The following is a 72089-nucleotide window of genomic DNA, read 5'->3' as shown; positions in this document are numbered from 1 at the left end:
TGCTTAAGTTCAAATTAAGGTCTATCAGAGGAATAAGACAAAGTGGTTTTTCTACTGTGTTTGGCTGCAAATGATGCAATTGGAGCATCAACGGTTATTGGCGATCTGGCTGTGTTCTAGTTGCAATCAGCTTGACTCCTGGCTATTGGTTCGAGCTCAGAGACACCAGTGAAGACCATAAATGGTATTGGTGTGAGTTCAGAGAACCAGATGAGGAGGAAAAGTGATTGGCGACGCCTGAGTTGGCAGCAGCGATTCGGTGCAGGTTACAGTGATTCGATACAGGCAAAAGCAATGGAAAAGGCAGAGGCATAAGAAGAAGGAGGATGAGATGTTCGAAAGAACAACAAAAAAAAAAGGAAAAAGGAAAACTCTCAGTCGATTAAGCAAGAGTGCTGTGTGTTTTTTGAGCTCTTGACTAAGGAACTTCTTCTGGTTTTGCGCTCTGCTTTCATCATGGCTGTAAGCTTATTTTTCATTCCCTTTAGCCACTAATCCCTGTGAGTCTTGTGCTTCATTTAAATATTTTTTGAGACTTTGTGGAGAGGTTACTCCACCGAGAAGGAGAAATTCTTAGTCGGAATCTATCCGGGGTGTGATCTACCGAAAGATCAAGGGATCGTCTACCTTACGGACACGCCGAGGAGTAGGGGAAAGTTATCCCCGAACCTCGTACATACTTGTGTTAGTTGTGGGTTGTTTCTTTTCCTTGTATTAGTTTTTCTTTTGCATATTTTCTCTGTGCTAACAAACTTTTATGAGAAGATTGTTTAAGTTTTAGAGGAGGCTATTCACACCCCCCCCCCCTCTCTAGCCATCCGAAGGTCCTAACAAGTGGTATCAGAGCTTGGTGCTCTTCATCCGGATTAACACCCTAAAGAGCAAGAAGATGGCTATGAAGGAAGGGTTTAGCACCAATCGTCCACCCTACTTTGATGGAGCGGACTTTCAATATTGGAAGAGCCGCATGGAATATTATCTCAAGACCGACATCTCCATGTGGTTCTCTGTCAAGGAAGGGTTTACACCTCCGAAGGACGAAGAAGGTAAGGAACTTGACTCATCAAGGTGGTCCACCGAGCAAACTCGCAAAGGACAAGCCGATGCCAAGGCGGTGATCACTCTACAATGTGGGATAGCCAAGGATCAACTCGTCAAGGTAGGTCCATTCACGAGCGCAAAAGATTTGTGGAACAAGCTCATCGAGCTCCAAGAAGGAACCCGAGACTCTCGGATCGCCAAGAGAGACTTGTTCCTAAACCAACTACAAAACCTCACCATGAAGGAGAACGAGACGGTAAGTGAACTACACGGAAGGTTCAAAGAAATCATCAATGGTCTTCATTCCGTAGATGAACGCGTAGAGAATCACGATCTTGTAAGGTATGCTCTCAAAGCCTTTCCGAGGAATGCCTTGTGGTCATCGATGGTAGATGCCTACAAGGTCTCCAAGGACCTTTCAATTGTTAAATTAGATGAATTCTTTTGTGAAATGAAACTTCATGAACTTGCTAACAAGGGTCAAAAAGAAAAAGGTATTGCCTTAGTTGCAGGAGAAAAGAGCAAGGATGGAAGAAGGAAGAAGGAAAAGAAGAAGGAAAAAGAGATTCCTTCATCCTCATCCTCCTCCGAGTCCGATGATGAAGGTGGATCATCATCAAGCGAGATGGCCAACTTTGTAAGGAGAATCATGAGAAGAAGCCGGAGATACAAAGGGAAAGGTAAACCTATCGATCAAAATGTTGATAAAACTAATGTTACTTGTTATGAGTGTAGCAAGAAAGGACACTATCGGAGCGAGTGTCCAAAACTCAAGAAGAAGGAGGAAAGGGCCAAGAAGAAGAAAGCTCTCAAGGCTACTTGGGATGAATCCTCCTCAAGCTCATCGGAGGAAGAGAAGAAGGAGAAAAGCACACGTCAAGTAGCGTTCATGGCAAGGGAGGAACCGGATTCCGGGAGTGATGGTGACACAAGTGACACCTCAACCGCGGCTTCATCATCTTCGGATGATGAAGAGGTAACCTCTCCGCATTTAGAGAAATGTTATAAAACTATTGCACATTTATCTACTTTGCTTAAGAAATCAAAAACTGAAATTAAATCATTAAAAGATGAAGTAGAGCACTTGAAGGCTCTTAGGGAAGATGAGGTTGATGACCTACATCAAGAGCTCCTTGAGGATGAAAACAAAGCCTTAAAGGGTGAAGTTGAGAAACTCAAGAAAATGTTTGAAAATTTCTCAACTAGCTCTAAGACCTTAGATATGATTTTAAATGCTCAAAGGGCGGTCTACAACAAGGCTGGGTTAGGATATCAACCTAAGGAGTCTAGTTTCATTTCACTAGTGTCTAGAACCCAATTTCATAGATCACATGCTTCTAGGGTTCATGAGACTAGGAAGGGTGTGACCAAGGCATGGGTTCCTAGGTCTTTCATTGTAGATGCATTAGGTCCCAAGATTTGGGTACCTAAAACGTCTATCTTTCGTGTCTTGTAGGCATTTGTCAAGGGGGAGCATCTATCAACTTGGTTTGTTGATAGTGGATGCTCCAAGCACATGACCGGGGACAAGTCACTCTTCACTACCCTTCAAAACAAAAATAGAGGTAATGTGTCTTTTGGTAATAATGGTAGCCTTAAGGTTATAGGAGTTGGAGATATTCATATATCCGAATGTCTCCAAATCAAAAATGTCCTTCTAGTCAAGGGGATGACCTTTAATCTCCTAAGTGTCAGCCAATTGTGTGATACGGGTTACACAATTGAGTTTCATTCAAACCAATGTCTGGTCAAACACATTGACACACTTGACACGGTACTAGTAGGCACAAGGGTAGATAACATTTATCAAGTATCTTTTAAAAGTGCTACTAATGCCTCTGCTAAGTGTTTCATGTCAAAAGAAGAAGAATCATGGCTTTGGCATAGGAGGTTAGCCCATGTGAACATGAAGAATATTCGAAAGCTAGCCAACAAAGGATTAGTGCGAGGCCTACCAAGCATCAAGTACCAAAAGACAAAATTATGTGATGCATGTCAAAAGGGTAAGCAAACAAAAGCGTCTCATAAAGGTAAAAGCGCTGTAAGTACCTCTACTGCTTTAGATTTATTGCATATGGACTTATTTGATTGTAGTAATATCATTTCATTGAATGGAAGTAGATATTGCTTAGTGATCATTGATGACTTTACTAGATATACATGGACTTTCTTTTTGAAAAATAAGGATCAAACCATAGATATTTTTGTTTCCTTTTGTAGAAGAACTGAAAATGAAAAATCAACAACAATTAAAACAATTAGAAGTGATCATGGTGGAGAATTTCAAAATCATAGATTTTTAAAATTTTGTCAAGAAAAAGGATATAGGCATGAGTTCTCTCCTCCAAGGACCCCACAGTAAAATGGGGTTGTGGATAGAAAGAATCGAGTCTTGCAAGAAGCTGCACGAAGCATGCTCAATGAGTACTGACTACCGAGCTACTTATGGGCTGAAGCTGTAAATACAGCTTGCTATGTGCAAAATCGAGTCTTGATACATAGGTTTTTAGGAAAGACTCCCCATGAACTTTGGTTTGGAAAACCCCCTACAATTAAACATCTTAGGGTGTTTGGTTGTAAGGTGTTTATCTTGAACACCAAGGATCATCTTGGAAAGTTCACGGCTAAGGCTGATGAAGGAATACTGGTCGGGTACTCTCTCATCAGCAAAGTCTATCGAGTCTACAACAATAGGACTAAATTGATTGAAGAGTCCTCGGATGTAGCATCTGAAGAAATTCCTAAATCAAATGATCAATCAAGGGATGTAGGAGAAATTCAATTTGAACTTAGAAATCTAAGTTTAAATGATCAAAACATAGAAAGGGTCGAAATTGACTCCGATGATGATGAGCAAAGGCAAGAGAGGGCTCAGTCTGATCCTTTGCCTGATACTGAGTCTTTGCCTGTGTCTAGTGAGACCACTAATGAGACATCGCCAACACCAAGGCAATCAAGGATAGCCTCTAGTCATCCCCAAGACCAGATTGTGGGAGACATCCAACAAGGGGTTAGGACTAGATCATTCTTTAGAAATGAGTCTAATGAGGTCGCCTTGATCTCAGAAATCGAACCAAAATTAGTTGATGAGGCATTGCACGATCCTGACTGGGGCATAGATATGCAAGATGAGTTAGGTCAATTTGAAAGGAGCCAGGTGTGGGACTTAGTTCCTAGACCTAAGAAGACCACCATTATTGGAACCAAATGGGTCTTCAAAAATAAGTTAAACCAAAAGGGAGAAGTCGTAAGAAACAAGGCAAGACTTGTAGCCAAGGGCTATAGTCAAGTCGAAGGTCTCGATTATGATGAGACTTATGCTCCCGTGGCCCGATTAGAGTCCATTCGTTTGATGCTAGCTTTTGCTGCACATAGAGGCTTCAAGCTATATCAAATGGACGTTAAATCGGCCTTCTTAAACAGTTTCATTAAATAAGAGGTCTATGTCGAACAACCACCGGGGTTTGTGAATACCGAAGCTCCAAACCATGTGTACAAGCTCAAGAAAGCTCTTTATGGGCTTAAACAAGCACCTCGAGCTTGGTACGAAAGGTTGTCAACTTACTTACTAGAAAAGGGTTTTGTAAGAGGTCAAATAGATCCAACACTATTTCTACGTAGAGATGGTGAAGACATATTTGTAGCCCAGGTGTATGTCGATGACATAATTTGTGGCTCAAATAACAAGGGATATTTGAATGAATTTATCACTCACATGGAAAGTGAGTTTGAGATAAGTCTGGTGGGAGAATTGACATTCTTCCTTGGACTTGAAATCAAACAAACTCGAGATGGCATTTATGTCCATCAGACGAAGTACACTCAAGAGATGCTCAAGAAATTCAAAATGAGTGACTCTAAGGAAGTATCCACTCCAATGGCGACAAACACTCTCCTTGACAATGATGAGAATGGAAAACCAGTTGATCTAACACAATATAGAAGCATGATCGGTAGTCTTCTATATCTCATAGCTAGTCGACCGGACATACTTTTTGCTGTGGGTATGTGCGCTAGATATCAAGTCTGTGCCAAGGAATCTCATTTAATTGCAGTTAAGAGAATCCTGAGATACCTTAAGGGCACAATTAGAGTAGGTCTATGGTACCCTCGTACGGAGTCTTTTGACTTGATAGATTATACTGACTCCGATTATGCTGGGTGCAAATTGGATCGGAAAAGCACTAGTGGGGGTTGCCAATTTTTAGGTTCATCATTGGTTAGTTGGTCAAGTCGAAAGCAACATTGCGTTGCCCTCTCCACGACCGAGGCTGAATACATTACCATGGGAGAGAGTGTATCACAATTGTTGTGGATGATCCACACCCTAGAAGATTATGGGCTTTCGTATAAGGGAGTGCAAGTGTTGTGTGACAACATCAGCACAATAAACCTAACGAAAAATCCAGTCCATCATTCAAGGACCAAACACATTGAAGTGCGTCATCACTTCATTAGAGATCACGTAGCTAGGGGAGACATTGCGCTCACATATGTTGAGTCAAAATCAAACCTAGCCGATATTTTCACCAAACCCCTTCCGGAAAATGAATTTAGTCATTTAAGGAGAGAATTGGGAATGTGTTTGGCTCAATAGGCCATTAGGACCTCATCATGATCAATAAGGACAATTAAAACAACAAGAGAAATTAGGAAATTAATTTGGGCAACTTGGGGACATCTCACACAAACTATAAGGTTTAAAAAATTATTTTTGTTTGCTAGAAATGGGGTGAGATGCTAGGATCAGCCAAATTATTCAAAATGTATCATGCATCCCTTGAATAATTAGGTTGAAGAGACATAAATTGAGTATGGGGAAGACCATTACATAATTCATGTGCATTTGGTTCCTAGATCTTGCTCATATATTCCAACCAAGGAAACTTGGTTGGACCTTTACCTAGAAATTATGTAACTTTGGTTGATGGACTGTTTGATACCTTTGATCGATACCTTTCATGTTTTTGATTGAAACTAGGACAAGTCGTTGAAATAATGATAGCAATTTGGATATATTTTGACAAACTTGAAACTGAACATAACAAGGTCGGAAATTTCAGTGTTTGAAGCCTTGAGTTGTCTATGTTTTTTTAAACGTCTGAAACTTTCGGGCTATAGACAATTTCAGACCATAAGAGTTCATCTTTAGGAAATAGTTATGCTTGTAGATTCTTCAGATTCTAGGTACTGAATTTGGAAGTTTCTGGACTTCTTGAGTTCTGAATTATCGAACACTTCTACGAATTTCAGTTACTGAAATTACTGGAGAGACTCCAGTGTCAGACATTGATCGGTCTACAGCCCGATTAGGAGAGGGTGGATCGGTCTGATATCTGATCGGTCCAGGGACCGATCAGGATCGATCTACAGACCGATCAGGAGGTTCCCTGATTGGTCCAGGGACCGATCAGGTTAGTCTGGTACGCAGGGGCTACTGATCGTCTTCTGATCGGTCTACAGACCGATCAGGAGGTTCCCGGATCGGTCCAGGGACCGATCAGGAGGTTCCTGATATCTCCTGATTGGACAGCCGTCCGATCATTTCAACACCTGGACACCCATCTCTCTTAATTCTTCCCGATCCCTTCTCTTCTCATTTCACGCTGAAGCCCTAGCCGACACCCTCCTACACCTCAACTCTTTTCCTCTCTTTGCACGCCGAAGCCCTAGCCAAAGTCCTAGCTGAAAGATACGTCAATGGCACCAAGGTAACTCCATACTCCCCTAGCGCTACTCACCTTGGCATTTCAGTTTCATTTCTCACCGTATCTGTGTATTTTGTTTTGGTTATCGGTTGTTGGTGGCTCCGATGCTCACATATTTGCCCCATTGTGTCACATTGTTAAACCTTAGGAAGAAACAAGTGGGTGAAGGAACCTCTAAGTCGTCTGAGAAGTCTAAATCTAAGGCTTCCTCCCGACCTCAACCATCTGTCTCTGGGAGATTTCCAAACCACCATTTTGAACTCGCTTTTCAACAGAGGACTTTCAAACTGCTTCCTTGTAGGTCCGTGGATCGAAAATTCATGAATGAATTTTGTCCATCTATGTCGGACATAATTGCCTATTACAAACTTGATTCTCTAGTTTATTTGGAACGGGACATCAATTACGACTTAGTATCTGAGTTTTATAATAATCTTCATCAAACTAATGATGTTAGTTATAAAACTAGAGTTGCTAAGCAGACTATTGATTTCAGTTTCTTGGCTTTCTTTGATTATCTAGCTTGCCGGAGGTGTTCAGGAAATGTCTTTTCTATATATCCTGATTTACCAGACCCCTTACCTTCTCCCTTTGATGTCTCATCTGACTCCATTTATGAGTATTTCTTCGGACATCCTAGACCAGGTGGACTAGATGAGTTAGATGTTGATTTTCCTACCTTTGCAGCCCTAAGACTATCTGCCCCAGATTACATTCTCTTTAAGATTGTCACGAATTGTCTTCTGCCAATCACATCTAAACCCTTGTCAGAGATCCAACCATATCACTGCCTGATGCTTTATGGATTGCGTCGGGTCGAGCATTTACTCTTCTATCATCTCCTATAGTGAGCCTAACAGCTTCACAGTTTATATGCCTTATGGGTATATAATTATGGATTGGCTCGAGACCCTACAGATTGATGTCTCCAAGGGGAGGATAGTCAAGATGGTGAGGCAGGACTGTAGACTTGGAAAATGTGCATTTTCCAAGTCTGGCATCATAGGACAGAATGGGGCGGTTCGTTGGAAGGACGGGAGAGCACTGGGTGAGTTACCACGGGCACCTCCGCGACAGGTTGATGCTGCTCCCGTTGCTGCTCCTCCTCCTACTGCTGCTGAGTATGGAGAGGCAGATCCTGATCTGCGCTGGCAGATTGCTGAGCTGGAGAGCCGCATTGATCAGCACAATGAGCTACTGGCTGCTGAGCTCCATGGGCTGCACGTTCAGATTGACCAGCGTTACGAGGATCTACACAGTCAGCAGTTAGCGACGCAGCAGGTGCTTCTAGGATGGATGGCTAGCTACCCACCTCCACAGTATTACTCGGGCTATCCACCCTCGAGCATGCCGCCTCAGGGATTCATTCCTCCAGCAGATGATGATGATGCTCCTCATATTGAGGATGTTGATTGATACACTTTGTTTTATGTTGGTCATTTTGACTGCCTATGTTTCAGATACTGTTTGATAGATACTGTGTCTGACCTGGATATTAGCTGTTTATGCTACTCGTTTTTCTATTACTTGCTTCTATTTATATTTTTTTTCAGTTCTTATTGACTATTTATATGCTTTTCATATGTCATATCTTGATTGTCTCTTATTTACTGTCCGATATTACACTTAGAGGGGATTCTGTGTGGATTAAGAAAGAGACAGTATGGGTTAAGGGGGAGTCCTTTGAGTCTTATTACCTAATTCGCACCTTTTCGGTGTTTGACAAAGAGGGAGAAGATGACTAAGTTTAGAGATGAATGAAGTTTTAATTTTAGGGGAGAGGATAACCTTGAGGATTATTGACTTCCTTAGTGTTGTATTCGTCTTAGGGGGAGGATCTTGATTCCCCTAAAATTAGGGAAATATGAGTATTTCTGATCTAAACTTAAATCGTGTTGTCAAACAACAAAAAGGGGGAGATTGACCTGGCTGCTGTTTTGATGTTGACACTGATTTAAGTTTGTATCAGATATTAATTAAACTCAGATTGATTACTGATCAATGTTGATCAGGTGGAAGGGAAAAGTCCAAGTATGGAAACTTGGCACACGAAGTCGGAGAGGGCTCGGTAGCTCGTTCTCTGGACTAGGTCAGAGAGGGCTCGGTAGCTCGTTCTCTGGACCGGACGAAGTCGGAGAGGGCTCGGTAGCTCGTTCTCCAGACTAGGTCAGAGAGGGCTCGGTAGCTCGTTCTCTGGACCGGACGAAGTCGGAGAGAGCTCGGTAGCTCGTTCTCCATACTAGGTCAGAGAGGGCTCGGTAACTCGTTCTCTAGACTAGAAAGGCTTTAGGGTTTAGGGATGGGAAGCGCCAAACCTACCTTACATAGGCATTGGATCGGTCTATTGACCGATCCAGTGATACTATGGACATCTAATCGGTCAGCAGACCGATCCAGTGATACTGTGGTTATCTGATCGGTCTGGTGACCGATCAGTAACCAAACAGTAGCTTTCTGTGGGTTATCTGATAGGTCTAGTGACCGATCAGTAACCAAACAGTAGTTCACTGTAAGTTATCTGATCGGTCTGTAGACCGATCAGGAAGCGATGGGATTCAGAGGACAATAGGGGATCGGTCTATGGACCGATCCACCTATAGGCTGATCGGTCCACAGACCGATCAGAAGCCTCCCAGACCGATCAGGATATGTCCTGATCGGTCCAGAGGGCTATAGTCCACAACACTGTCTGTTTCTCTGCAACTTCTGATTCGTCTGATTTAACCATCTGGTGTGAGCTTTTTACGTTGCAGGTTGCAGGTATCATGCCAGTGCTTAAGTTCAAATTAAGGTCTATCAGAGGAATAAGACAAAGTGGTTTTTCTACTGTGTTTGGCTGCAAATTGTGCAATTGGAGCATCAACGATTACTGGTGATCTGGCTGTGTTCTGGTTGCAATCAGCTTGACTCCTGGCTATTGGTTCGAGCTCAGAGACACCAATGAAGACCATGAATGGTATTGGTGTGAGTTCAGAGAACCAGATGAGGAGGAAAAGTGATTGGCGACGCCTAAGTTGGCAGCAGCGATTCGGTGCAGGTTGCAGTGATTCGATACAGGCAAACGCAATGGAAAAGGCAGAGGCATAAGAAGAAGGAGGATGAGATGTTCGAAAGAACAACCAAAAAAAAAGAAAAAGGAAAACTCTCGGTCGATCAAGCAAGAGTGCTGTGTGCTTTTTGAGCTCTTGACTAAGGAACTTCTTCTGGTTTTGCGCTCTGCTTTCATCGTGGCTGTAAGCTTATTTTTCATTCCCTTTAGCCACTAATCCCTGTGAGTCTTGTGCTTCATTTAAATATTTTCTGAGACTTTGTGGAGAGGTTACTCCACCGAGAAGGAGAAATTCTTAGTCAGAATCTATCCGGGGTGTGATCTACCGAAAGATCAAGGGATCGTCCACCTTACGGACACGCTGAGGAGTAGGGGCAAGTTATCCCCGAACCTCGTACATACTTGTGTTAGTTGTGGGTTGTTTCTTTTCCTTGTATTAGTTTTTCTTTTGCATATTCCCGCTGTGCTAACAAACTTTTGTGAGAAGATTGTTTAAGTTTTAGAGGAGGCTATTCACACCCCCCCCCCTCTCTAGCCATCCGAAGGTCCTAACAGTTGTGTGTATATTCTAGCCGCCTGTGGCTGAGGTATATTGTGTCTGTAGAAATGGTTCAAATTGTCACCCATACAGGGGAGGTGCTGCTGAAATTTCTTCGGACAGGGACTCCCCTGGGTTGTGACATAAATGGTTGAAAACCTTTCTTGGAATCTTGCATGCTAAAACGAGTTAGGATTGTATCGATATATGAAGCTTGGGATAAGCACAACATTCTTTTCTCATGATCCCTTATTACTTTAATCCTGAGAATATGTGCGCATTCACCCAAGTCCTTTATATCGAATTGCTTAGACAATCATACCCCTACTTCCGACAACACTTTGATATTGTTTCCAACTATAAAAAATGTGATCTATGTATAGTACAAGAAATACCACCACGTTTCCATCACACTTCCTGTATACACAAAACTCATTCGGACACTGAATAAATCCATACTACTGGATTACCTCATTAAACCGGATGTTCCAAGACCTTGAAGCTTGCTTCAGTCCATATACCGATTTAGCTTACACACTAGATGCTCTTTGCCTTTTTCAATGAACCCCTCTGGTTGCTTCATATGGATGTTTTCTTTAAGACTTCCGTTAAGGAAAGCTGTCTTGACATCCATTTGCCAAACCTCATAATCCATAAGAGCAGCAATAGATAAGAGTATCCAGATAGACTTAAGTATAGCTACAAGTGAAAAGGTTTCCTCATAATTGATTTTCTGTTTATGAGTATACCCCTTTGCAACAAGCCTTGCTTTGAAGGTTTCCACCTTTCCATCTGCCCCTCTTTTCCTTTTGTAGATCCATTTACATCCAATAGCTTTTACACTATTTGATGGTTCTACTAGCTCCCAGACTTTGTTAGAATACATAGATTCTATTTCAGAATTCATCGCTTTTTGCCAAGATGCTACATCTATATCTTGGAGTGCTTCGTCATATGTCCGGAGATCAGGTTCATGTTCACCAGGGACCAAGCCCGAAGACTCTCCCAAAAATATGAATCTCTCCGGTTGCCTAACAACCCTCCCACTACGATGAGGCACTATCTGTTGTTATGTATCATTTGTGATACGTGTTGCAGTTTCTTGTGATATTTCATCTTGCACTGTTGGTACTAAAGTAGGCATGTCCTCTCTCATTTCTTCTAGAACAATTTCACTCATGGGCTTATGGTTTATTACATAATCTTCTTCTAAAAATCGAGCATTAGTGCTAACAATGATCTTCTAATTTTTAGGATTATAAAACAAACCACCTTTTATTCCTTTGGATATCCCATAAATAGACAAACTTCTGTACGTGATTCCAACTTGTCAGTATCTCCCTTCAGCACATGTGCTAGACTACCCCATATCCGAATATGACTTAGACTAGGCTTACGCCCATTCCACAATTCCATGGGAGTAAAGGGTACTAATTTAGAAGGCACCATATTCAGAATGTATACTGCTGTTTCCAGAGCATACCCCCAAAACGAATTTGGTAATTCCGAATAACTCATCATCGATATAACCATTTCCATAAGAGTCATATTCCTTCATTCTGCCACACCATTCTGTTGGGGTGTACCAGGTGCAGACAATTGAGATTGAATCCCAGCCTCTGATAAGTAATTCCTAAACTCTCCAAAGAGGTATTTGCCACCACGATTAGACCGTAGTGTCTTGATACTTTTATCATGACGTTTCTCCACATCAGCTTTGTACTCCTTGAACTTATCAAAGCATTCATACTTGCAACGCATCAAGTAAATGTACCCATATCTCGAATAGTCATCTATAAAATAGATAAAATATTCAAAACCACCTCTTGGATAGACATAGGACCACACAAATCAGAATGAACAAGTTCCAACACATCTTTGGCTCTATATCCCTTGGCCTTAAAAGGTCTCTTGTTCATTTTACCTTCTAAGCAAGATTCGCAAGTTGGAAAGTTTTCCAACACTAATGAACCCAAGAGTCCATCGGCTATTAGCCTTTGAATCCTACTCAAGTCAATATGACCAAGCCTTAGATGCCAAAGATATGTTTGGTTCATTTCCGAAGGTTCCTTTCTCTTATTAGATTTAGAAGATGTGTTATTAATTTTCATTTGTTGCATCGTGGGAGTTATTGGATTTAGAGTATACAAATTGTCAACCAACGTACAAGAATAGATGACTTCCTTATTTTTCTTGATAACATCTTTGTTATCAAAATAGACATAATATCCATTCTTGTATTGTTTAGAAACTGAAATCAAGTTCTTTCTAAAACTTGGTACGTAAAGACAATTTCTCAAAACCAATATTTTATTCCTATAAACATCTCCCACTGCAACAGCTACTACTTCTGTAGCATTGCCCATGTAAACAGTGATTTCTCCTTTATGTAGTTGTCGGGTTTCCTGGAACTCCTGCAATGATTTGCAAACATGATCAGTGGTTATCATATCTACACGCCAGGTACCCGTAGATAATACCACTAATCATGTTCTAACTACTAGAGAATAAGATATACCTATATTATTCTCTTCCTACGAGGACAGCCCGCCTACAAATGTCCAGGCTGCTTGCAAATGAAGCACTTTCCTTTCGTCTTCTTCATTCCTGCTTTTAGCCCAGTACCTAGAGATCATATAGTCTTGCCTGTCAGCCTGATTCTAGTGTCTGAAGAGTTCCTTGAGATTGAACATCATGTCTTGGCCAATAGGCATGGTTTGATGCTGATGTTGCAACACATTTGAAATAAAAGCTAAATGTAACTCCGCGTCATCTCATCTGCCTTGACCAATTTCCTATGATACTCAATCTCCTCTTCACTAGAATCGTTATTAGACACATTAGAGCAGACCTCTAACAGTACAAACTAATAGCCTTCAGCAGTTAGGACAATGTCCAGGTTTCTTTTCCAATCTATGTAGTTGGGACCACTAAGTTTTTTCTCTTTCAGTATAATGGTCAATGGGTTGAAAATCATCTTAAGAATCACAAAATAAACTTTAGTCAAGACTCTAAATTTAGAATAATATTGATTCCTCAAACAATATTATTTAAATTTACCAACACCTCAAACACCGTGTATTTTTGCATGTCACGATAGTGTGGACGTATACAAAATCAAACATTTGTAAGAGGATATTTTACCCATTAATTTTATTCTTATCAACCTAACTTTATGATAAATAAAATTAATAGTTGGTTTTTCCTTCGGTCGTACAAATAATAACAGTGACTCTGATGGGGAGGATACTATTAAATGTGCCTAAGTGTATATCATTACTTGATACTTAGTCCATTAAATAGGATTGTGCCCCTTCAGATGGAGAAGATCACACGCTCCTAAATAATTTCCTATAACTATCCATAAAGGAAGTTTGATCTAGTGATCTGCAAACAAACTCATCCGATGGGGAGTGAGGCACTCAGAGCCAACACGCAAGTTTGTCGCATCACTTACAAACCAGTAATGGAGACCGTGGAATTTATTTACTAATTCCTCTCCCACTTAGTTATTTAAGGTGATGAATTTTAACTATGCAAGCATACATCACAACAAATAAAGTAACAAATAAGGAAAAAAAATAATTTTCCAACTATTATGGCCTTTTTCATCACTGTCCTCCGTGTGCTGTCAACCCTAGCTGCTGCCATCTTTAGCCACCGCAATCGAGTCTAGTCGCCGCATCTATCTTGCTTCTTTTTTCGCTGAGCCTCTGGTCCACAAAAAGTACCACACCTTGCAAGGATACGATCGGCTACAAAAATAAAATTTTACATATATCGGTCATATATTCCACAAAGGAATGTACATGTAATTTAGATCGAAACAAAAATGTAAAATGCTAAAACTAATATAGCTCCTGCTATATTTAATATATACAATCATGCACACACAAAAATGCCCTTGACATGTCCAAGGGTCTAATCACACACAATATTATAAGTCATAATAGTTGGAGCCTGCAACCACAGAGTTATCACATCCTACTATTATCCTGCCTAAATTATGTATGACATGTGCATAATTAAATTGAAAACCAAACACATAGAGGCAAGCCCTAGCTCTGATGCCAATTGTTGGTTGATATTCGGAATATCGTACCGGTTCCTAATAGATCGATTTAAGCGATAGAGGGGGGGTGAATATCGCTCGTTTAAAAACTATTCTTTTAATCTTTTGAAACAAAAGTCATGCAGCGGAAATAAGAAAAGAGACAAGGTATTTTACTTCGTTCGGAGCCTAGCTCGACTCCTACTCAAAGGCCCGCGGTCCTTGACCGCACCGATGGGCAAAACACTAAAGCCCTTCTTTCCAAAATCCTCGGAAAGAAGTGGAACGTACAGATACAAAGATGTTTAAGATGGTAACACTCCTACTATCTTAAATGAATTTAAGTGCAATACAAAAGTAAAAGATACCGACAATATATTTGAAAGTCGAAGCTTGGTCGGCACTATCGGAATGACTCGTAGAGTTGATGAAGCACGAACAGCTTGCAGAATAGAACTTGAGTTGATCAGAAAAAACTTATCCAGCCTTTGACTTCGAGCACTTTTTATAACTTCCTTGAGCATTCAGTTGACTGATCCCTCTGTTCGGTGGACCAAACCCTGCTCCTTTCCTTCCTCGCCGAAAACAGAAGCTGGCTCGATCTTTTGTAGTAAATGCTCAAAAATGGTTCAGTCAACCGGACCTATTTTTCGGTCAACCGAACAGTCTATTTCCCTGTTCGTCGAAATCAACCAAGATCTTCATTAATGTCGCAATTAATTCTGATTGGATCGGTCGACCGGTCCTCAGGTTCGGTCGACCGATCAGCCCTTTTTCCCTTTTCTGCTGATCGCTGCTGATGAGCTATCCAGTGCTGAGTCTTCATGGTTCGGTCGACTGATCCTCTGGTTCGGTTGACCGATCAAGCTTTGACCGGACTGAACTCTGTTTTTCCTGATCTGAACTAATCTCTGGTCTGAGTCAAGCTGGTTCGGTCAACCGATCCTTTTGTTCGATTGACCGACCAAGCCAAACCTGCACCACAGAGTTAAACAATATTCCTACAAAACAAAGGTTAGAACAATAATAATATATTATGCATGAGTAATATTAGACAGTAGAACTGTCTTGATCTCAACTTGGAAACCTTCCCGGTTTCTTCAGTTGGATCAGCGTCCTTAGGTTGTTCCCTTCGGGAACTCGACCTCACTGTCGCTTCTCCAGTTGCTTACCTTAACTTACCTGTCAAACATAGTCTTCCAGACCTATTTGGACTTTTGCCTGCTCAGTGTCTGATTGCCTGATCCACTAAGACATTTCCTGCAATACTACATTAGCCAACAGTAATAATAGCAATACAGAATACAATGATAAACCTAAACCTAGATTTACCGAGATCCGCTGGTCCGGTCGACCGGAAACCATCCGATCAACCTTGCTTGGAGTTCACTCCTCCAAGACTTCTCGTTACCTAAGGTTACCACCCCCTAGGATTTTCTCAACCTGACGTCACTCACCAGAACTCAGTATTCGGCAACCCAGGGATCAAGTCCTCCAGACCTATCCACCTGGCTTCCACGATATACCAAGATTTCTCCCCTTGCCTAGCCTACAACTAGGACTCAGTATTCGGCTACCCAGGGATCAGGTCCTCCAGACCTATCCACCTGGCTTCCACGACATACCGAGATTTCTCTCCTTACCTAGCCTACAACTAGGACTACTCTTGATCAAGCTCCATACTTAAACATAAATATATTTGTCTGACATTAAAACCATGGAGGTCGATTGCACCAACAATCTCCCCCTTTTTGATGTTTGACAAATATGTTTAAGTTAGGTCAATTCAAAAAGATTTAGATTTCTAACTTAAACCCTTCTTCTCCCCCTTTTGTCATACAACAAAAAGAACTCTTCATAAATGACTTTAATTGCTAAGGATCCCTAAGTTTTGCACCAATAATGATGGAATACATTTTAAATATTTTCAAGATTTGCCTAAGGTATTCCCTCATCCATTTGATGTATAATAGAGTTTTCAAAAAATGATAGAGATTTTGAAAAAGCCTCATTCCGTGAAAAAATTGAGTAAATTAGCAGTATCTTTTTCAAAATAATTTTGAAGAATGCACTAAGTAAAATCTCTCAAGAATATCTTTCAAAAAGTATTTCAAGACTTAAAGTATTTTTGCAAAACCATGATATAGAAGACTTAATGCTTGTAAAATTTCTTTGAAAGATATTTTTATAGAATACTTTTCAAAAATATTTGTAAAGAGTTTTTATCAAGCACCCTTGTTAAAGCTGAGTTCAAAAAATATTTTCAAGGAATTTTCAAAAAGTTTTCAAAAAGTTTGAAGAATATGATTTTGAAAAGATAATGCTTGAGCTAGGTTTTAAAAGATAGTATTTTGAGTTTTGTAAGCAATTTTTCAAAAATATTTTTTAAAGTTAATTTCAAAATCAGATTTCTGTAAAGATAATTTTCAAAAAATATTTGATTAAGAGATTTTAAAGATAATTTTCAAAAAGATTTGTAAAGAAGTTTTATCAAGCAATTTTTTTTTTTTAAAATGTTTTGAAACATTTATTCAAAATATGTTCTCAAAAGCAAGATTTTGAATGATATATAAAAAATATGTCCTTCAATCAAATCTCTCCCCCTTAATCAGACACTCCTTTTAGATATCCTTGTTACCCACAAGGAAGACTTTTCTATGTGTATCTAAGGATGACGATTGACTTAAGGTTCTAAAGACTTAAGTGATGAACAATAATAATTTATATATATAATACACCCAATCAATTATCAATCAAAACAAAATCTTTTAAATTTTAATTTTCTTAGCATCTCACCCATTCTAAATTTTCAAGTATGGTAATTCTATAATTTTGTAAGATAACTTTATTGATTTTGAGTTTGTTGAAATTAAATTTTAGTTGAACTTCCATTATGTTAAGTTAATTTTGGGTTAAAATGAATTATTAGGATTAATGGTAACATTATTAATGTTTAGTCTAGAGATTTAAAAGTTATTAGCTAATTAAGGATTAAAAAATTGATTAATTATTGCATATTAAGTGTCACAATTAATAGTTAGGAATATTTTAGAATTAGTTTTGAAAAATTAATTTTGTTTAAGGTTAAAGTATGTATTTGTTGATTAAAATTAGGATTTCAAGTTGAGATTTATTAATTAAGTGTATTAAGTTAAATTGTAAAGTTAATGATTTATTTATTTATTTATTAAAGTTATTAAAGATTAATTTAAAGTTGATTTTGTTTGCTTTTAAAGAACACTTGAGTTAGTATAAGTTTAAGTTTTAAACTAGGTTAATCTTATTTTAGTTTTATTAATTTAATTTGAGTTTTAATGAAGTTTGAATTAAATTATAATTAGAGATTTAAAATAATTAATTAAGTTTTAAAATTAATTAAGTTTTTAAAATAATTTTAATTAAGTTTTAAAAAGTTTTTAATTAGGTTTTTAATTAAGTTTTAAAAAGTTTTTAATTAATAATTTTTAATTAAGTATTTAAAATAATTTTTAAAATAAGTTTTATAAGTTTTTTTTAAAAAAAATTGAATTAAGTTAGGTTTGAATTAAGTTAGAATTTAATTGGGTTTGAATTAAATTAGGTTTGAATTAAGTTGAATTAAGTTAGGTTTGAATTAAGTTTGAATTTAAATTAGGTTTGAATTAAGTTAGGTTTGAATTAAACCATCCGATCAATCTTGCTTGGAGTTCACTCCTCCAAGACTTCTCGTTACCTAAGGTTACCACCCCCTAGGATTTTCTAAACCTGCTTCACTCACCAGGACTCAGTATTCGGCTACCCAGGGATCAAGTCCTCCAGACCTATCCACCTAGCTTCCACGATGTACCGAGATTTCTCCCCTTGCCTAGCCTATAACTAGGACTCAGTATTCGGCTACCCAAGGATCAGGTCCTCTAGACCTATCCACCTGGCTTCCAAGACATACCGAGATTTCTCTCCTTGCCTAGCCTACAACTAGGACTACTCATGATCAAGCTCCATACTTAAACATACTTAAACATATTTGTCTGACATTAAAACCATGGAGGTCGATTGCACCAACAGTTCCCCTGTACAAAAATTTTGTACAAGTCCTGAACCATTCCTAACAACCTATTGTGTTCTTTAGAAATTAAATTAGGAATCGCAAACGGAACTTAACATTATTGATTCCAAATTTAACTTATCTGTTCGTAGAGGTTTAGACTTGGATCGCAAACGATACTTAACATTATTTATCCAAATCCACCCATGTTATAACACTACAACAAAAATGTTAAAAGACAACACCATAAAGACAACGATTTTAGAAGTGTAACGACCACCCTTCTTACTACTACTACTCTCTAAGGATAACCGTTACTTAACTACTAACTCTACTTAACCGGTATGATTAAAAATCACATGGAAACCCTACCGAAAAATTTCGACAGAGTCTCCCCTGTACCGGTGACCATATTCAACAATACATGCAATATATACTCAGCCACAAGCGGCTGGAACACATATCAATCAACCACGCAGTATAATAAATCCAAAATAAAGAAAACAATGTTGGTGCAATTTCCAGTAGGTCAAGGTTGACCTAGTTGACCTAGCGTAAACCTTGGTCATGGTTTCAATGTTTGACAATACAGAAAGACATGTAGACATGGACAATGCAGATGCAGTTGTCCATGCGGAGAGATACTGATCAGGGTCTGATCAGGTTGGATGAAGAAGAGTCAAGTAGGTCAAGGTTGACCGGATACTTGACTGGGAAGTCCTAACTGGGATGTTAGGTAGTTTGGAAAGTCCTGGTGAGTGAAGCCAGGCAGTTCAGGAAATCCTGGTGAGTGAAGCCAGGTGAAAATCCTAGTGAGTGGAGCTAGGTGAAAGTGAAAGTCCTGGTGAGTGAAGCCAGGCAGTTGGAGAAAGTCCTGGTGAGTGAAACTAGGCAGTTGGGAAGACCTGGTGAGTGAAGCCAGGCAAGGGAAAGTCCTAGTGAGTGAAGCCAGGTAGTTTGGAAGTCCTGGTGAGTGAAGCCAGGCAAGGGAAATCCAGAAGGGTCAAGGTTGACCAGACATTTGGTGAAAAATCCAAGCAGGGAGCTTGGCACGGGAAAAGTCCAAGTATGGAGACTTGGCACGGAGAAGACCAAGTTGGAGACTTGGCACGGAAAGTCGGAGAGGGCTCGGTAGCCCATTCTCTGGACCAGACGAAGTCGGAAAGGGCTCGGTAGCTCGTTCTCCGGACTAGGTCAAGAGAGGGCTCGGTAGCTCGTTCTCAGGACCATTTAGGGTTTAGGGCTGGAGCTCTAAACCTGGATCGGTCTGGTGACCGATCCAGCGATACGCCTGAGTATCTGATCGGTCTGATGACCGATCAGATAACAAACAGAAGGGTTCTGTAAGTCATCTGATCGGTCTGGAGACCGATCAGCAGGGAGTCTGATCGGTCTCCACGATCGATCAGAGACGCGGCCACCTCTCTTACAGAGAGGTGGGATCGGTCCGGGGACCGATCAGACTGGGGCCTGATCGGTCCCCAGGACCGATCAGAGGTTAATAAGACACATGCTAGTAGTCTTGTTACAATTGTTAATAATGATAAGCATGTTAATTATAGGAATCAATATATGAGCTTAGGAGCCAAACATGTTAACCTAGATAAGGATAATACTAGAAATGTCAACCCTAGGATTAATTCATCTAAGGTTAAGGAAAATCTAGGTAGAAACCCCAAAACAACTAGACACATGCCTAGGAATACCTCAAAGAAAAATGAAAAATTAAAAATTGAGGTATTAGAGAAGGAGAATCAAGTCTTGAGGTCAAGACTTGATACTTTGGAAAAGGCTCTTAAGAACTTGGAGAAGTCATCTCTAGGGTTTAAGGGTCAAAAACCAATGTCCAAGGACAAGAAAGGTTTGGGTCACAAACCTAAGTCCCAAGTGGTCAAGCCCACTTATCATAATGTTCCATTCGATTATGGAACAAAATCTAGGGCTAGGAAGACCATCACCAAGGTCACAAGGGGAGTCACCCCTAGAGTGGATCTTGATGAGTCCCAAATGACCAAGGCTTTAAAGCCTAGGAGGGTCATTAGGAGGGTTGCTAGGAAAGACATCCCTAGTGAATATTTAGTGAACCCAATGAGCTCCAATAGGTATTGGGTTCCTAGGAGCGTGATTTCATCACGCTAGATTAGTTAGGGTGTGTCAACCTTACTTGAATAGGTAGTTAACCTAATCATGGCAAAAGGTGGCACTTTAGGATTTTTCAAGGTATAATCAAGCCTTGAAAATGAAATTAAGAATTATTCCTAAGGTGATTAGAATGTGTCAATCAAATTTGAGGAGTTTTCTAGAGTCAATCTAATTGGCACATAGTGATCTAAACATCCTTGGTATGTGATTTTAGGTCTATTACACTTAGGAATATAGAACCTATGGCAAAATGATCAAAACTATCAAAAATGGCAGCTAAGTCTAGAATTAGGTATTTTCTATACCTTTATGTGTTATTTTCCATATATTGTTTGTCATATGTCATGTCATGACATCATATTTATTTTATGATCATTTAAAATGTCATGATAATGCTTAGGTTAGTTAAATGTCATGCTTTATTTAAGTTTCATACTTTATGTCATGACATCATGACATTAGCACATGTTTCACTTATGATATCATTATATGTCATGTCATCATCTTTTGCATTTATAATCAATTAATTTGATTTAAGGACAAAAACACAATTTGATATGGAGATCAAATTGTTATTTAGAAAATGCATGAGAACTTAGCCTAAGATGACCTAAACCCATATCTCACATCAAAATTGACTTGAATGTTTTTGATACACCTTAGATGTGTGTGAGATATTAGGATGATGAGTTAGGATCAAGGTGCATAGTTCTTGTACCTAGATGAGCCTAATTCTAAATTGGAGGATCATAGGGAAAGCTTGTGTACAAGTCATGTACATTTAGCCCTAAGATTGTGGTCCTAAATTAAATGGTTTCAAAATTGATTTGAAAAACCTTGATGAAGCTTTTCTAGTGATAGCATTCATCATTGAACAAGTTGATACAAAGATAAGTAACTTTGAGCTATTTCAAAGACTTTTTAAACTTTGTATCAAGATTTGAAAATGGAACTTATTTTCATAGAAAACTATTTTTCCATGATAGTATATGTTATAAGGAGTGTATCCTCAAAATTTTATAATTTTTGGAATTTTCTGTAATTTTCTAGAGGTTTCTGAATTTTGTGGAGAGAAATCAGAACTTATCAGACCTTTATCAGGTTTGTGGACCGATCAGAAGGGTTTCTGATCGGTCCAGGGGAGCCTGGATCGGTCACTGTGACCGATCCAGAGGGAGCCTGATCAGTCTGGTGACCGATCAAGGCGTGCCAACCTGCTGAATTTCAATTGTTTGTCTGAAATTACAGCTATGGAAGTGGTGTTTTAGGTTTCTAAAGGTTTGGAACTCTCCAAGATATTGTTGGTGCAATGGTCAAGGGGGAGTTGACCTTTAGGGGGAGTTTTACCTATTAGTCAAGAGGAGTTGACTTTTAGGGGGAGTTTTTACTCGTTGAAATTTTTGAGGATGAGTGATATGGGATTATCACTAAGTTGGTTATTGAATTGAGTATCAAGGGGGAAATTAAGGGTTTCAATGAAAGGTATGGGACTTTCATTAGGAAGAAACTCTTGACCTTGATTCACTCTTTTTGATGTGTGTCAAAAAGAGGGAGGATGGAGAATGTCTAGAGAATGTTCAAGGAAGAACATTGGAGTTAGTGGGAGAGTTTGTTGATCACAACGAGTGAAGCTGTGAACAACGATAACTCACTCTTCAGGGGGAGAGTTTGTTGATGTATGCCAATAGGGGGAGAATGAAGGGTTTAAGTTAGGCCTTCATTATCTAAGAAGGAGGTTGTCTTCTTAGAAGGAGAATGTAAGGTTGTAACTTATGTTTCATTACCTAGTGGCATGAAGAAAGTTGAGGCTATTGGATTAGCCTAACTTAAAGGTATTGTCAAAGATCAAAAAAGGGGAGATTGTTGGTGCAATTTCCAGTAGGTCAAGGTTGACCTAGTTGACCTAGCGTAAACCTTGGTCATGGTTTCAATGTTTGACAATACAGAAAGACATGTAGACATGGACAATGCAGATGCAGTTGTCCATGCAGAGAGATACTGATCAGGGTCTGATCAGGTTGGATGAAGAAGAGGCAAGTAGGTCAAGGTTGACCGGATACTTGACTGGGAAGTCCTAACTGGGATGTTAGGCAGTTCGGAAAGTCCTGGTGAGTGAAGCCAGGCAGTTCAGGAAATCCTGGTGAGTGAAGCCAGGTGAAAATCCTAGTGAGTGGAGCTAGGTGAAAGTGAAAGTCCTGGTGAGTGAAGCCAGGCAGTTGGAGAAAGTCCTGGTGAGTGAAGCTAGGCAGTTGGGAAGACCTGGTGAGTGAAGCCAGGCAAGGGAAAGTCCTGGTGAGTGAAGCCAGGTAGTTTGGAAGTCCTGGTGAGTGAAGCCAGGCAAGGGAAATCCAGAAGGGTCAAGGTTGATCAGACATCTGGTGAAAAGTCCAAGCAGGGAGCTTGGCACGGGAAAAGTCCAAGTATGGAGACTTGGCACGGAGAAGACCAAGTTGGAGACTTGGCATGGAAAGTCGGAGAGGGCTCGGTAGCTCGTTCTCTGGACCGGACGAAGTCGGAAAGGGCTCGGTAGCTCGTTCTCCGGACTAGGTCAAGAGAGGGCTCGGTAGCTCGTTCTCAGGACCATTTAGGGTTTAGGGCTGGAGCTCTAAACCTGGATCGGTCTGGTGACCGATCCAGCGATACGCCTAAGTATTTGATCGGTCTGATGACCGATCAGATAACAAACAGAAGGGTTCTGTAAGTCATCTGATCGGTCTGGAGACCGATCAGCAGGGAGTCTGATCGGTCTCCACGATCGATCAGAGACGCAGCCACCTCTCTTACAGAGAGGTGGGATCGGTCCGGGGACCGATCAGAGGTTCCCTGGACCGATCAGGCTGAAGCCTGATCGGTCCAGAACTAGCCGTTGGCTCACAACGGCTAGTCTTCTGTCTTCTGTTCTTCGCAGGTGCAGTGCAGCTTGAGTGCAGGTTATAAAAGGAGTTCAAGGGCTTCTACAGTGCCGCTGCTCTTCTTCTTCCTACTCCTGACTGTGATCGAGCTTTGCTGAGCTCTTAGCTTACTGAGCTTCGTGTGAGCTCCTTCTTGAAGCTTCGGGTGAGCTTTTCTCGACTGATCAGCTGCTGCTATGAGTTTCCTGAAGTTGCTGCTTCGGGTTCCAGTCGACAAGAACAGTAGGCAAGCTTTGTTTTGTACATTCATATTGTCTTCTGTTTTGTGCTGTATTTTTATACACCTTTCTTGCTGTTGCAAGAAGTTTCTGTGGCGAGGTTTCTCCACCTAGAAGGAGTGTTCTTATTAGCCGATTTTCCGGGGACTCATCCACCGACGGATTGATAGGCTTCGTCCACCTTACGGACACGCCGAGGAGTAGAAGTTTCATCTCCGAACCTCGTTACATCGACGAGTTTGAGGTTTGCTATTCTCGGTTGTCATTTCTATTGTTTATTTCCGCTGAGCTAACCTTGATTTGTAGAAAGAAACGAACGATTTGGGGCAGCTATTCACACCCCCCTCTCTAGCCGAGTACGACGATCCTAACAAACAACACTAGAAATCATCACACAAGATTACAATTCTTCTACTATGTCCTAATCATATCAAAATAACAAATACTATCTCAAATACTCCTAACAGAGCAAAAGACAATGGAAACTAAAATAAAACTTCTTTCCTAGTCCCAAGGCTTCCATAGTCCTGGCATCACACATCCTTCAAACACCTCCTTGTCGCCTTCCTTTCTATATCTTTTCCTTTCCTGTATCTGCAGTAAGAGGAAGTGCAATCTATAAGCAAAATTTGCTTAGTAAGCGCTATCTAACTCACAAAATCATGAATGTGGATGTATACGAAAAGAACTAGAAACTATATGCTCTAAAAAGAAATAAAGCATAAACATAACTGCTCATGTCAAACTAATAGCAAAGAAAAGCTAAGGAATCTACTCATGTAATTCTAATAGCTAATCATGCTACTCATCTAATAGGTAAACATGAAAACTACTCATCCACTAGATAAACATGGTAGAATAAAGAACTAAACTTACTGATTTTTAGAACTATATGAAACTTATTTCATTTGTTCTAACTTAATCTTTAATACTTCATGTTTATGTAAAACTCGTTTTACTTGTTCAAAAACTTATACTTATAATACTTCAAAATAATAATCAACTTCTTCTTGGGCCCAGGCGTAGTACCATCTTATGCGCGTTCCCTAATAGGTTGGGGAAGCGAGCCACCAATCCTAAAAGAGCATACCTTGGTCTACCAGGGCCAAGACCTCGGAATTGGACACCTGGATTTGTTTAACGACAACCTCGAAAATCGGGTACTAGCCTCTTCTTAAAAGTAAAATACTTATAATCGTAATTACTTCTTCTTTAAATGCCTTAGCATTTTAATAGGCACCTTGTGTGCCAAAATCCCTAAAGTCTTGACTTTGAGATCTACTTAAGGCCTCGGCCTTTTCTTTATTTTCTTTATCTTTCTTATACTTTTCTTTATCTTTCTCATACTTTTTTTAAACTCTTAAAATTTGTAACTGAAATGCTTAATGAAAAATCTACATTGCGATGCATATTAAAAATCTGCACATGCACTACTTAACAAAAATCTGCACTGCTCTACTCAGTAAAAATCAGCACTACTCTACTCAATAAAAATCTGCACTACTCTTCTTAATAAAAATCTACACTATAAACCTACATAAAAATATGCACTATAAACTTAATTAAAAATCTGCATTTAAACTCTAAGAAATCTACATACAAACTCAAACTAATTCTAAACCTTGCTGGAATTAAAACCTATGTGAAACTAATCTTGTTTATCAATCATAGCCTTATATTCAAATAAGGTGCAATGGCATGTTTCCATCATGGCATTTAGAACTTGTATACATATACATGTTAGCATAGTTCGGTCATGGCTACTCCTACTTGTGATACTTGCAAAATAATTCATTACTAGCAAACCTTTAAACATTAACAAGGAAAACACTAAACTAAGCACATGTGAAACATTAACTGAACCAATGTACGAGCTATCCTCTACCACTAAGAAGGTGTAACATCAATTTTTTTCTTATCTGTTACATGAGATGGAAGATCATATTACTAAATTTACATTGTTACTCTAAACTATACATGATCAAAGTGCCCCTAATTAAATTAGGAAATTGTCCTAACCCTTAGATCAGTGACCAAAGCAAAGCTGCAACAGAAACCTACGACAACTTCCAGTCAAAACAGATTATTCTCAGTGGCAACAAATTGAATTCAAGCAAGTTCTTCAACAACCTAGCAAACTCAAGCATTAAACACTAAGTTCGATTGAATCATTGCTTCCGAAATCATCACAAAGCTTAGTTGACACTAGCATAAAGCACAGAGGAAAGAAAACTATCATTCCATTCAAGAAACCCCGTCCAGAAAACTTGCCACCAAAAGCCAAACAGTGCAACAAATTGATCAAACAGAAAAGCCCAAATCTAAACATGTCTGAATCTGCACATTCTAAAATATTTCCAACAGAACAAGTATAAGGAAAGGATGCTTCTATTGAACTAAGAATCTATTGAAACTAAAATCCTTGCAACATGTTCACAACATAAAGCAACAGAACTCATCAAGCATGCTTCAAACAACCCGAAATCACAGTCCAATTCCCTGTTCAGTGCCACGGTAGAAACCAGTGGGAGCAAAACACTCCACTTATTTAATCCTTTTCATGTTCTTCCCTTGGAAACTCACGGCAGCGAACCCTAAACCTTAACTTTCACAGCATAATTCGAGAACCAACAGAAACTAGATCCCTATCACATCCAAAATTCTTCACGGCGAAATCTGAAACCAAAAGAAACTCTAATTCGAATTCGAAACTACTCTACTGCAGGTGAGTAGCGACTTACTTGGCTTCTTGGTCTCACAACCTGAGGAGGAGAACTTCTAGGGTTTTCGGCGAGCTCGAAATCCCGACTCTTCTTCGTGCTCCCGACTTCTCCTCGTCAAGAAGAGCTTAAGGAGGTGGAGGAACCCCTCGGAGGACCTTGGTCGGCCGTCGGAATCGACGCCCTCGCCTTCTACTGCGGTCCACCGAGCTGAGGTCGACGCCGCGCGAGAAGAGAAACGCCGTCGGGAGAGAGGAAGGAGAGGAAAATTAGGTTTAGGGAGAAGGTTTCGGGTTACGGTAATTAACACCTAAGTTCTCCCTTTAATTTCCCCAAATTCTGTTAACTTGTTAAATAAATCTTCCTACCTTTTCTAAACAAAACCGATGGCTAGATCACTTGGTTAGTCGGGTTTTGACCGAGCCAAAGGCCGCAGGTTCAAATCCCCAACCGAGCCTTTTATTCTCCTTTTATTCTGCTATTAACTATTTATTACTTAAATACAATTCGACCCTTATTTGATCAAGTAATAACTGCTAGCCCAGTTGGTTAGTCGGGTTTTGCTCGGGTCAGGGGTTGCCGGTTCAAGCCTCAGCTTGGATATTTTTTTGTCGAAACTTCTTTCGTTTAGTAAAAATACCTAACGACCTCCAAAAATTACATAAAAATATTCTATAAATTTCTAAAAATCTCTAGAATTTTTCTAAAGCATTTCTAGATTTTAATAAGGTCTTTTAGGACTCCAATTCATGAAATTTGGGGTGTTACAATCCTCCCTACCTTATAAAAAGTTTGTCCTCGAACTTAGAATAATTCTGAATATTTCTATCTCATACTATCCTCACGCTCGTAAGTAACTTCCTCATGCTTTTGGTTCTAAATGACTTCCACTAATGATACTCTTTTGTTCCTTAGTCTCTTAACTTCACTATCCACTATCACCCCTATCACATCGTACCCATTAGTAGTCCTTTGGAAGACCTGTTATAAGGTCCCTGGAGACCATAGGCACATTGGTCACACCAAATGGCATGACTACAACTTCATAGTGTCCATATCGGGTCCTGGAAACTGTTCTAGACTCTTCGTTCTCCTGTGCTCGGTCCTTAGTACGAACGGTATGGGGACGTCCTCTTCTTGACATCTAGTTATGTAGAGAAACTTAAAATCGTCCCTACGCTTTCTAGACATATATACATATGTAAACAAAAGAAATCAAGAACTTCTATCTTACTTAAACATTTCTAAGCAAATACTCTATACTACAAATAATAAGAAAAGTATAAAAGAAAACTTAAATACTTTCTTACTTGAAGACGGCAAGGATGGTGCTGATGTGTGATGCTGGAGAATGGGGACTGCTCTGATACGAACTGTAACGACCACCCTTCTTACTACTACTACTCTCTAAGGATAACCGTTACTTAACTACTAACTCTACTTAACCGGTATGATTAAAAATCACATGGAAACCCTACCGAAAAATTTCGACAAAGTCTCCCCTGTACCGGTGACCATATTCAACAATACATGCAATATATACTCAGCCACAAGCGGCTGGAACACATATCAATCAACCACGCAGTATAATAAATCCAAAATAAAGAAAACAACACCAGAAATCATCACACAAGATTACAATTCTTCTACTATGTCCTAATCATATCAAAATAACAAATACTATCTCAAATACTCCTAACATAGCAAAAGACAATGGAAACTAAAATAAAACTTCTTTCCTAGTCCCAAGGCTTCCATAGTCCTGGCATCACACATCCTTCGAACACCTCCTTGTTGCCTTCCTTTCTATATCTTTTCCTTTCCTGTATTTGCAGTAAGAGGAAGTGCAATCTATAAGCAAAATTTGCTTAGTAAGCGCTATCTAACTCACAAAATCACGAATGTGGATGTATACGAAAAGAACTAGAAACTATATGCTCTAAAAAGAAATAAAGCATAAACATAACTGCTCATGTCAAACTAATAGCAAAGAAAAGCTAAGGAATCTACTCATGTAATTCTAATAGCTAATCATGCTACTCATCTAATAGGTAAACATGAAAACTACTCATCCACTAGATAAACATGGTAGAATAAAGAACTAAACTTACTGATTTTTAGAACTATATGAAACTTATTTCATTTGTTCTAACTTAATCTTTAATACTTCATGTTTATGTAAAACTCGTTTTACTTGTTCAAAAACTTATACTTATAATACTTCAAAATAATAATCAACTTCTTCTTGGGCCCAGGCGTAATACCATCTTATGCGCGTTCCCTAATAGGTTGGGGTAGCGAGCCACCAATCCTAAAAGAGCAGACCTCGGTCTACCAGGGCCAAGACCTCGGAATTGGACACCTGGATTGGTTTAACGACAACCTCGGAAGTCGGGTACTAGCCTCTTCTTAAAAGTAAAATACTTATAATCTTAATTACTTCTTCTTTAAATGCCTTGGCATTTTAATAGGCACCTTGTGTGCCAAAATCCCTAAAGTCTTGACTTTGGGATTTACTTAAGACCTCGGCCTTTTCTTTCTTTTCTTTATCTTTCTTATACTTTTCTTTATCTTTCTTATACTTTTCTTAAACTCTTAAAATTTGTAACGGAAATGCTTAATGAAAAATCTACATTGCGATGCATATTAAAAATCTGCACATGCACTACTTAACAAAAATCTGCACTGCTCTACTCAGTAAAAATCAGCACTACTCTACTCAATAAAAATCTGCACTACTCTTCTTAATAAAAATCTGCACTATAAACCTACATAAAAATATGCACTATAAGCTTAATTAAAAATCTGCATTTAAGCTCTAAGAAATCTACATACAAACTCAAACTAAATCTAAACCTTGCTGGAATTAAAACCTATGTGAAACTAATCTTGTTTATCAATCATAGCCTTATATTCAAATAAGGTGCAATGGCATGTTTCCATCATGGCATTTAGAACTTGTATACATATACATGTTAGCATAGTTCGGTCATGGCTACTCCTACCTGTGATACATGCAAAATAATTCATTACTAGCAAACCTTTAAACATTAACAAGGAAAACATTAAACTAAGCACATGTGAAACATTAACTGAACCAATGTACGAGCTATCCTCTACCACTAAGAAGGTGTAACATCAATTTTTTTCTTATCTGTTACATGAGATGGAAAATCATATTACTAAATTTACATTGTTACTCTAAACTATACATGATCAAAGTGCCCCTAATTAAATTAGGAAATTGTCCTAACCCTTAGATCAGTGACCAAAGCAAAGCTGCAACAGAAACCTACCACAACTTCCAGTCAAAACAGATTATTCTCAGTGGCAACAAATTGAATTCAAGCAAGTTCTTCAACAACCTAGCAAACTCAAGCATTAAACACTAAGTTCGATTGAATCATTCCTTCGGAAATCAACACAAAGCTTAGTTGACACTAGCATAAAGCACAAAGGAAAGAAAACTATCATTCTATTCAAGAAACCCCGTCCAGAAAACTTGCCACCAGAAGCCAAACAGTGCAACAAATTAATCAAACACAAATGCCCAAATCTAAACATGTCTGAATCTGCACATTCTAAAATATTTCCAACAGAACAAGTATAAGGAAAGGATGCTTCTATTGAACTAAGAATCTATTGAAACAAAAATCCTTGCAACATGTTCACAACATAAAGCAACAGAACTCATCAAGCATGCTTCAAACAACCCGAAATCACAGTCCAATTCCCTGTTCAGTGCCACGGTAGAAACCAGTGGGAGCAAAACACTCCACTTAATCCTTTTCATGTTCTTCCCTTGGAAACTCACGGCAGCGAACCCTAAACCTTAACTTTCACAGCATAATTCGAGAACCAACAGAAACTAGATCCCTATCACATCCAAAATTCTTCACGGCGAAATCCGAAACCAAAAGAAACTCTAATTCGAATTTGAAACTACTCTACTGCAGGTGAGTAGCGACTTACTTGGCTTCTTGGTCTCACGACCGGAGGAGGAGAACTTCTAGGGTTTTCGCCGAGCTCGAAATCCCGACTCTTCTTCGTGCTCCCGACTTCTCCTCGTCAAGAAGAGCTTAAGGAGGTGGAGGAACCCCTCGAAGAACCTTGGCCGGCCGTCGGAATCGACACCCTCGCCTTCTACTGCGGTCCACCGAGCTGAGGTCGACGCCGCGCGAGAAGAGAAACGCCGTCGGGAGAGAGGAAGGAGAGGAAAATTAGGTTTAGGGAAAAGGTTTCGGGTTACGGTAATTAACACCTAAGTTCTCCCTTTAATTTCCCCAAATTCTGTTAACTTGTTAAATAAATCTTCCTACCTTTTCTAAACAAAACCGATGGCTAGATCACTTGGTTAGTCAGGTTTTAACTGAGCCAAAGGCCGCAGGTTCAAATCCCCAACCGAGCCTTTTATTCTCCTTTTATTCTGCTATTAACTATTTATTACTTAAATACAATTCGACCCTTATTTGATCAAGTAATAATTGCTAGCCCAGTTGGTTAGTCGGGTTTTGCTCGGGTCAGGGGTTGCCGGTTCAAGCTCAGCTTGGATATTTTTTTGTCGAAACTTCTTTCGTTTAGTAAAAATACCAAACGACCTCCAAAAATTACATAAAAATATTCTATAAATTCCTAAAAATCTCTAGAATTTTTCTAAAGCATTTCTAGATTTTAATAAGGTCTTTTAGGACTCCAAATCATGAAATTTGGGGTGTTACAAGAAGGAACTGTTGTTAATTTGGTAAAAGACAACGGTTTTTGACAAAATCGTTGTCTTTGAGCTCCTCCAAAAAATAAAAGACAACAGTTTTGCAAAAACCGTTGTCATTAAGCGACTTTTTTAGAATCAACAACACCTTTTACAACGATTTTCTAAAACTATTATCTTTAAGCGCTTTTTTAGGGTTCAAAGACAACAGTTTTAATAAACTGTTGTCTTTGACTTTATTCTTTCACCGTTTTTCCCCTTCGTCGTTTTTGTTGTAGCAATGTTTTGCTTCCCTCTCTCCGAAAATTTTTGGCGCCCTATTTTCCCCCCTTAGCCTTCCCGAACCCTAAACCCCTCTCCTCGTACCATCTTTTCCTCCCTTAGCCTTCCTACCGAAACCTTAAGCATCAGCATCCAAGAGGGAGTCCAACTTTAGCGTAGATGGCTGAGGTTCCTTAAACATCAACATCCAAGGGGTTAGGCTATGGGAGGGAGCAGCGGATCTGTGCCGACTGGCCTGGTGGTGGAGGATGAGTATGCCACTGTGAGGACGTCAGTGTGGTGGGATATCAAGAACTGCCAGGTTCGAAAGGCATGCGATCTGCACCTGATCGCCCAAAACATAAGCTCAGTGTTGGCGGAGATGGGGTACCGCGGCCCCGTCTCAATCTCTGCCTTCAGAGACACAAGCAAGATAGCCCAGCCCACGGTGCAAGCGCTGAACAGCACCGGCATCGCTCTTAACCATGTCCCTGCCGGTAAAATTTCTTGATCTTTTAGTTTTTAGGGTACACCCTACTGTCCGTCCCCGTTTACCTATGCAAGAACCTACTTTGTTCCCGTTAGTTTTCATTCACTATGCTTTATGATAAGTCTTAAGTCAAATTGTTCCATAATCTTGTGGGTTTTCGTTATTGAGTTATCGTCTTTTTTGTTAATTACATGTCATATATGTTCTAACTTGCCAGATTATTCTGGTAGAAGTTGAATCTCTTCTAAAGTTTATTTGGCTAACGAGATGTCATATTTTAAAATGTTTCTATTTGGACTTAGGCTGGTTGAAATGTTCTTTTCGATGAATAGTCGCTCATGCTGTCATGATTCTTGGTCATTTGTTATATCTAATTTATAAACTTTAGCCTACCTAATCAATTACCAACTCCCACTCTTTTGTTGCTAATAATCACACTACCACTAATCTAGCGATCATCATTGTTCAAGTGACTTTTTATGTATTTTCAATATATGCTATCAGCAGAGTTATGGAGGAAATATAGGATTACTTTATAACCTATGTCTATCTTAATCCAGAGTATATAAGTATTTAGGGCTTTTTGAATTTTCTCATTTGTTTTATTTCAAGATTTGTGTTTCTTTCTATAGTTAAAGTACTTACAGGGATGATTCAATATAGTTGCAGGTAATCAATTAGAAGCTTAATGGCTATGTAAGAATAGATGGTTGTTATTCAGAAAACATATGCTGGACAAAGAGTAGGTGTATGAGATATTGTGGCTTATTAGAGGAACTTGGAGAAGATTGTTAATAGCCATCTCTTAGCAGGTGACATGTTGGTGGCAAATGGTAGTTGATAGACTATGTTGTATTCATGATAGCTCTAAGAGGATGACCAGGACTTCCCCCCAACACAACAAGCCTTGCAAAGATTATCAACAATACAGATATGGTGCCAACTTTATGTTGTTTTTTGTATTTATTTTGCAGTTTACTGATGTTGGATACAAAGTACTTCTGAAAAGAATAGCCAGTAGCACTGAGAAAGATATTCTCCAAGGAATTACAGGTTCATCTAGGCCTGGAGAACTCTTGGCCGTAATGGGGCCTTCAGCCAGTGGGAAAACTACTCTTCTCAGCCTCCTTGGTGGAAGAACTACTGCTAATATCGTTCAAGGATCTATCACATATAATGATGAACCATATTCCAAGTCCCTAAAGGGCAGGTAAACACTTCTCTTCTTACAGTAAAAACACACTTGTTTTCATCAAATCAAGAATGTTATAGGATCAATCAATTTTCAGGATTGGGTTCGTCACCCAGGATGATGTTCTATTTGCACATCTCACCGTGAGAGAAACATTAACTTATGCCGCTTTGCTTAGACTTCCGAGGACAATGAGTAGACAGCAGAAGGAAGAAAGGGTCGTGAATGTTATCACTGAGCTGGGGCTTCAGAGGTAATCTTTGTCTTCCTAATTCTTTACATACTCAAGTTATTCTGAGATATGATTGATAGCAATGAGCAGGTGCCAAGATACCATCGTTGGTGGATCCTTCATTAGAGGAGTTTCAGGTGGCGAGAGGAAAAGAGTTTGCATTGGGAATGAGATCCTTGTTAATCCATCCTTGCTGTTCCTGGATGAGCCGACATCTGGTCTTGATTCGACAACAACCCTTAGAGTTGTTCAAGTATTGACTGAGATAGCTGAGGTAATTTTTGTAGTTTTGTTTGATCTCCCTTATCGACACTCGTTTCACCAATGCGTCTGAAGCCTGCCATGGACATGCTGCAGTCTGGCAAAACCGTCGTGACGACAATTCATCAACCATCCAGTAGACTCTTTCACAGATTTGACAAGCTGATTCTGCTTGGAAAGGCTAGTTTGTTCTACTTTGGGAGGGCATCAAAAGCCATGTCCTACTTCTCATCGACTGGATTCTCTCCTCTGATAGCGATGAACCCAGCAGAGTTTTTAGTAGATCTTGCAAATGGCAACACCAATGATGTCACAGTGCCAACAGGATTGGAGGACAAACTGCAATCTAAAGAATCAGGAAGGCACACAACAAGAGGCAAGCTATCTGCAGAAGATGTGCATGAGGTAGACACTTGATTTTGCATCCATAAGTAGAACCGATAAAGCTAATGAGGACTAACTACTGCATCAAATAATTAATGAAACAGTATCTGGTGGCCGCTTATGAGACAAAATTTGCCGAGAAGAAGAAGAAGATTCTGACTCCGCTTCCGATAAACAGAGACTTGAAATCAATTGAGTTTTACAAATCAAGAATTTAAAATCATTGGGATAAGTGACAAGCCTTGCAAAGATGAAATGTGAGTCTTTCCGGATTGTGTTGTTTTATTATTTGTCAGTATTTTGCAATCAATTGGTTTATAAGAATCTTTGAATTTTTGAACCATATGTAATGAAGCATTGTTTTAAGAACTAGGAGAAGTTGTTTTTATATAAATGGAGGCACTAGTGGCGGGCATCTCCGGCATCCGGGAATTTTATTTCTTATGAGCTATCACTGAGAGATTTGGTGGAGACTCCAAGGATAGTGAAGAAGGTGGAGGAAGCTGCAGAGATGAGGCAGGAAGGGGCCAAGAATAAGATAGAGAAGGCAACGGATAGAAGCAAAGGAGGCTTGTTCCTCAAAACCTCTGTGCCAGTTTTAGATGGAGGGAAGACGAAGAGCTCGAGGTCTAATTCTTTTGCAAAGGTGTCTCCAAAGCTAGAAGCAGAGAAGGGGCTGCAAGAGTTGCAATATAGGGGAGGAAGCAGAATCAAATGCAGTTCTGAAACAAGTAGCAGAAGCAGTAGCAGGTAAATTTCTTCAGACAAAAATCTCATGTGCGTGTGTTGTTCGAATGTATTATTTTGATGTTTCAGGAAGATGAGAGGCTACTGCTGTGGGTTCTTAGCTACAAACAAGAGCAAGTCCAAGGAAACATCAAAGGAAGTCGATTAATGAATCCTCTGTTAGATTCAGGAGGTTTGCTAATAGTGTAGTTATCTCATCAAGGACACGAATGGTTAGATTCTGGAGAGCTTGAGAAGTTGGAAAAATGGCTGTGATGAGATATGTGATGAAGTAATCACAAGGAACTTATTTGTTCCTTAGTTGAAGATTATGATGGGACTTGTTTATTAGTTGTAAATAGAACTTATTTGTTTATTTGTATTGAGATAAATTTTATTTAAACATGAGACATGTTTCTTCTTTGGTGATTGTAATTCTTGTATAAGTAACATTCTAAATAACATTGATGTGGGGAATATTCTTTCTTTTGTGATTATGATTCTTTATTATATATTTATATTGAAATATGATATATTGGTATTAAAAGATAATAATTTAAAAGACAATTTAAAATTGTTGTTGCTGTCTATCACCCTCAAAAGACAACGGTTAAAAATCATTGTCGTAGCCCCAAAAATGATTGTAACGAGCAATGCTATTTAAAAATACTCTAAACAACAACGGTTTTAAACCGTTGTCTTTTCATTCAAAGACAACGGTTTAAAACCGTTGCAAAACTGTTATCTTTTCATTCAAAGAAAACGGTTTAAAATCGTTGTCGTAGCCCCCCACTTTTAACAACACTGCCAATTACAACGGTTTAAGGGCCTACGACAACGGTTTTTAACCATTGTCTTTTAATGTTTTTGTTGTAGTGTAAATTCAATTAAATATTAATTTCAGAGATTGGCTTCCAGGTTAAACATGGAGAGGTACTAGGCCTTCTTGGGTATGGGAGCATCCACCACTTCCTAGACAAAGCCTTTCAACGAAATTTAATATTTAATTTCCTTATAGTAACCCTAGGTTTAACCAAAAGGAACAATCGAATCACAAGATCGAGAAGACAAAAGAACATAAACTCGAATCACAAATTCGAAACCTAGAATCATATGCCTCTTGTGTTTGGTATTTCAAAATCTATACAAATAAAACTAGTATGATGCAGAATAGAATTACTAGTTATACCTTTCTTTGTAAGCAACAGCCTCTTGATCTTCTATCGTATTGCTCTTCTTATCTCGGACGTCATGTGGGTGACGATCTACCGAGACGAGAACCACCCAAGCTTCCTTCTTCTCCAAGCAAGTTTCGGCCACCACAAGAACTCCAAGAGAGGATGAGGTTCGACCACCACCAAGCTCCAAGGGATGCTAAGAAACAAAGTCTCCTATCTCTCCTTCTTCCTCTAACAAAATCCGGCCACCAACCAAGCTCCTTGAGATGAAGATGTCGCTGGCCAAGGAAGAAGAATAGGAGATAGAGAGGAAGAGAGGGGTCGACCACCAACCAAGGGAGAGAGGAAATAATAGAAGAGATATTGTTATGAGATGAAGCACCTCTACCCTCTCTTTTATATTCCTTGGTCTTGGCAAATAAGGAAAGTTTTATTAAAACTTCCTTGTTCTCTTTGCCAATAAAAGGAAAGTTTAATAAAATTTCCCTTTCAAACTATATATGGGCGGCCACCTTAATCCCTCCAAACAAGGAAAGTTTTAAACACAAAATTAAAACTTCCTAATTTGTTTCCGGAATTTTTAAATAAAAATTTCTCTTTTGAAAATTCCCTTCATGGTTAGTCATAAAAGGAAACTTTTAAAAATTAAAATCTCTCTATTAAAACATGTGGATGATTTACAAAAAGAAAAGTTTTCTCTAAAATTAAAAACTTCCTTTCAATCTACAAATAAGGAAAGATAACAAATCTTTTCTTAATCTTTTGTAGAAACTATAAAAGGAAAGATTTAATTTTAAAATTCTCTTTTAAAATCATGAGGATGGTTACAAAAAAGGAAAAGTTTTATCAAAAACTAAAATCTTACTTTTAACTACAAATAAGGAAAGATATCAAACCTTTCTCTTAATATTTTATAGAAAACTATAAAAGGAAATATTTAAATTTTAAATTCTCTTTTAAAACTATGGCTTCCACATAAGAAAAGATTTAAAAAAAAAATAAAATCCTTTTATTTTAATGTGGCCGGCCACACCGAGCTTGGGTTCAAGCTAGGGTCGGCCACCTAATGAAACCAACACACCTTGGTTTGGCCAGCCCTAGCTTGGGCTCCAAGCTAGGCTTGGCCAGCCACCTTAAGGTGGGTAAGAAAGTGGATATGGGTGGGTATAATACTTTATAAATAAGAGGCTACGATAGGGACCGAGAGGAGAAATTAGTTTTGGTCTCCCGATGAAATTAAGCTTCCCGTGTTCGTCCCGAACACCCAACTTAATTTCATCAATAATAATTCATACCACTAAAGAATTATTATCGAACTACCGCACCAATCCCAAATTACATTTTGGTCTCCTTCTTATCATGAGTGTATTAGTCTCCCTATGTTTAAGATATAGAATGTCCACTAATCAAATGAGTTATTGACAACTCACTTAATTAATATCTAGCTCCAAGAGTAGTACCACTCAACCTTATCATCATGTCAGACTAAGTCCACCTGCAGGGTTTACATGACAATCCTTATGAAATCCTTTTGGGGGCATTATCAACCTAGATTACTAGGACACAGTTTCCTTCTATAATCAACAACACACACTATAAATAATATCATTTCCCAACTTATCGGGTCTATTGATTTATCGAACTAAATCGCACCCTTTGATAAGTCAAAGAAATAAATACTAGATATATGTGCTTGTTATTATATCAGGATTAAGAGCATACACTTCCATAATAACAAAGGTTTTGCTCTTTTATGCCGTCAGTATAAAAAGAACTTACCTTAAATGGTTTTGCTCAATATACTCAGAGTGTACTAGTGTAATTTTATAGTTAAGATAAACTAATACCAAATTACACTACGACTATTCCAATAGTTTGTTCCTTTCCATCTTAGTCATGAGCTACTGTTTATAATTTATAAGGAATTGATAACATGATCTTCTATGTGTGGCACCATACACCATGTTATCTACAATATAAATTAATTGAAAAACTACACTTAGCATATAAATGTAGACATTTGACCAATGTGATTCTTTATTTCAAAATAAATGTTTACAAAAAGCTAGGCTTTTAGTATACACTCTAATAGGTCCTACTTCCTCTTTCCTTACCTATTGACTGACACGTTCCCTTGACTTCTGACTGTCACGTTCCCTAGACTTCTGACTGTCACGTCCCCTTGACTTTTGACTGTCATGTCCCCTTGACTTCTGACTGCCACATCCTATTAACTTCTGACTGCCCAACTTTATCGGGTCCTACCATTATGCACCGTATTACAAGACTCTCCCCAAGTCTAGTCAAAGGAGGCTCAGGTCTGACTTACTAGACTCATGCTCTACTTTATTTGTTCCACCATGACGTCCTTAAATGTTATTCCTTTCCCTAGATCATCGGATATGTAACATGTTTAATCACCCAATCCCCCTCGGGAGAAGGGCCTCACCAACCCTTCGAAGTCGACTCTTCACATCTCCCTCTTTAAAAGGGTCGAGTCTCCCCGCACCATTGTACTTTTCTTGCTGGCTTCTTCTGATCATGGAATCCACCTCTAAGTCTGACGAGATATCTCCCCTGCGCCAACAGCTAGTCCATCTGACTCAGCTACTTTCCCAAAAGGATACTACTTTAGTCAAGATGATGCATGACAAGGATCTTCAGTCTTCTCTCCATCGAGACATTGAGGTACTTTGGTTAGCCGCTAAGTCTCAGGCCCGGGAAGAAGTAGCGTTGAAGCAGAAAGCTTATGTGAATCTAGAGAGACAGGCCCAATTCTTGCTTTATCTAAAAGAGAAATATGCCGCTTCCATAGCCCTCCTTCAAGAAGAGAACCGGCTCAAAGACGAAACTATTACTCAGCAGCGTCACATTATTCAATTCACTAAGGCAGAGCTAGTTCAAGAGCGATCTTACTCGGGGCAAGCAGGTCATGTGGAACACGTTTGCTCTAGGTGCCGACCGGCTATTGACACTAGAACAGAATTCTGATTGCATAGATGTCCTTAATTGTGGGAATGAGATTTTAAGTGGTTTTGTATTCTAAATAAATGCAAATCTAGTTGGGCTTCATTCTTTGTTTCTTTTTTACTTTCTTCCCTGACACTTCTTTTTTTTGCTGATAACTCATCCAGGACAAAGAGTGTGAAAGGCTCACCCATGAGTTATTAAGTGCAGTAGTGTGCTTGTTTATAGCTCGTGCTAAGATGCGAGGGCGAGAGTTTGAAATCTTGCCCGAGGGGTTATTGGTCATGAGGACAAGGTCACTTATAACTTGTGCTAGGGCAAGGGTCTGAAATCCCGACCGAAAGGTCGTTGGTCGTGAGAGCAAGCTGACTTATAACTCGCGTTGGGGCAATAGTCTAGAAGCATGAGAGCATGCTCACTTATAACTTGCACTGGGGCGAGAGTCTGGAAGCATGAGAGCATGTTCACTTATAACTCACACTAAGGCGAGAGTCTAGATCCCAACCGAGAGGTCGTTGGTCGTGAGAGTAAGCTCACTTATAACTCACACTAGGGTGAGAGTCTGGAAGTGTGAGAGTATGCTCACTTATAACTCGCACTGGGGCGAGAGTCTGGAAGCGTGAGAACATGCTCACTTATAACTCGCACTGGGGTGAGAGTCTGGAAGCGTAAGAGCATTCTCACTTATAACTCGTGCTAGGGCGAGAGTCTGGAATCCCGACCGAGTGACCGTCGGTCATGAGATCAAGCTCACTTATAACTCGCACTGGAGCGAGAGTCTAGAAGTGTGAGAACATGCTCACTTATAACTCGCACTAGGGCGAGAGTCTGGAAGCGTGAGAGCATGCTCACTTATAACCCGCACTGGGGCGAGAGTCTGGAAGCGTGAGAGCATTCTCACTTATAACTCGTGCTGGGGTGAGAGTCTGGAATCTCGATCGAGTGGTCATTGGTCGTGAGAGCAAGCTCACTTATAACTCGCACTGGGCTAAAGTATGGAGGCGTGAGAGTAAGCTCACTTATAACTCGTGCTGAGGCGAGAGTTTGGAATCCCGACCGAGAGGTCATTAGTCATGAGATCAAGCTCACTTATAACTCGCACTGGGGCGAGAGTTTGGAAGCATGAGAGCATGCTTACTTATAACTTGCACTAGGACGAGAGTCTGGAAACGTAAGAGCATGCTCACTTATAACTCGCGTTAAGGTGAGAGTTTGGAATCCTGATCGAGAGGTTGTTAGTCGTTAGAGAAAGCTCACTTATAACTCGCACTAGGGCAAGAGTCTGGAGGCGTGAGAGCATGCTCACTTATAACTCGTTCTATAAGTCAATCTGAGCTATTAAGAAGGTCTAGGCTATCGACCTATCCAGCACTCAAGTGGTCAAAGAGCTAGCCATTTTAGCTAGTTCATCATCCCTTTGGTATCTGTTCTGGGAATCTTAGTTACCGTGATCTCCTTGAAATCCTCTTCCATCTTCTCATATGCTTCCCGGTGTACTTGTAGCTTGTCACTATTAACTTCGAAGTTTCTTGCTGCTTGTTGAGCTACAAGCTGAGAGTTTGAATAAACAACCGCCCGAGCAGCTCCGACATGTCGAGCTGCTTCCAGTCCTGCCAATAATGCTTCATATTCCGCCTCATTATTCGTGGCTCTAAAATTTAACAAGATGGCCAGTTAAAGGGCATCTTCCTGAGAGGATATTAGGAGTATCCCCACTCCGCTTTCCTGCTGGGTAGACAACCCGTCTACATAGATGTTCCATATTTCTTCATAATCAGGTTGATGGACCTCAGTCAAGAAATCTGCCAGAGCTTGCACTTTAATCGTCATTTGGGGCTGGTATTATATATCATATTCTCCCAACTCATTGTCCATTTGATGAGGCCACCTACTACTTCCACATTAGTGAGAGCTTTGCCCATGGTACTGTTAGTCAAGACTATGATGGGGTGTGCCAGGAAATAGGGTCTTAAGCGGTGAGCCATGAGGACCAATCCATAGACTAATTTTTCCATGGTTGTGTATCAGGACTCGGCCCCTTTCAATAAGTGGTTGAAGAAGTACACTGGCCGTTGAACATCGTCCTACTCTTTCACCAACACCGCCCCCCCCCCCCCCCCCCACGGGCTCAGGGGTGGCTGATAGATAAACCCAGAGTGGCTCTCCTGCATTAGGTTTGAACAACGAGGGTAAGGTCTTCAAGTGCTTTTTTTAATTCCTCAAAGGCCTGATTGCATTCGTCATCCCATTGAAACTTGGCCGCTCTCTTGAGCACTTTGAAGAAGGGCAGGGCTTTATCCGTAGCCTGAGATATGAACCTGGATAGTGCGGTTATTCTGCCCACCAACTTCTGAGCTTCCTTTAGATTCTGAGGCACCTTCATGTCTCTAAGTGCTCAGACCTTCTCCGGATCAGCTTCAATTCCTCGCTCAGTAACGAGGTATCCCAAGAATCCCCCCCCCCCCCCAGCTCCAAATAGGCATTTCAATGGATTCAACTTCAGGCCATACTGCCATAGTGTGTCGCAGGTTTCTTCGATGTCAGTAATCAAATTTATGGCCAGAGTGGATTTGATGAGGATGTCATCTACATATACTTCCACATTTCACCCTATTTGCTCCCGACAGATCTTATCCATCATCCTTTGATAGGTAGCCCTGACATTCCTTAATCCAAAAGACACGATGATATAACAAAAGGTATCATCTGCCTTAATGAAACTAACTTTCTCCTAATCTTCCTGTGCGAGAGGGATCTAGTGGTATCCTTGATAAGCATCAAGCATGCAAATCCTTTCGCAGTCTGAGGTTGAGTCCACCATCTGATCAATCCTGGGCAGCGAGTAGCAGTCCTTGGGGCTGGCCCAATTGAGATCTCAAAAGTCAATGCAGACTTTTCACTTATTGTTGGGTTTAGCTACCAGGATCACATTAAAAAGTTAGGACGGGAATTATACCTCTCTAATGTGACCTGCGTTACTGAGCTGATCCACCTCAGCTCGGATGATCTTATTTTGCTCGGCCGAGAAGTTCCTCTTCTTCTGCTTGACCGGTCGGGAATCAAGCAGAAGGTGCAATCTATGCTCAGCCACCTCGGGCTTAACCCCAAGCAGCTCTTCAAGGGACCAAGCGAAATCATCCCTATTACGAGTCAAGCATTAGACCAGGTCCGTCTTAACTTCGATAGGTAGGTCGCTTGATATGCGGGTGAGGCTCTCCAGGCATTCAGGATAGAGTTGGACCTCCTCCCAAGGGATGAGCTCCTCTCCTATAGGCAAAGGCTCCTCTTGAATGACGTGGATCCTGCTATCTTGGGTTCACTGAGCCTTGCGAGCCTCCACCTTCATCATGTTAATGTAACACCTGTGAGAGACCAATTACTCACCTCTAACTTCCCCGACCTAGTCTTCCACAGGGAATTTGATCTTCTGATGAAAAGTGGAGACTGCCTCCCGGAACTCGTGCAATGTCAGTCTCCCAAAGATGACGTTGTATGAGGACGACGAATCCATCACTATGAAGGTGCTCCTCCATGTCCTCACCGAGGGCTCGCTACCCAAAGATATGACTAGCTTGATTTGGCCCATGGGTCGTACTTCATTACCAGTAAAATCATACAATGAAGTAGCCACGGGCTGGAGTTCACTGGCATCGATTTGCATGCTCTCGAACGCACTCTTGAACAACACATTGACATAGCTTCCGGTATCCATGAAAACTTTGGCCACGTGACTGATGGCGATAACAGTCTTGATTATTAGGGCATCGTCGTGAGGGTGCTCCAACCCCTCCAGGTATTATGGCCCAAAGATGATGATGGGCCCTGCAGCTTGCTCCCGACTGCATCCTACAGCGTGAATCTCCAAGCGTCGCTCGTGAGACTTCCGAGCCCTAGTGGAGTCTCCATCTGTGGTCCCCCTGGAGATCATGCCAATCTCACGGATGGTCGTGTTTCCCCTGTTCTCCTCTTCTCGGGCTTCCCCGGGCTCCTTGGTTGTGACCGGGCTACTGATTTCCTTGTCCCACATTATCGGGCATGAGTCTACCAGACTGACCTGCCACAGGTTGTTGGCTGGCCAGTATCCTCTGCTGAATTTTGGGCGTGATCTCAGGTGGAGGCAGACCCAGCTCAGCTGTGCACCGAGAGTCTCGGGCGAACTGGAAGCAATCACTGGTGGCATAGGTGTGAGACCTATGGTAAGTGCAGTAACGCGACCCCCGCAGTTCAAGCCTTGGGGCTTGGACAATTGTCACACGTTGGGTCGGCCTGGGATCCTGACTAGGAGGGAAAGGTGATCGAGCATCCGAGCACGTGGAAGAGGCTGAGCTGGTGGTTGGGGTGGCCTCTTCTCTGGTTTGTTGGCGGGAGTAGGCGCATTGTCCGCCTTCCGTCGAGCCGCTTGAGCCTCTTCTACGTTGATATAGCTAGTGGCATTCCCGAGCATCTCATCAAAGTTCTTCGCAGGGTCTCGAATGAGATCTCGGAAGAACTCCCCCTTTACTAGTCCATAAGAGAAGGCGTTCATTAATATTTCCGAGGTAGCGAATGGGACGTCTTGAGCCACCTGATTGAAGCACTTGATATAGCTCCTCAAGGGCTCGGCCGGCCCTTGCTTGAGGGCGAAGAGACAGTGGTCTGTCTTCTGGTACTTCCTGCTATTGGCGAAGTGGCACAGGAAGACAATTTTGAAGTCATGGAAACAAGTAATGGACTCATTCGACAATCCATCAAACCATTTCTGTACCAAGCCAGATAGAGTATTCAAGAACACCCAGCACTTAATAGCATCGCTGTATTGATGCAACAACGCAACGTTCCGGAACTTGCGGAGATGATCCTCCGGATCCTTGCTACCATCATACTCTCTAATGGCCGAGGGCTTGTACCCCTTCGGTAGCTTCTCCTCTAGTACCTTTAGAGAGAAAGGCACTTGCTCATCAGGTTCCCCTTGGGACTCCTCCCTGAGACTATAGCTTTCCCCTTCTTTGAGTCCCTCGGCAAGGAGCTTTCCGCCATAGAAGTATGTGGTTGCTCTTTCTTATTATAATAATCCGGACCCTTGTGATAATAGTCTGGGCCAGGTTCCCGATAGAAGGCCGAGGGGAACTCCTCAGGTTATTTCCTCTTAGACCCTCTATCAGAAACATGAGTCGGGTCCTTGGAAACTGCTAGTATTTTATATGGTCACGAAGCAGTGGTCTGATTTTCAGAAGTCGCTCACCTCTTAGTCTCCTTGAAGAGCTCGTATTCTCCTACCATCATAGTCACGTTGATCTGTCCGGTGTCCTGTTGGGTTTTTCGGGCCTCAAAAACCGCTTTTTACGTTGCGGAAACCCCGAAACCCCATGCCACCAGATCCGTGCGAAGTATTAAAATTTCATATACATGTTTTCTACTCCTTGATCTACACTAGATCTACAAGATCAGAGGGTATACCTTTGAAGCAAAGCCCTTCACGTATCCCGCTCGTCCAAGATTCGCCGGATCTCGAGAGTATCAAAGTAGACACTCCTCTATGTGTATCCACACAAGCAAGAGATGGAGAAACCTAACAAAAGGTGTGCTAGAACCTTTGAAAGATTCAGCCAAAGAGGAGGAGAGGGAGAGAAGAAATCTAGAGAGGAAGAAGAAGGAGTGAATGAGAATCAATTCTCACTAGTAACTCCCAAAAAGTGGTCGGCCACCTTCAAGTGAGAGGTTATATACTCCATGGGATTTCAAGAGTCAAAAACTCTTAATCTCCCTCATGAGGTGGCACACCATGAAGTGGTCTTGATGATGTGGCACATCATCATTAGCCCACTCAATGCCAACTCACCAATGAGGTGGCAAATGGTCAAGTCAAACTTGACCCTTCATCTTCCTCTCAAGTCAAGTTAAACTTGACCACTTCTCTCCCATGGTTGATCAAATCTAACCATTGGTTCAAGTCAATTTTAATTTAATGAATCTCTATTCATTGAATTAAATTGACTCAATGAGTCTAAGTCCAAATTAGACTCATCTAACACATAAACCAAATTGAGTCCAACTCAATTAGCCTAATTTGGATTACTCTTAATCCAATTTGGTTCATCACATGGACCTAATCCTTTAGGTTCATCAAATGAACCTAATCTCCATCTAATTGCCCTTTGTGTGTGACCCTATAGGTTCTTGTAACGTTGGCAATGCTCCTAAACCCATTTAGAAGCATAAGTAATGAGCGGTATCTAGCAACATATCATTACTACCCAAGTTACAAAAATGTTGAGACCCAACATCACCTTGTGACTACTAATTGTGACTCCTCACAATATATGACATTGTCCTTCTATCCTAGCATCTAGATTGATCAATATGAGGCATAGACCGTGTCATCCTCTAATCAATCTAAATCTTGAACTCCAAGTAGACTCACTCAATCAAATGAGCTCAATATCTCATATTGACTCATTTAGGCATGGCCATGTACTTAGTGGTCTCACTCTATCAAGAATATCGATGTCACTCCCGTCATATAGGAGGGATAGATCCCATCTACATCACTCACATCCCTCCGCATAATTTGTTACATACCCAGTAATCGTCTTTATAGTCCACCTAGTTACGGGTGACGTTTGACGAAGCCAAAGTACGTAACTCCTTATATAGGGAACCATGGTGACTTCATGTCCAAGGACTAGTAGTCATACTAATAGCCACATGAAAAAGTATATGGCACTCATATAACGATCCATGATACTTTCTCATGGTGGGTCATTCAGTATACATTCTCCAATTCATACCCATGTGTCAACTTGATATCTCCATATCCATGACTTGTGAGATCAAGTCATCGAGTTGACGTACATGCTAGTCTCGTCGCATTAACATTGTCCCTGAATGCTAATACTTGACTAGGAATGATTAAGAGTAGTGTTCCCTATATCATCTCACTATCGATTCAACTAACCGATTGATATAGGTAAGAACCTTCTACTCAAGGACGCTATTATACTTAGTTATTTGGCACCAATACAAGTAAGTATAATAACCAAAAACAAATGCCTTTATTTATATACAAGAATATGATACAACGATTCTATACAATAATCATCAAATGATTGGCTCTAGGGCTCTAACTAATAATCTCCCACTAGCACTAGTGTCAATTAGTGTAGGCACTAAGGCCTAATGACCAAGTGTGACCATCATGCTTTCTCTGTGTCAAAGCTTTGGTCAAAGGATCTGCGATGTTAGCCTCTGTGGGTACTCTGCAAATCTTCACATCTCCTCTATCGATAATCTCTCGAATGAGATGGAAGCGTCGTAGTATGTGTTTGGTTCGCTGGTTTGAGCGAGGTTCCTTAGCCTGCACTGTAAAATACCAAAAATGGGCGAATCATCATAAGGGAATTTTTCCAAAATTTTTAGAAATTTTTTGGGAATTTTTAGGAGCTCGTATGACTCGGGTTACGGGGATAAAAACGGGACACGGGAAAGCCTGTTTAAGCTACCCCATTTAAGTGAGGAAAAGTTTATTTATCTTATTTATTTTTATTTTCTTTTCTTTCTTCCTTAAACCCTTAAACGTCGTTTTCTCTCCTCACCCGCCCGATTCTTCCCCTAACCCGACGCCTCTTCTTCCTCTCCTCACGACGTCGAAGCCCTAACCGCCGCACGCGATGGCTTTCTTCGCGATTTAAGCCGTGGCCGAGGTTTTTCAACGCCTTCTTCTTCTCCACTTCGCCTCCCAGTGCTAAGTTCTTTCTACTCTTTGTCGCGCTGCCCTCTTCTTCCCCGACAGCCACTCTTCCTCGCCGCACACCGCGATCCCGACGCCAATGTGCGCCGCTCACCGCCGACGTCTTCTCACCGGCACTTAAGCATCGCTGACATCTACTGGTGTTGACTTTCCTTTCTACCCCAGCGCCGACCTTCTCCACGTCGTGCCCTAGGTTTCTTCTTGCTGCCGGATCCAAACAAGACAGCAGTGAGGTGAGCAAGCATCAGTGATTTCATTAGGAAGGTCCCACAGTCCTGATCGGTTGGTGCCACTGTCGTTTTCGTGAGGCCAGCATCGTTCACAGGCGAGCCACGACTCTGATCACCCTGTTCCGACAGAGAGGAGGCTGTGGTCACAAGCTTAAGGTAAGTGATTTAAATATGGTATTAGAGTTGGGCAGTTGATTCATTTGTAGTGTTGATTCTGGATTGTTGTTTGGAAGGCAGCGACATAGTGTTGCTCCAGTCGATGTTGCCACCTCAATCAGCTTGCTACGGTTTTGGACTAGGGTAAGGTTTGTATAAAAGTAAATTTATGCCAAATTATATCCATTGTTATGTTAGCTATATGAGATAGATTCCAATGTTTAAGTTTGAAGTGTTAATTGTGAGCAAAGGATTGGTTCATTTCTGGATATTGAGGTTTGCTAATCTGTATAGCTTGCTTAATGGGTGATTAGTTGTTTATGTGTTAATAAGGGTTAATAAAGCTAACCCTAGATGGTCGGTGGATTAGGAATTTGTTTAGCTATTTGTTTATAATTAACTTAGCTAAACTGTACGATTTACTACAGGACTTTGACGCGAGACGAGTATCTTGACGTCAGATTTGGACCGGATACGATCTTTTCTATTGGAGGCGAGTACCTCTTGACTTATCTTTTATGATATTGTCAATTGGATATGCATAGTATTTTATAGCTACAAGCAATGATCATGTTTGCCTTTGGTATGTCACTGTTGGATACCCATAGCATGCTCTGTTGGGCGGTTGTTATGTATTTATGTTTATGTCTCGTGATTATTGCCATGAGTACCTTAGTTCCTAGAGTAAGTGACATACCATGCTTTACTGAGTTTAGGACTAGATTCTGGATTTTTATATCATATCTGATCTGTGTACCTAGACCCTTTTTCTTTGATCCATGTATATTGTTGGTACATATTTTATGGAGGTGGATATGTTCAGGACCTAGGTTGTTATACCATAGAGGACCTGTTTACCCTAGATCTGTGGATTTGACTTACTGGTACTAGGGTACACATTTTTATATATATATGGATTTGGTTCAGGATATTGTCATGCTTAGTGTCATGCACCATTCGCATGATTGCATGTTGCGTGATAGGCTGCTCCATTATTGTAGAGCATATTGTCAGTTTCATCACTGTTCGGTGCTCCGTTAGTCCGCTCATGGGTAGCGTGCTGCAGCGTGGTAGCACGTCAGTTTTGCTCTGTTCAGTGCTCCGTTGGTTCGCTCATGGGTAGTGTGGCGCAGCGTGGTAGCACATCAGGGATCCCTCCCCGTCATGGTGTACCGGGAGATGAGAGCATTGCGCTCCCCCATTTATGATTTGGGGTAGGAGTATGTGTGTACTCCGACAGCATACCGTCAACTCGGTCACTCATCAAGAGTAGTAATGGCAGAGTGTACGGTTGTCACAGCCCTACCCACTCGGTCTCACTATCATGTGTGAGACGGCTGACTGGAGAGTAGGGGTGACCAGGACATGTCATTGGCATCATACGCATTGATGCATTTATTGCTTGTGCTTGCTGCATTTATTTGCTGCATTTGGTTGGATGCATTTGTTTGACATGCATACAGGAGGCATATTGTGTATATGGTTTGACGACCCTTTTGTTCTGGATAGGAGTTCCTGTTGTGTACAACTTCCTCAGTTACCTTTAAGTTTTGCATATTTCCTATATATGATTAGGAAGTTGTATTCCATATTTATTGCTATTAGATATATCTTACTAGGCATGTCTATTGGTATTCGTTGAGTTGTTGAACTCACCCCCGTGGACACTATCTTTTTTAGGTACCAGGTTGTTTATAATGTCACTTGGAGTATCCTGTCTGCTGGTCCCCACGTCACCTCAGAAGATCTATCAGTTTCATTTATGTTTTTTTTGTTTTATGTGTCAGTGTGTTTAGTTTGTGCTCCGGTTTTGTTCTGATGTGTTGAAGTTGTTATGTGATATTTTGTATTGGTTGTTGGTTGTGTAAGCCTAGCCGGCTAGCAGTTTTGTGTTTGGTTTGTATTTGGTTTCTGTCATTTTCCGTTGTGTTTTGGTTTTGGTACAGCCGAATAGGCTGCTTTACATATAACTGCGTGGTTGTGTTTTTATTGTATCAGCCGTGTAGGCTGTATTATAAACTGTGTGGTTGTGTGTATATTCCAACCGTCTGTGGCTGATGTATATTATGTCTGTAGGAATGTTTCAGATTGTCACCCGTACAGGGGAGGTGCTGCCGAAATTTTCTTCGGACAGAGACTCCCCCGGGGCATGACAATTTAGTGGTATCAGAGCAGGTATACGATACTTGCTATGTGTTCTAGATTTTTGAGATTTATCTGATGCCAATTTATTTGGTATCAGAGCACGGTACGGGTTTTATATTCCATGTTTTGGATTTCGTGTTTTAGTTTTCTTGATGTGACTTTTTGGGTTTTTAGGATCTGGCAGCAGCAGGACATCTCCAAGCTATAGGAGGTATGTTGGTATACTGTTATCCTACATTTTTGTTAATATATGCACTGTTGACTATTACAGTTTATGACATGTATTATCATTCTTTATTAGTACCTATTTAGATGTTATAGCATATATTCCATGTATTTGGTAAACTACTGATCATGGTCGACTCAGATAGAGATCAAGGATTACGGTCTTGGGAGACTTTTCATATCATATCACTGGTAGTTTTAGCTTCTGTTACTGCTAGTTGGATAGCAGATTGAGACACATACCAGCCTATGCTATTATTAGCTAGGTAGTGACTAGTAACTATATATTCTAGTTGACCTAGCTAGTAGAATACCGATATACTTTAATTAGTTTTCGTCGGTAGATGATTAATGTACTCTGGTTAGATCGGTCAATAGAAAACTGATTTACACATATTGATTTGGGTAGTCGTGGATCGATTTACCTTAAATGCTTATGGAAGATTAGTGTATTCTTGATTAGTTAGTAGATGACCGATTTAGTCATATTGGTCTGATCAGTAGGAAACTGTCATACTCTATTTTTAGAGGTTCAAATCTTTGGATTATTTGTGCTTAGTTAAGTATCTAGAGCACATTTGAGTACATGACTGTGAAAAAAGACTGAACTAGCCGGATACCGTTGTCGGTTTGGTCAATCTATAGAGGATTGATATATCATATTCCATAGGTACGTTAATTTTAGACTGTATGTACCTAGTTGGATAACAAAGAAGGTAACATAGGGAATATCAGGTTGATTGGATTAAATATGCTGATTCTGTATATCTATGTGGTGTGTACATATGATTATTATGTGTTGTAGGAGTGTTTTGATGGACGATATAATTGCATGTAGTGGGTGTATACTTTTCTCGTTATGATTGTTGTGGGTTCTAGTAGTTTATACTCGAGTGGTTTGATTAGTTTATTGGAGGTATTTTGTCGATTAAATCTATGTTGTGAAATGTGCACATATGTTTGAGTATTTTATTGAAGGTATCTTATCGATTTAATCTGAGTTATGATATATGCAGATGTGTTCGGTGTAATATTTTAGGTATCTTGTTCATTATATTTGTTCTGTGTGTAAACTCGTGTCGATTATGATTTGTTGGAAGTATTACGTTGATTATACTCTTGACATAGGTGTATATATGTCATGTGAGTGTTGTTTTGAGGTGTATTATCGATTATACATATATTGATATGTGCACACGGGTTCGGTATGTATTGTTGGAGGTATCATGATGGTTTATACTTTTGTTGTGAGTATGTTTGGTGTGTACTAATTGGAGGATTATGTCGATCATACATATGTTGTGTGTGCACGTGTGCCAGGTGTATGGTTGGTAGCATCATGATGATTCTACCTATGTTGAATGTAGAATGTTGAGTGTCTACATTATGTTATTGGTTGTATTACCCTGTCAACTAATTCTCCTATTAGTGGGTGACCAACCCACTAGGATGATGATAGAGTTGATTATGGATTTGATTTGCTTACTGGGTGGTTATACCCTAGGCTACCCACAGTGATCTGTGGTAGAGAGATCTCGTGCAGTCTCTAGCTGGATAGTTAGGTGCCTTGGGCACTTATGTATTGGTTGTGGTGGAGCGTTGCTCCCACACATGTTATGTATTCTTTGTGGTGGAGCATTGCTCCCACATATAGAGGATTTCTTGTGGTAGAATGTTGCTCCCACATATATGGTATTTCGTGTGATGGAGTGTTGCTCTCACACTGGAGGATCTATTCTTTGGTGATTTATATCGATGGTGATCAGATTTCCTGACTTGTTGTCTGGGATCTTATGGTTAGGAATGTCTGTGATACAGACATTATGTGTCTTGGTTTTACCATTAGGGCTTGTGGAGCCTTAGATGTTTTCAGGGACTCGATGAATTTGGTATTCCTAGGATGTTTGGATCGATTTCCATTGTCTTTGTTGACGATGTTGTGATCTATTTCGGATCCGAGGTGAGTCATGTACACCATCTTCGCATAGTTCTAGAGATGTTTCGACAGAAATGTATATATGTGAAGATCAGCAGTGCGTATTTTGGTTGTCTTCTGTGAGATATTTGAGACACATGGTCACCAGTAGGAGTATACCGTGGTTCCACAGTAGATAAAGGTTGTTACTGTTGGGAGTAGATGGAGTCTAAAGATGAGACTCGCAACTCCCTTTGTCGAGCTAGTTATTACCGGAGGCTCGTTGGGGGGTTTTCCACGCGTTGCTATGCCACTGACACGCCTGACCAGGAAAGGCATGAAGTTTATGTGGTTCGAGGACTACGAGACCAGCTTCGAGGAGCTGAAGCGGAGATTAGTGTCGGCTCCAGTTTTGATTTTTACCTTCTGGAGAGGATGGATTTGTACTCTATACCGACGCTTCTCTACAGGGTTTGAACACTGTTTTGATGCAGCATGGTAGGGTAGTCTCCTACTTCTCGGCAGTTAAAGGAGCATGAGGAGAACTACCTAGTACATGACTTGTGGCTGACCACCATTATTTTTGCCTTGAAGATTTGGCAGCATCACCTGTACGACATTACATTTGAGATTCTCACTGATCATAAGAGTCTCAATTATATTTCCACCCAGAAGGAACTTAATCTCCGACAGAGGAGATGGATGGAGTTCCTGAAGGATTATGATTGTCCTATTAGCTAACATCCGGGGAAAGCTAATGTGGTTGTCGATGCACTCAGAAGGAAGTCAGGAGGGACTTTGGTTTGCCACCGGACTTCAGTCACAGACTTGATTCAGGATTTCTCTGAGTTAGACCTTGAGGAGCAGGGACAGACAGAGCAGGGTATTCTTGTTACCATGTTGCTCAGTCGTCGATTAGGATGAGGATCCGAGAGGCCCAGGCTGGTGATCAGCATTTGCAATTTATAGGCAACTAGATAGCTTCCGGACAGCAGACCGAGTTCACACGAGACGAGGGGAGTATTATATACTTCCGAGGTAGATTATGCGTACCTCAGTCTCATCCGGTCTTACAGGAGCTACTTCAGGAGGCTCATCGCTCTCGATTTGTGGTCTACCCAGGCGAGACCACATGTATCGAGATTCGAGGCGTTCCTATTGGTGGAACGATATGAAGACAGACATCGCGTAATTTGTAGCGAGAGGTCTTGTCTGTCAGCAAGTGAAGGCAGAGCACTAGATATCTGCCGGATTATTTTAGCGGATTCCTATTCCTGAGTGGAAATGGGAACATATTACCATGGACTTTGTGGTGAGTCTGCCTAGGACATGACGAGGTTATGACGCGATTTGGGTAATCGTTGATCGATTAACCAAATCCGCGCATTTCTTAACGATCCAGAAGACTGATTCCCTGGATCGGATCTGTATTGCCGGGAGATCATCAGATTTCATGGTGTTCCTTGACTATTATTTCGGATAGAGATCCCGGTTCACGTCTCGATTCTAGCAGAGTCAGCAGCAGGCCTTGGGCACTCAACTTCAGTTTTCCATCCGCAGACAGATGGACAGTCAGAGCGGACCATTTAGACTCTAGAGGATTTGTTGAGGTCAGGTGTATTAGATTATAGAGGCAGTTGAGTGGACCACTTGCCATTGGTATAATTCGTCTACAACAACAGCTTTCATTCGGGTATCCAGATGGCACCGTTTGAGGCGTTGTATGGTAGGTCTTATTGGACACCCACCCTCTGGATGAGGTTGGGGAGGCCCAGTTGTTGGGATCTCATAGAGCTCAACATGAGGCAAAATTGGTCCCTACTATCAGACGGAGGATGTTAGAGGTGTAGAACAGCTAGAAGGGTTATGCAGACCGGAGTCGGAGACTCTTAGAGTTCTCTGCAGGCGACCATGTAATTCTACGAGTTTCACCCACGAAAGGGGGTGAAGAGATTTGACTTCAGAGGTAAGCTAGCTCCGCGATACATTGGCCCGTTCCAGATCATGGAGAGGATTGGAGCGGTAGCTTATCGGCTGGCACTATCGCCGTCCTTGGCAGGCGTTCACGATGTATTCCACGTATCTATGCTGAGGAGATACATACCTGACCGATACATGTGCTGACAGATGTCTCAGTTCCCGTTTAGCCTAACGTCACTTATGAGGAGGTTCCGGTATAGATTCTAGACCGGAAAGAGCGTTAGTTGTGGAACAAGACTATCCGACTGGTTAAAGTCGGATGGCAGCATCATACGGACGAGAAGGTTACCTGGGAGCTCGAGGATACTATCCGAGCTCGATACCCCAATCTTTTCACTTGAGGTATGTTATGTTATGGTTCCGTTCAGCATTTATATTGTTTAGCATTTGATAGTACTTGCTGATGGTAGATACCGAAATTTGGGGACAAAATTTTTATTAGTGGGGGAGAATGTAAAATACCGAAAATGGGCGAATCATCATAAGGGAATTTTTCAAAATTTTTAGAAAGTTTCTGGAAATTTTTAGGAGCTCGTATGACTCAGGTTACGGGGATAAAAACAGGACACAGGAAAGCCTATTTAGGCTATCCCATTTAAGTGAGGAAAAGTTTATTTATCTTATTTCTTTTTATTTTCTTTTCTTTCTTCCTTAAACCCTTAAACGTCGTTTTCTCTCCTCACCCGCCCGATTCTTCCCCTAACCCGACGCCTCTTCTTCCTCTCCTCACGACGCCGAAGCCCTAACCGCCGCACGCGATGGCTTTCTTCGCGATTTAAGCCGTGGCCGAGGTTTTTCAACGCCTTCCTCTTCTCCACTTTGCCTCCCAGTGCTGAGTTCTTTCTACTCTTTGTCGCGCTGCCCTCTTCTTCCCCGACAGCCACTCTTCCTCGCCGCACACCGCGATCCCGACGCCAATGTGCGCCGCTCACCGTCGACGTCTTCTCACCGGCACTCAAGCACCGCTGACATCTACTGGTGATGACTTTCCTTTCTACCCTAGCGCCAGCCTTCTCCACGTCGTGCCCTAGGTTTCTTCTTGCTGTCGGATCCAAACAAGACAGCAGTGAGGTGAGCAAGCATCAGTGATTTCATTAGGAAGGTCCCACAGTCCTGATCGGTTGGTGCCACTGTCGTTTTCGTGAGGCCAGCATCGTTTATAGGCGAGCCATAACTCTGATCACCCTATTCCGACAAAGAGGAGGCTGTGGTCACAAGCTTAAGGTAAGTAATTTAAATATGGTATTAGAGTTGGGCAGTTGATTCATTTGTAGTGTTGATTCTGGATTGTTGTTTGGAAGGCAGCGACATAGTGTTGCTCCAGTCAATGTTGCCACCTCAATCAGCTTACTACGGTTTTGGACTAGGGTAAGGTTTGTATAAAAGTAAATTTATGCCAAATTATATCCATTGTTATGTTAGCCATATGAGATAGATTCCAATGTTTAAGTTTGAAGTGTTAATTGTGAGCAAAGGATTGGTTCATTTCTGGATATTGAGGTTTGCTAATCTGTATAGCTTGCTTAATGGGTGATTAGTTGTTTATGTGTTAATAAGGGTTAATGAAGAAAACCCTAGATGGTCGGTGGATTAGGAATTTGTTTAGCTATTTGTTTATAATTAACTTAACTAAACTGTATGATTTACTACAGGACTTTGACACGAGACGAGTATCTCGACGTCGGATTTGGACCGGATACGATCTTTTCTATTGGAGCCGGGTACCTCTTGACTTATCTTTTATGATATTGTCAATTGGATATGCATAGTATTTTATAGCTACAAGCAATGATCATGTTTGCCTTTGGTATGTCACTGTTGGATACCCATAGCATGCTCTGTAGGGCGGTTGTTATGTATCTATGTTTACGTCTCGTGATTATTGCCATGAGTACCTTAGTTCCTAGAGTAAGTGACATACCATGCTTTATTGAGTTTAGGACTAGATTCTGGATTTTTATATCATATCTGATCTGTGTACCTAGACCCTTTTTCTTTGATCCATGTATATTGTTGGTACATATTTTATGGAGGTGGATATGTTCAGGACCTAGGTTGTTATACCATAGAGGACCTGTATACCCTAGATCTGTGGATTTGACTTACTGGTACTAGGGCACACATTTTTATATATATATGGATTTGATTCAGGATATTGTCATGCTTAGTGTCATGCACCATTCGCATGATTGCATGCTGCATGATAGGCTGCTCCATTATTGTAGAGCATATTGCCAGTTTCATCATTGTTCGGTGCTCCGTTGGTCCGCTCATGGGTAGCGTGCTGCAGCATGGTAGCACGTCAGTTTTGCTCTGTTCGGTGCTCCGTTGGTCCGCTCATGGGTAGTGTGACGCAGCGTGGTAGCACGTCAGGGATCCCTCCCCGTCATGGTGTACCGGGAGATGAGAGCATTGCGCTCCCCCATTTATGATTTGGGGTAGGAGTATGTGTGTACTCCGACAGCATCCCGTCAACTCGGTCACTCATCAGAACTAGTGATGGCAGAGTGTACGGTTGTCACAGCCCTACCCACTCGGTCTCACCATCATGTGTGAGACGGTTGACTGGAGAGTAGGGGTGACCAGGACATGTCATTGGCATCATACGCATTGATGCATTTATTGCTTGTGCTTGCTGCATTTATTTGCTGCATTTGGTTGGATGCATTTGTTTGATATGCATACAGGAGACATATTGTGTATCTAGTTTGACGACCCTTTTGTTCTGGATAGGAGTTCCTGGTGAGTACAACTTCCTCAGTTACCTTTCAGTTTTGCATATTTCCTATATATGATTAGGAAGTTGTATTCCATGTTTATTGCTGTTAGATATATCTTACTAGGCATGTCTATTGGTATTCGCTGAGTTGTTGAACTCACCCCCATGGACACTATCTTTTTCAGGTACCAGGTTGTTTATGATGTCGCTTGGAGTATCCTGTCTGCTGGTCCCCACGTCACCTCAGAAGATCTAACGGTTTCATTTATGTTTTGTTTGTTTTATGTGTTAGTGTGTTTAGTTTGTGCTCCGGTTTTGTTCTGGAGTGTTGAAGTTGTTATGTGATATTTTGTATTGGTTGTTGGTTGTGTAAGCCTAGCCGGCTAGCAGTTTTGTGTTTGGTTTGTATTTGGTTTCTGTCATTTTCCGTTGTGTTTTGGTTTTGGTACAGCCGAGTGGGCTGCTTTACATATAACTGCGTGGTTGTGTTTTTATTGTATCAGCCGAGTAGGCTGTATTATAAACTACGTGGTTGTGTGTATATTCCAACCGCCTGTGACTGATGTATATTATGTCTGTAGGAATGCTTCAGATTGTCACCCGTACAGGGGAGGTGCTGCCAAAATTTCTTCGGACAGGGACTCCCCCGAGGCGTGACAATTTAGTGGTATAAGAGAAGGTATACGATACTTGCTATGTGTTCTGGATTTTTGAGATTTATCTGATACCAATTTATTTGGTATCAGAGCACGGTACGGATTTTATATTCCGTGTTTTGGATTTCGTGTTTTAGTTTTCTTGATGTGACTTTTCGGATTTTTGGACCTAGCAGCAGCAGGACATCTCCAAGCTATAGGAGGTATGTTGGTATACTGTTATCCTACATTTTTTTTAGTATATGCACTATTGACTATTACAGTTTATGACATGTGTTATCATTCTTTATTAGTACCTGTTTAGATGTTATAGCATATATTCCATGTATTTGGTAAACCACTGATCATGGTCGACTCAAATAGAGATCAAGGATTACGGTCTCGGGAGACTTTTCATATCATATCACTGGTAGTTTTAGCTTCTGTTATTGCTAGTTGGATAGCAGATTGAGACACATATCAGCTTATGCTATTATTAGCTAGGTAGTGACTAGTAACTATATATTCTAGTTGACCTAGCCAGTAGAATACCGATATACTTTAGTTAGTTTTCGTCGGTAGATGATTAATGTACTCTGGTTAGATTGGTCAATAGAAAACTGATTTACACATATTGATTTGGGTAGTCGTGGATCGATTTACCTTAAATGCTTGTGGCGGATTAGTGTATTCTTGATTAGTTAGTAGATGACCGATTTAGTTATGTTGGTCTGATCAGTAGGAAACTGTCATACTCTATTTTTAGAGGTTCGAATCTTTGGATTATTTGTGCTTAGTTAGGTAGCTAGAGCACATTTGAGTACATGACTCGTACTGAAGTGAAAAAAGACTGAATTAGCCGGATACTGTTGTCGGTTTGGTCAATCTATAGGTTCATCACTTGGACCTAATTCTTTAGGTTCATCAAATGAACCTAATCTCCATCTAATTGTCCTTTGTGTGTGACCCTATAGATTCTTGTAATGTTGGCAATGCTCCTAAACCCATTTAGAAGCATAAGTAATGAGCGGTATCTAACAACACATCATTACTACCCAAGTTACAAGAATGTTGAGATCCAACATCACCTTGTGACTACTAACTGTGACTCCTCACAATATATGACATTGTCCTTCTATCCTAGACATCTAGATTGATAAATATGAAGCATATACCATGTCATCCTCTAATCAATCTAAATCTTGAACTCCATGTAGACTCACTCAATCAAATGAGCTCAATATCTCATATTGACTCATTTGGGCATGGTCATGCACTTAGTGGTCTCACTCTATCAAGAATATCGATGTCACTCCCGTCATATTGGAGAGATAGATCTCATCTACATCACTCACATCCCTCGGCATAATTTGTTACATACCCAGTAATCGCCTTTATAGTCCACCCAGTTACGGGTGACGTTTGACGAAGCCAAAGTATGTAACCCCTTATGTAGGGAACCATGGTGACTTCAGGTCCAAGGACTAGTAGTCATACTAATAGCCACATGAGAAAGTATATGACACTCATATAACGATCCATGATACTTTCTCATGGCGGGTCATTCAGTATACATTCTCCAATGCATACCCATGTGTCAACTTGATATCTCCATATATATCCATGACTTGTGAGATCAAGTCATCGAGTTGACCTACATGCTAGTCTCATCGCATTAACATTGTCCCTGAATGCTAATACTTGACTAGGAATGATTAAGAGTAGTGTTCCCTATATCATCTCACTATCGATTCAACTAACCGATTGATATAGGTAAGAACCTTCTACTCAAGGACGCTATTATACTTAGTTATTCGACACCAATACAAGTAAGTATAATAACCAAAAACAAATACCTTTATTTATATACATGAATATTGATCCGGCGGTAAGAACGGGGGACCCCTTTTTGGGAAGTCAACGCCACGTGGAGGTCAAAGTACCAGACGTCTGACCGGAGAAGGGGAGACCGGTCGGCCGAACGGGGTCCCAGCTGAACCAAAGACGACCCGACGGGACTAGGGATTCCGACGCTCGGGTTGAACAAAGTCATATGGCCGAGCGGATAGCCCGTTCGACCGAAGGCATAAAGTAGCATACTGCGAAGTCTCCACAGAGCACATTACCGGGAATCTCCTAAGTGGACCAGTACATATGACCGGCCGGACGTGAGGTGAGTTCCGACCGGTCGGACGCCCGGCATGGAGTAAGAAGAGAAAAGGACAAGGAACATCTTTTGACAGCGGGCATGCTCTATGATCAGGCCATACTCCAAACCTTACGACAGAGGGTTCCGCTGTCCCATCAAAGACGTGCTTGGACTGTAGCAGTATGGTGTCAAGTAAGCTTTCTGACAAACCCTTACTGAGGTATGGGCTGAGGACACGTAATTGCCTTGGTATGTGTGCATTAGCTCCTTCCCAGCTCTATATAAGTAGCCTCACACTTCACCGGAGATACGCATTTTACGATATTTGGAGCCACTTCTTTGTTGTCTGCTTACCTGACTTGAGCGTCGGAGGGTCGTCCCCGGGAACCTCTTCCCGGCCCGACTTCTTTGCAGGTTCGCCGGATGTTCGTGCGGACGGTCAGAAATCTACGTCAGCAGTTTAGAGAGCGCCACGTGCTCAGCGTCCGTTGATTCAGCTTTCAGACAGGATCAATTTGGCGCCGTCTGTGGGAATGCTCCTGAACCCGATCGGAAGCAATGGACGAAGCTTGACGACAGCACTCGGTGATGCTCTCCACAGAGGAGCTCGACGCTCTGATCGAGACACGAGCAGCTATGCTTGTGGAACAAAGGCAGAAGTCTCAAGCCGAGCGGATCGAGTAGCAAGCAACATCAGCATCAGGAGGCCTAGCGGAAGCACCGCAGGCCACGGTTCCATTTCATCGGGCCCTATTCCGCACTCCTCCTGAAGCCGCAGCAGTTAATCGGGATCGAGGATCTTCGTCAGATGAAGTACCAAGACGAGACAGCAGAAAAGGCAAGACCCCCCGAGCGGATGCCTCGCCCGAGCGGATCAACCGTCAATTCTCAGAAGCCATTCTGCGGGATCCTCTACCAAAGCACTATGTGCCCCCGGCGATCGGTGAATACAACGGAACTACCGACCCGGACGATCATTTGGGTAAGTTCGACAACACCGCTACTCTTCATCAATACACAGATGGAGTGAAGTGTCGTGTTTTACTTACCACCCTCTCGGGATCGGCTTAATAGTGGTTTCGGAGGCTGCCGGACGGATCCATCGCAAGTTTCAAAGATTTCTGCACGGCCTTCCTCCACCATTTTGCAAGTAGTCGGCGCTAACAGAAGACTAGCGTCAGCTTATTTGCCATCAAGCAAGAGCCCAGAGAGTCGCTCAGAGCTTATATCCAGCGATTCAACCAGGTGGCCATGGACATTCCAACAGCTACCTCCGAGACAATGATGAACGCATTTACGCAAGGCCTCGTGGACGGGGATTTCTTCCGCTCGCTCATTCGGAAGCCGCCCCGAGACTACGACCATATGCTACACCGGGCCAATGAATACATCAATGTGGAGGAAGCCCAACGACCCGAAGGAAGGAAGCTCCAACCGAGCGGGCTCCCATTGCCGAGCGGAAGTCGCACACTGCTCATCAGCCGCCCAGAGGACCGCGAGCTGAAGCAGCCCGCCCCCTGCAACATGTAAGATCCCACGTCATTCAAGAAGTGTCTGCCGAGCGGCCCAAGCCTAAAAAGAAATAGACCCCTATGTTCTGCTCATTCCACCGGACGGACACGCACAATACGAGAGACTGCCGAAGCCTTCCCCTGATCGCTCACCCCGTTCCCCAGAGTGGGGCAGTCGATCGCCATCATCCGACAGGCGACAACGCCCTCGTGAAGCCGATCGGATGATATCCGACAGGCGACAAAGATAGACTCCCGCTCGGCACCATACTCCGAGGCGTGAGGACGATCCCCGGAGGTCTAGGGAGCAGCCTAGGTCATCCGCTCGGGAAGAAGAAAATAGAAGTAACACTTCCCGAGGCGAAATCAACATTATAGCTGGCGGGCCGACCGGAGGCGACTCTAACAGAGCAAGGAAGGCGAGCGTCAAGAAGCTTCAGATCCATGCGGTCGGCTGCAGCCAGGAAAGGACGAGCGGACCCGAAATCAGCTTCGGGCCCAGAGACTTGGAGGGAGTCGAAGTGCCACACGACAACGCTCTCCTCATCAAAGCGGTAATAGCCAACTACACTATTCACCGTGTTTTCATTAATACAGGAAGCTCAGTCAATATCATATTCAAAAAGGCCTTCGACCAACTACAAATTGATCGAGCCGAGTTGTTGCCCATGACAACCCCCCTCTACGGGTTTACGGGCAATGAAGTTCTGCCGGTCGGACAGGTCTGACTGTCTATTTCGCTGGGAGAAGAGCCGCTCAGGAGGACGCAGACAGCAAACTTCGTCGTGGTCGACTCTCCCTCAGCGTACAACGTTATCTTGGGGCGACCGGCGCTCAGCGAGTTTCGAGCGGCCGTCTCCACCTTCCACCAGAAAATCAAGTTTCCGGTGGAAGATAAAGTGGGAGAAGTACGAGGAGACCAGCTAGCAGCTCGGCGATGCTACGTCGAGATGGTCTGAGCTGAAGCCAATTCCGCTCGGAAAGTGCCCCGGATCGAGATAAACGCCATAACCGAAAAACCACCCTCTTTGGTGTATGAAGAAAAAGAGGAAGTGCAGATTCACCCTACCCGATCGGAGGCCACCACTTTCGTTGCGGCCGATCTGGAGGTGGGCCAGAAAGAGGAAGTGATCAAATGCCTCCAGAAAAACTATGATGTCTTCGTCTGGTCGACACATGAGCTGCCCTGAATTTTGCCGAGTTTAGCGCAGCACGAGCTCCATGTCCGACCGGACGCTCGGCCGGTGAAGAAAAGAAAAAGGGATTTCAGCACTGAATAGAATACCATCATCCGAGCGGAGGTTGAGAAGCTCCTGGAGGTCGGCCATATACGCGAGGTCCAGTTCCCGAGCTGGCTGGCGAACGTAGTATTAGTCTCCAAGCCGAACAACAAGTGGAGAGTGTGCATAGATTTTCGGGATCTCAACAAAGCGTGCCCGAAGGATTTTTATCCTCTGCCTCGGATCGATCAACTGGTGGACTCCACGGCTGGCTGCGAGTTGATATGCATGCTCGACGCCTATCAGGACTATCATCAAGTGTCGCTCGCCCGAGAAGATCGGGAGAAAGTTAGCTTTGTTACAGCCGACGGTACATATTGCTACAATGTGATGTCGTTCGGACTGAAGAACGCTGGAGCAACTTACCAGCGTTTGATGAACAAAGTGTTCAAGGAGCAGATCGGACGAAATTTAGAAGTATACGTGGATGATATTCTCATCAAGTTCGTCCGAGCGACAGATCTCTTAAAAGACATGGAGGAGACTTTCCGAACGCTGAGGCATTATGGAGTTAAGCTGAACCCTCAGAAGTGTCTGTTCGGATCAAAAGGCGGGCGTTTCTTGGGATACATAGTGACCGAGAGAGGCATCGAGGCAAATCCCAGCAAGGTGAAAGCTCTACAAGACATGCTGCCCCCAAGAAATCTGAGGGAAGTCCAGCGCTTGACCGGTCAGATAACAGCACTGTCCAGATTCATCTCGAAGACAGCCGATCGGAGTCTCCCATTCTTCAAAATCTTGCGCAAGGCTACCAAGTTTCATTGGGATGAAGAATACGATCGAGCTTTTGAAGAACTGAAGACGTATTTGAACTCTCTGCCTATGCTAGCCAAGCTAGCCGTAGGTGAGCCGCTTTGTATTTACTTATCTTCAACAGAGCATGCCGTCGGTTAGGCACTAGTAAGGGCGAGCAGAGAAGAGCCTGTATATTTTCTAAGTCATATTTTAAAAGACGCTGAATCTCACTACACTGGACTCGAGAAGTTGGCTCTTACTTTGGTCCTCGCCGCTCGGAGACTTCGCCCCTATTTCTTGGCGCATACTATCATCGTCCGGACGAATAGCCCTTTGGGAAGAGTGCTGTTGAACCCAGAAGTGTCTGGACGGCTCATCAAATGGACCACGGAGTTGAGCGAATTCGACATTCAATATCAACCCCGCTCGGTGATAAAGGCGCAGTCCTTGGCAGATTTTGTCACAGAAGTACAAAGGCCAGAGCCCGAAGCCATGTGAAAAATATTTGTTGATGGATCGTCCACTCGGCTCGGGAGCGGGATTGGTGTATTATTGCTCTCCCCCTAAGAAGAAAAGATACATCTATCCGTCCGGCTGGATTACAGAGCCACAAACAACGAAGCAGAGTATGAAGCCCTCATAGCCGGCTTGCAGGCCGCCCGGCATGTGGGGGCCGGTCGGGTGACGCTCCATTCAGATTCCCAGCTAGACGCTTAGCAGCTCTCGGGCACTTTTGAAATTAACAACGCTCGGCTCAAACTCTACGCTGAAGCCTTTGAAAAGCTCAAGGCCAACTTTAGAGAGGTCATTATCCAAAAGATACCCCGAGCGGAGAAACAGGCAGCGGATGAGTTAGCCAAACTCACAAGTTCAATATCCCCGGTCGTCATCCAGCAGCCAATTGAGCAAGTGTCTTTGGTGGCGCACGTCGACCGGATGGAGGGTCTCGCATTTTCGAGCGATTGGAGGACACCCATCATAGAGTTTCTACGCTCGGGTGCGACACCGTCCGATCGGGAGGATGCACAGCTATTAAGAAGAAGAGCCGGTCGGTTCACACTTATTGGAGATCATCTCTACAAGAAGGCTTTCTCCCACCCGCTATTGAAATGTGTGAGCTCGGAAGACGCGGTGTACATCCTCCAGGAAGTGCATCAAGGAGCGTGCGGAGGGCATCCGGGCGGACGATCGCTGGCTAAGAAGATCCTGCTGGCCGGATACTTCTGACCAACCCTGTAAGCAGACGCCACTCGGACAGTCGCGACATGCCTTTCCTGCCAGAAGTATCACAACTTCTCCCACCGACCGGCGGAGGAAATGAAAGTAGCTACCGTATCTTGTCCGTTTGACCAGTGGGGAATGGATATTGTGGGTCCATTTCCTATGGCGACTGGTCAGCGGAAGTTTCTACTGGTGGCGGTCGATTATTTTTCCAAATGGGTGGAAGCTGAGCCGCTAGCCAAGATCACCGAGCAGATGGTCAAAAAATTTATTTGGCAACATATAATTTGTCGGTTCGGCATCCCTCGTCGGCTAGTATCTGACAACGGGCGACAGTTCATCGGGAAGCAGCTCAAAGACTGGTGCAACAGTTATGACATTGAACAACACTTTACTTCCGTGGCGTATCCTCAAAGCAACGGCCAAGCGGAAGTAACCAACAGAGAAATCCTTAGAGTTCTTCGGGCTCGACTTGACCACATGGGAGGGAGCTGGGTGGACGAGCTGTCAGGCGTCTTATGGGCTCTCCGCACGACCCCAAAGGAAGGAACAGGAGTTACGCCTTTTCATCTAGTGTATGGCGGTGAAGCAGTTATCCCGATTGAAGTCGGCGTCGAGTCCGTCCGGATCCAGAACTATGACAATGACAACGCCGAGCGAAGGAACATGGAACTGGACTTGATCGATGAAGACCGGGTGTAATACCCCAGTTCTGAGATTCTGGTTAATATGACTTAAAAGGTTAGATGGTACTATCCATATCATCAAGGTGCACCTTCCTTTTCGGAAGCCCAAACTTAAGAACTCCAAAGTTAAGCGTGCTTGGCTTGGAGAAATCTGAGGATGGGTGACCTCCTGGGAAGTTTTCCAGGGTGCGTGCAAGTGAGGACAAAGCACGCTGAAAGGATCTCCGGTGGTCTGTGGAGCTAGTCATCAAACCGATAGGTAATTCTGGTGTTGTTCCTGGTTTGGGTCCGGGTGGGGCCCGCTCGGGCTGGGGCGTTACAGATGGTATCAGAGCGACCTTGCGACCGTGAGTGCGCCTGTGGTAGGAGCACCCAGGGCACCACCTAGCGAGGGAGATTCTGGGATTTGTTTGTGGTGTGATTTGTGGTTACACAACGAGGGCGTTGTGTCTTTAAGTGGGGGTGATTGTAATACCCCAGTTCTGAGATTCTGGTTAATATGACTTAAAAGGTTAGATGGTACTATCCATATCACCAAGGTGCACCTTCCTTTTCGGAAGCCCAAACTTAAGAGCTCCAAAGTTATGCATGCTTGGCTTGGAGAAATCTGAGGATGGGTGACCTCCTGGGAAGTTTTCCAGGGTGCGTGCGAGTGAGGACAAAGCACGCTGAAATGATCTCCGGTGGTCTGTGGAGCTAGTCATCAAACCGATAGGTAATTCTGGTGCCGTTCCTGGTTTGGGTCCGGGTGGGGCCCGCCCGGGCCGGGGCGTTACACCGGGACAAGGCGGCCGTCCGGCTGATGGCGTATCGACAGCGGATGAAGCAAAATTATAACCGGCGCGTGATCCCCAGAACATTCCAAGTTGGCGACCTGGTTTGGAAGAAAGTAAAGTCGATCGGCGACGTTGGCAAACTGGAGGCTCCTTGGGCGGGTCCCTTCAAAGTCATCGAAAAGCTCCGCTCGGGTGCTTATTATTTGGAAGATGAAGACGGACGGCGGCTAGATCGACCATGGAGCGCGAATCATCTCCAGCCCTACCAAGCTGGGTAAAAGGTGCACTGATGTAACTCATTTTGTATATATTTCGGTCGCCTATGTCCTTGTAATGCAGGAAGCAAAATGATAAAGATGGCAAATATCTTCGCCGAACGGCGGTGTTAAAATTAGCCTTAAAGGCTGTTGAGCGCCGATGTTAAAAATCGAGAGACGAGCCAGCGTCTATAAATCATCCGAGTGGAAGACCGTCGAGCTCCGACGTTAAAAATCGAGAGACGAGCCGACGTCTATAAATAATCCGAGCGGAAGATCGTCGAGCTCTGACGTTAAAAATAGAGAGACGAGCCAGCGTCTATAAATCATCCGAGCAGAAGACCGTCGAGCGCCGAAGTTAAAAATCGAGAGACGAGCCGGCGTCTATAAATCATCCGAGAGGAAGACCGTCGAGCTCCGACGTTAAAAATCGAGAGACGAGCCGGTGTCTATAAATCATCCGAGCGGAAGACCGTCGAGCTCCGACGTTAAAAATAGAGAGACGAGCCGGCGTCTATAAATCATCCGAGCGGAAGACCGTCGAGCTCCGAAGTTAAAAATCGAGAGACGAGCCGGCGTCTATAAATCATCCGAGTGGAAGACCGTCGAGCTCCGACGTTAAAAATCGAGAGACGAGCCGGCGTCTATAAATCATCCGAGCGGAAGACCGTCGAGCTCCGACGTTAAATATCGGGAGTCGAGCCGGCGATTATAAATCATCCGAGAGTAAGAAGGCAATAAAAAAGACTTGCAAACAAGTATCCAAGGGTATTCGCCATCGATAATCGTTCGACCGCCTCTACGTTCCGCTCAGCCCAGTACCCAAAGGTACTTCAATATCCTCGAACAACAGCTTCTGTCGAAGCAGGACATATTCAGCCGAGCGGAATGCTTACTTAAAATACTTCGTAAAAATCCCTTTCGAACACGAGAGGTATGATAAGAGGCGAGCGGACAGCACACATATTGACTAGCAAAAGGATAAAGCAAGCAAAAGGAGATTATATTAAAGAAACTAAGGCCGAGCGGCCAAATTACAAAAAGGGTAGTCTTCGCCCGAGTGGTCGAATTACATATAAATTTCTTATTCGAGATAATCGTACAGATCCTTCGGGATATTGTCGAGAAGAGCCACTTGATTTGCGGCCGGGATGACGGAGGACTCGGGAAGTTGCCCCTTGGACTTCAAATATGTCATCGTGACGGTCATAGCAAGGTCAAACGCAGTATACATATGCTCGCAAACCTTCTCCGAAAATTCAGGCGAACGGATGTAATTCTGTCTCAGGGCGACGACCCGGTTTGGCTCGGCCTCCTGATATTCTTTAAAGGCCGCTTGGGAGGCGGCGAGGGATTCCTGTAGAGTTTTCAGCTCATCCTTATGCTTGATTGCGTCGGCCGAGCGGCCCACCTTCTCTCCATCGAGCTGCTCCATCAACTCCTTTACTTTCTGCTCCAATTCCCGAGCCTCGACATTCTTTTTCTCCAGATCGGAGATGGCCGTGTTTTCCGAGTGGTGGCCAGGGTTATTTTTTGGTCGAGCGACTTGACTTGCCGCTCGAGCTCGGCCAAAGCGTGGGCCTGATCGGCCGTCTTCTTCTGCTCGGCCGCCAACAAATCTTGAGCCTTCTTCAGCTCTTTCTGCAACTCAGCATACGAGGGGCCTTGTGAGCCGGACGGACCGCCTGCAGCTTTCAGTTGTCTCAATTCCTCGTCCACCATCGCCAGGCGGTTGGAGACAGCTATCTCCTCCACCCATTCTGACGAAAAAGAAAGAAAATAGAAGTTGTTAGTGGCCGATCAGAAAGAACGCATACAAAACTAGGAAGAAAATGAACTTACCCCCGTGGCCTCTTGCATATGGCTGTTGGCCAAATTGCGGAGGGGGATCATCGCGACGCGCGCCCGAGCGTCGGCCCACATCTCGGCTAGGGGCCCTTTCAGGGTGATCGTGTGCTCGGGCGCGGTTGGGCGATCGGCCTCGGGTAGTAATTCTTCAGTCGAAAGGTGAAGTGTAACCCGTACAGTGCAGCCATGACCGGGGGTCGTCCGAGCGGATGATGGGAGAGGATCGGAGGCAGGCGCCGAAAATTGGGATAAAATGGTTGAGCGTTGGACTTGACGGGGAGCAGGCGGAAGGACGCTGATTGGAACGGCCTCAAGGGGGTCCGCCGGCGCGTCCAATTGAGAGGGGGTCAGGTCGGAGGAAATAGCCTCGACCTCTGGAGCTTTGCTGTGAGCGGTTGCAGTAACCCGCTCGGATGGTTGGACCGCGAACGTAGCCGATCGAAGGGGAGTCTCTACTCGGCGCCTCTTTTGTCGAGGTTGCTCCTCCTCCCGAGCGAAACTTTCCTCTTGGACAGTTGGTCCTCCGCTGGGGGTGGGTCCTCTTGCCTCATTCTGATGAGAAGCCTGAGCGGCCGACTCTTCATGAGTCCCACTCTCCCCTTCATGCGAGCCGACCGGATGGATGTCAAGCGCTTCCATCTCCTTGGCTGCCGCGGCTTCGAGCGCCGCCACCTTTCTCTTCAGGAAGCCAGCCATCACCGACTCCATGACGGTGTTCGCTGCAAAGGAAAACAAAGAAAATCAGTTAGCAATTAAAATGAATTTACCAAGTGGAATTCTTACCGAAGGCGCTCGGGAGTGGGGTTCTGATCGGACTCGGGCCGAATATGTACATGACCCCTTCTGAAAGGAACTTGTTAATGTCAAACCGCAGACCAGACAGCATGTTGGCGGCGTAGAGATAATCCGGTCGGGTCTTGAATCTTTTGAGTTCTGGGGATAGTGGATTTCCGACCTGCCATTGGGTTCGGAAGGGAGCCCGCTCGAGAAGGCGAATATAAAAATAGAATTCTTTCCAATTCTTATTGGAAGAAGGAAGTTTATTGAAGAAAACCAAGCCGGGCCGAGCTTGGAACATGTAAGTGCCCGGCTCGGACTTCTTAGGGTAGTAGAAATAGTAGAAAAGCTCCGGTTGGATGGGAATGTTATGGATTTTAAACAGGACGACAACACCGCATAAAAGGCGGAAGGTGTTGGGAACTAGGCTTCCGAGCGGAACGCCGAAAAAATTACAGACATCAATGATAAAGGGATGAAGTGAAAATCACAGACCGGCCGTGAACTGGTCGCGAAAAACACAAAAAGCTCCGCGTGGCGGTTTGTTTGGCCGAGAGGAGTCTGTGGGTAGGATGATTTCAAGGTTGGAGGGGATGTCGAAACTGTTAATCAGAACATCGACGTTGCGCCGATCGAAGCGCGACTCCATGGTAGTGTACCATGGGCCGAAGGTTTCGTCTTTGGGTTGGGAAGATTGGGCCATGGTCCGAACGGGCGAAATCAAAAGAAAATGAGAGTAAAAGAAAGAAGATGGCAACGAAACAGTACCCTGAGGATGAAAACTTGGGGAAAAAAGTGCAAGGAAGATGCTAGAACCAAAGAGAGAAGGGAGAAGAACCTTACAACGAAGAAGATCGAGGGAAGGGCACAGAAGATCGCCAGAAATAGAAATGCAAGATCGTCGGAAAGCTGGAACACGAGAAGAGGCGGTGAGCACGCGACAGCATATGTGAGGCGAAGGGAAGAAGAGAAGCCTTTATAGGGGGAGCCCGAGCGGCCTCCACCGTTGGATCCAGGTCGCGAGAATCGGAGTACGCATCGCGCCGTTCATTTCGAACCGCCTCGATCCCGTCAAAACCCACGCCGTCGTCGTACAATGACGGCAGCACCGCCACGTGGCATTCAGCCACTGGAACGCATTTAATGAGCGCGTGCTAGACCTTAATGATGGAGATTGGCAAAAAATTCGAAGAGACGCTGAGGAATGTTGGCGTTGACTGGCGTTTTGGCTACCCCCTTTGTTTTCGAGCGGATGGTAGTTGCATGGCGCCGCTCGGCCCAACTGATGGTCCAGTCAGTCGGACTAATCGCCTCCTTCGACTAGACTTGAAGGGGAGGCAAGTGATCCGGCGGTAAGAACGGGGGACCCCCTTTCTGGGGAGTCAACGCCACGTGGAGGTCAAAGTACTAGACGTCCGACCGGAGAAGGGGAGAGCGGTCGGTCGAACGGGGTCCCAGCTGAACCAAAGATGACCCGACGGGACTAGGGATTCCGACGCTCGGGTTGAACAGAGTCATATGGCCGAGCGGATAGCCTGTTCGGCCGAAGACATAAAGTAGCATACTGCGAAGTCTCCACAGAGCACATTACCAGGAATCTCCTAAGTGGACCAGTACATATGACCGGCCGGACGTGAGGTGAGTTCCGACCGGCCGGACGCCCGGCATTGAGTAAGAAGAGAAAAGGACAAGGAACATCTTCTGACAGCAGGCATGCTCTATGATCAGGCCATACTCCAAACCTTACGACAGAGGGTTCCGCTGTCCCATCAAAGACGTGCTTGGACTGTAGCAGTATGGTGTCAGGTAAGCTTTCTGACAAGCCCGTACTGAGGTATGGGCTGAGGACACGTAATTGCCTTGGTATGTGTGCATTAGCTCCTTCCTAGCTCTATATAAGTAGCCTCGCACTTCACCGGAGGTACGCATTCTACGATATTTGGAGTCACTTCTTTGTTGTCTGCTTACCTGACTTGAGCATCGGAGGGTCGTCGCCGGGAACCTCTTCCCGGTCCGACTTCTTTGCAGGTTCGTCGGATGTCCGTGCGGACGGTCAGAAATCTACGTCAGCAGTTTAGAGAGCGCCACGTGCCCAACGTCCGTTGATTCAGCTTTCGGACAGGATCAAATATGATACAACGAATCCATACAATAATCATCAAATGATTGGCTCTAGGGCTCTAACTAACATGTCCTCCATCTTCACGTTCCAGAACAGGTGAAGAAAGTTCTCACAGATGTCGCCAAATTGATCCTGTCAGGAATCTGAGTCGGATGAAGATCGGATGAGTTGTTGCTAGGGTTGACTGAGGGATGACTGGGACACCGTTCTCGTATGCGCCTATAAGGATGGACCCCCACATGGCGCTGACGGGCGATGATGACTGAGCCGGCGGTACTTGAGCTATGCGCATACTCAGATAAGCACACGGACGTTAGAGGCCAGAAATTAAGGAAAAAGCCCTCGGAGCAGACCCTCCGATGCTCAAGTCAAGTACTTTTTTCTCATAAGAACAGTATACGAAGGAGAAAGAAAAGTAGAAGACAAGTTCGAATGTGCGAGAGAGCGTACCTGCGCAAGGGAGAGGACCTCCCTTTTTATATGACAATGTGTGCCTCTGGAGGCTGACCGATGTCAGAGAATGTCGGATGTCAGATCCTGTCGAGTGATGGAGGACACGTGGCATCCTCCTGTAGGCTGAAGGAAGCTTCCATTCGCAGATGACCGCAGACCGTTGAAATATTCTCTAACACACAACAGTTATTTTCTAACAGACGGTTATGATTCTCTAACCCTGTTGTCATATTGCGTCTTCTGTCCCGATCAGACATGAATAGGGCAGCTCGGGATGACCAGTCGGGTATAGCACTTGGCCTAAACCTTGGGGGTCGGGAGCTATGTAAAGATCGTCCAAGAGCCGACCGAGAGTTATCTTACTGAGAGAACTAAGCCTAGATATAACCATGCTGTGAGAGCCCGACCAGTCAGATCCAGGTCAGATATCACCCCGACTGTCTACCAGATCTTAGATCAAGGTGTCTCAGATTTAGAGTCTTGGCCCCTGAGAACCTGTCTGGAAATCATGTTGCTGATATCGTCACACAATCCTATTTTTTCTTTCCATATTTATTGACTGGCATATCCTCTTAATTTTTAACTATCCTCTTGATTTCTAATTATCATATTTTTTTTTAATTGTCTAATTTTATCGGATCTTATCATTATCATTTATGTATCGTATCAGACAAGATGAATCAAGAACACACATACCGGACAAAAAGACGTTACACAAATCCAGCGCTTGCCACCGCAAGACAGACACAGAATACAAAAGCTTGGCGGTGATGACAGCAGCAGCGAGCTGCCTCTGATTGCGTGCAAGGGAAGTGGCGCTGTGCATTTTGATCTCACAGAACACCTCAGATGTTCACTTTTATTTAAGAAACTAGTCAAAAAAAAAAAAAAAAAGTCTTTCTAGATTCTCTGCGATCGCATGGCGTCGGTCGAAGGTAACCCTGAATTATTTAATCGATTAAAACTCCAGATGTCACGGCAGCAGTGGAACCTCTGACCAACAGCCAATTGCTGAGGCTGCTAAATCGAAAAATAATTGGACCACTGATAATAACTATCTAAGAACATGCACACTGTTTGGTTGATGAAATGTGGCAATATGCGGGGTTGTGTTGGGTAGGACTTGGATGGAAGGAGGTAGCTAGGTAATAAAAAAAATAGATCTTAACGGTCTTTAAACGGCGCACAATATGGACATGAATAAGCTAGCCGTCTCGAGCTCTCTGGGCCTCCGGCAACGTACCTCCTCCACTCTCCCCTTCGCCCTTCCCTGTCGCCACTTTAATCATCAATACCACTCGCCAATCGCAGCCTGCTCTGTTCATGGATGTAATGGTCCTTTACTGCACGGCACAGCCACCACCCTAACCACACCACGCAGGGACAAAGCTACTCTCCTGCTCTACGCACGTGAGCTCCCAGTTCTTTGCGGAGGCATCCGCATCGCAGTATTGTGAGATTAAAAAAACAAAAATCCTGGCCTGCCCTGCCCATTCTTACCTTATTCATTGCTCAACCTTTACCAGGTCCCTCTCCATGTTATTCTCAGATCACTGATTCATTTTATGTTCAAATTTTCTCCTTTCTTTTCCGTAGTTGTTCCCGTCATATATAGCGTTTGCTATGTTGGCAGAGTCATCGAGAGAAAGGAAAAGAGAGCGAATTAGTTCCTTTTATAAAATACCTCTCCTTGAGATGATTTCAAGCTAGCTAGTCTCCGCTTGATATAAAATACCAGATG

At 42.7% G+C, this 72089-nt stretch overlaps 2 protein-coding genes across 14 annotated transcripts; one reads left to right on the top strand and one right to left on the bottom strand.

The window, feature by feature from the left end:
* The first annotated feature begins 31384 nt into the window (after window positions 1–31384).
* LOC122021600 (ABC transporter G family member 22-like) lies at window positions 31385–35060 on the top strand. Of its 13 annotated transcripts, XR_006122582.1 has the most exons (8): window positions 32308–32604; window positions 32675–33072; window positions 33152–33307; window positions 33377–33560; window positions 33644–33952; window positions 34036–34188; window positions 34305–34681; window positions 34748–35060. XR_006122582.1 is itself a non-coding variant. In XM_042579730.1 (7 exons), the coding sequence occupies exons 2-7, from the start codon at window positions 32569–32571 to the stop codon at window positions 34147–34149; spliced, it is 1197 nt and encodes a 398-aa protein (XP_042435664.1). In that variant the 5' UTR covers window positions 31385–31869; window positions 32532–32568; the 3' UTR covers window positions 34150–35060. The 13 variants fall into 13 exon arrangements, 11 of the variants coding, with proteins under 11 accessions (XP_042435664.1, XP_042435663.1, XP_042435669.1 ...); XM_042579730.1 differs by adding an exon at window positions 31385–31869 and having other exon boundaries at window positions 32532–32604; window positions 34036–35060; XM_042579729.1 differs by adding an exon at window positions 31385–31869 and having other exon boundaries at window positions 32526–32604; window positions 34036–35060.
* A 7991-nt stretch (window positions 35061–43051) lies between these two features.
* Window positions 43052–44064, bottom strand: LOC122019406. Its single transcript, XM_042576877.1, has 2 exons — window positions 44024–44064; window positions 43052–43835 (listed from the first exon to the last, which is right to left on the bottom strand). Exons 1-2 carry the CDS (start codon window positions 44062–44064, stop codon window positions 43052–43054), a joined length of 825 nt encoding a protein of 274 aa, XP_042432811.1.
* Between the last annotated feature and the right edge of the window lie 28025 nt (window positions 44065–72089).

Source organism: Zingiber officinale, chromosome 9A, assembly GCF_018446385.1.
Source record: "Zingiber officinale cultivar Zhangliang chromosome 9A, Zo_v1.1, whole genome shotgun sequence".
NCBI lineage: Eukaryota > Viridiplantae > Streptophyta > Magnoliopsida > Zingiberales > Zingiberaceae > Zingiber > Zingiber officinale.
This window is presented reverse-complemented; position numbering and strand designations above follow the sequence as displayed.

Excerpts from the sequence above, each read along its gene's own strand:
- LOC122021600 (XM_042579730.1), top strand. The coding sequence starts at position 32,569 with ATGGTTGTTATTCAGAAAACATATGCTGGACAAAGA. Across the intron at positions 32,605-32,674 it reads AAACATATGCTGGACAAAGA|GTGACATGTTGGTGGCAAAT; the intron begins GTAGGTGTATGA and ends ATCTCTTAGCAG. Across the intron at positions 33,073-33,151 it reads TCCAAGTCCCTAAAGGGCAG|GATTGGGTTCGTCACCCAGG; the intron begins GTAAACACTTCT and ends ATCAATTTTCAG.
- LOC122019406 (XM_042576877.1), bottom strand. The coding sequence starts at position 44,064 with ATGATGGTAGGAGAATACGAGCTCTTCAAGGAGACTAAGAG. Across the intron at positions 43,836-44,023 it reads CTCTTCAAGGAGACTAAGAG|AGCAACCACATACTTCTATG; the intron begins GTGAGCGACTTC and ends ATAATAAGAAAG.